General features: G+C 41.3%; 1 protein-coding gene across 1 annotated transcript; it reads left to right on the top strand.

Annotated features, from left to right (window-relative positions):
- Positions 1-33,770: 33,770 nt before the first annotated feature.
- gpr37b (G protein-coupled receptor 37b) lies at positions 33,771-46,506 on the top strand (the record flags this gene model as incomplete). Its single annotated transcript, XM_080051368.1, has 2 exons — positions 33,771-34,877; positions 45,688-46,506. The coding sequence occupies 2 exons, from the start codon at positions 33,771-33,773 to the stop codon at positions 46,504-46,506; spliced, it is 1,926 nt and encodes a 641-aa protein (XP_079907494.1).
- Positions 46,507-72,089: the final 25,583 nt, after the last annotated feature.

The raw sequence follows: 72,089 nt of genomic DNA, 5'->3' as shown, positions 1-72,089 counted from the left end.
TGGTGAATTAGGGTAAATAATACAGTAAGTTACCGTCAGATAAGGCTTTAATCGCGCAACCATCTTCAGCATCAGATCCATATCTGGAAAGTTTATTTTGCTGAGAGCGGTTGGTTTGGAATGGGAAAACATATTACATCACATCAGGCTGCAGGGAAATGTTGATGACTCGTGTGGTGAGGCCTTGACTTTTGAGTTTCAAATTAATTGGTTTAAATGTGTTTTGTGCACTCATGAAGGATAGGGAGACGAAGATAGAGTAAGATAACGTGCATGTATAAGTGCTTTTATGGTTTCACCAAATCACTAAACAAAACATTTCCAAACTGGCTTTCATAGTGTATGTTTAAAAAAAGATAATACAGGATTTTTGTCCAGGCCCATAGTAATACATTTTCCCCCACACTCATTGCTCATGGATTTTTTGTGTATTCTGACCTTTTCGAGTTGACCTTTAGCGATGCTCGGAACGTCCCGAGAGCATCGGAGTGCGTGCTCAAAATGATGCCATGCATCACAGTGGCCTCCCAAGCCATAGAAATTAGCCTCTTTTGTCATTGCTCATGCACAAGGGCAAAGCAGTGGTACGCACGGCCATTATGGGTCATAAGGAGCCTCAGTTGCACCCTGACAGACCGATTACCCCATGAGATGTGGGGGACTGTGTTTTCCCAGTGGCTCTTACTTCTTTAAAGACTATGCATGCCTCTTTTGTCTTTATCAGTTATGGGGTATTGAGTTTAAATATATAGGGGTCAGTGGAAGCAATATAGACTCTGTTAGTATACTATTGTGATATTTAGGTCCAAGATAAATCGTCTTTTGAAACTTTTCAAAACCAAAATACATAACATTTTCTTTTACCTACCTTCACCAGCTATCTGTCTATTCAACCATTTAAAAGAATGTTCCTGCAAGGTTATACAGCATTGTAACAGTATAACTCTTAGCAGTATCTGCCTTTGTCCAAGTGTTCAATACACAACTTATGTCTCCGCCTATATGAGATGTTGATCGATGTGGAATACGAAGGCCACCGACTGACCATGATACACCTTTATTCACTGGCCACAAAGTTAAGACTGACGACAGGAATGCAATATGTAACAGTGTAATGGAAGTAGCATAATTCAAAATTGAAACAGTAAGCCTATGGTAGCTAATTTTCCCTTCTCTCTATCTGACTCCATCTGTCTACATCTTATAGAGGTCTACCAAGGTGTTTTAGTGGTTAGTCAGTAGCCTGTTAATCATGACGAATAACTCTTTAGAGACCGATACACATTGGGTGACTCATAGAGGTAGTGATAGAGAGAGAGAGAGAGAGAGAGAGAGAGAGAGAGAAATGGATCACAAAAGAGGAAAAACTGCTGAAAGTAGCTATGAGTAACTTTGAGTTTATGTTATTCTAGCGACACCTATGGATAAAAAAGCGGTAGTGTTTTTACAAAGCGCGTGTCAGCGGTGTGTGCCTTTGCGTTTAGGATGCAAGGGAATACGTCATGACCGATGCATCACAATGACTTTATGTATTCATACTGTATGTTATTTAAGATTAATTGTGGTAAAATGACGATTGTGAAGCAGATACAACTTTGATTTACTACTTACCGCTCAGGAAACATTGGCTTTTCCCGGTTTGCCTGTCGTAAATCATTCCCAGGGAAAATAGGAGCCGTGCATATGCATTAATAATAACCATATTTGGTTTTGGCTGATGGTTTCGTTTGCTGTTACAGGTCATTAATGATCATCAGAGAAAAGAATTAGACTGTTTAATTAACATCTAAAAAAGTTCCTCGTAGAAGGTGAAATGTACTTTGAATGTTAAATTTCATCGCTGCATCTAGTTAAACACATATGTTTTCCCCTCCAGTGAGAAATGTCTCAATATTTTAATAAATAAAATAAATGTCACAGTTCTGAGTCCTTGGCAAAACTGAACTGCGTTAGCTACACAGATCACATATAGGTTTGTCCATGACGCACGTCTTTAATTTGCAAATGAATGTAACACTGACACTTCGGGAAAGCTAGTTGTTGCTCTCTGTGTTGCCGCGAAAGCAATTAGCGAGAGTTGCTCCTATTGCTCACTACGTTGCTCCTCTGTTAAGGATTGAAATGTTTGACGCTATGTCCCACAATGCCATGCCTGGACTACTATAGGGAGATTCAACAGTGTGCCCCTGCTGTTGAAAAAAATAAAGATGGATACTGTGCAGCGTTACAAGTACACCATCAATTATAGGGGTGGCCTCATTTGAATATGATATAATTACATTTGTATAGGACTCAACCAGGGCCTCTGTTTAATGAGCACTATAACTGGATGCAGGAGAACATGTTGCATGTAGATTAATAGGCAAGAAGTACAGGCAGCCTGAAGCCATGTTTTGATGTCAAAGAGCTCTCTTAGACAAAAATGTATTATACTCGGAACCTTATACTCTCTCTCTCTCTTTCTCTCTCCCCCAAATATATTTAACTTGTTCCCGTCGGCTTGATGATTTGGTGAGAGTTTACAGATTTACAGGAGGGTGGGGTGAGTTGAAGATAGTTGTATTTCATTTACAGTGTTTCTGCAAGGCTGCCACCTATTGTTTCTTATAGCCACAATCACCTACGGATGTAAAATCCCCACGCAGAGGTACAGATTGTCTACCCGGCTCAGGCCTAATGTGCGGTAGTTCATTGTTAACATTGGCTTATAGCTGCCACTGTTTAGTGTAAGCACCAACTAATATGACACTGATTATTTATCCTGATCCTTCACAGTCCCAAAAAATGGCCATTGTTTGGTGCCGTGCCCTGTACTAAACACAATTGTTATCCGTGTTGTGCCTACCTGAATTTCCACATTCACACCCTCTCCCTTATATAAGCGGCATGGATTTTCCTAGGCTCCTGAATGAATAGGCTGGGAAGATTAATGTAGACAGGCGTAGAATTTGAAAAAAATAAGATTTATTGTACTGTGATTTGACAAAGTGGGGTTATGTAAAATAGTGATTTTCCATTCCCTTTTATTGCGGAAATACACAAGTCAAAACCATGCCTGTGTGTGTGTGCGCTTCACAGATGCAAACTGCTCTGTCAGTCAAAAATATGGAAAAGCGCTCCGTGACTCTCCCAATCCCACCACATCATCGCTCAATGATAAACGCTGACATTTTGGCCCCTTTTATTCTGCTTTGCAGGAATTTAAAATGACTATAATCTACAAACCTTAATCATCTGTCTACTAAAACACATACAAGTCTGTTTTTTTGTATAGGTTAACATCACTGAACCCTAGTTGAATCTAGACCTTATGCCAACCAAACAGAATTCAGGGGGTTACTATCTATTATTAACAAGCGAGAAACAAGATTTGTGCATAATTTACATGCTGCCTCGGAGCAAGCATTTAGCTCTGTTGATTGCATTGCGGGTCGGGGCCAGACATGAGTTCATTTTCATTTGTTGCAATAATGTGAATTCTAAAGACTTCCACTGTGTCCCTATACTTTTCTTTCTGCTAATAGTTTGGAGAGTGGGAATGAGAAGTGCCATTATGGAAAACAAGTGTAGATTTGGGAGGACGCCGTTGTATCTTTAGCGGTAATAATTACTTTGCTAGAGGCTACTGTATATGCCAGACACAGGCTGGCCGCACTCATTCAACAAAGGATTGACCGAGCAAACAGGTTTTTCATTAGTTACTTTGTCTTCCGAGGTGAAAAAACAAAAAAATAGTGAGTTACGGATGCCCCGCTCATTCATCACTCTCATTTACTTTCCTATCACCTCCTCTCCTCTCTACAATCCAACATGTGCAATTACAAAGTACACATGCATCAATGCCAGCATGTCATGTACACACTCAACTGCACAAGCTGTAGTTTGTTGAAGTCTTTTTCTCTATGCAAGGACACACACATTTCCATCAGAAGAAACTCACACCTTAAATACCTGCCAACATATGCTCAAAGAAAAATACTGCAAGCACGCACTCATATACCCACGTTTCACCATCAAACACACGACACCCTTCTGTTCATCGGTGCCTTGCCTTCTGTGTATAGCGAAACGAAGGATACATGTATTCCCCGGAGGGTTTTGAGTGCGTATAAGTGTAAAAAGACTACAGTTTTGTTCCACATCACATGTCACAATTCATGTTCCAGTGCAATGTATACCTTCCCTTGTAATTACATACACTAAAGTTGTTTCCTTGTCCCTGTAGCCTAAGTTGTGTGACTTGGGACTCCTGTCTTAGTTATCTCCTTTGCACAATATTGTTTTTCCTATATTGTTTTATTGCTTTCCACTATGCATATTTTTATTTATTTGAATGTGTCATGACTGGCTGTTGTATCTGAATAGACTAGGTCAATTGTGTGTAAGTTTTGCTTTGTGTATGGTTGTGTAGTGTAACTGCCCCCCCCCCCCCCCCCCCCCCCCAACACTTTCCACAAGAAGTAAAAAGCAAATATTGGTGATGATCACGCATTCATTTGCGCATTTGTCATTTCCGTCATACCAATGAGCTGAGAAGTCGTAATTATTGTCTTGTTACATAAGGCATTTACTTCAAGAATTGGTTACATCATTAGGGCTGGATAAATGTGCTGATATTGAAAATTTTAGCTTAATTGTTTTTTTCTCTATTTTCTCTCCTACAGTGTGTTTTGTTTTGCTGACGGGAAAATGGGAGTGGCACACATAAAAGGAGAAGAGGAGAGAACATTCGGGAGTATAAGAAAAGGAGGAATAGATTAAGAGAAGGATAATTGAGAAAGACGGATGCAGCAACAGAATAAAGTCAAGGTAATGTCAGATAAACAGTGTGGTTGAATAATGAAGGCATTTTTAAAAAGAAGGAGCTAAAGTAAAGTATTGGGAGCATTGTGTGCCTTAGACTTCATTTATATGTGTGATTTAATAAGGCATGCAATGAGATGGTAGCAGAAAGAGCAACACAACAAAAGCAATGTTAGGAAACTTTTGATGAACGAAAAGAGTCGAGTGAAAAATACAGTGTAGCCCAAAGCTATGAGGTGCCGTTTAGGCCATATATAAAAAAAAAACAAGCACATACCTTTTTCCACTTTCACTTCGCGAAAACACATAAAAAGCATGCATACACTCACTATATTATCGCACACACACATAAAAAGCACACACATACACACTCAAACCTCACACACAAACATACTAAGCATGCACATATTCAATAAAAACCTCGCACACACACACACACACACACACACACACACACACACACACACACACATAAGCTCAGTGGGTAGAGCCAATGACTTTCACCTGGATCAAGGTTCAAATCCCGGTCCATGCGGGATGTGCAGCCTCAATACTATACTATACTATAATATGGTGAAAGGTGTTAAAAGCATATACTCAGTTATTGTAATCCAAAACACTTTTTAAGAAACAGCATTGATAGGTGATGTGATGTCAAAGAAGCAACATCACAGTGTAGCAGTAATCATACTAAAGGGTGGGGTTATTTGTTTACTTTTTACTAATGGGTAGCTTGTGAATTCCGCCTGTATGCTATAAAGTCATTTTTTTCCTTTAACCCATTGATGACGGCTGCTGCGCGATGCCACATTGGCTCTCCTGCCTGATGCTGCGTCGCGCAGCATTATTACTTTATCTAATTTTCATGGCATTCCCAGCATAGAATGCACTGTCATTGGTTCAAATACACATGAGGTGGGTTTTGTTGATTTTTTTAAGACCACGTGACCACCCAAAAGTTGTGTGGTTTGCCGAAAATCATGTCAATCAAAAAAATAAAAAATAAAACAAAATAATAAAAAAAATACGCCAGCTATGTCGGCGACAGAACAGTTAGTGGCGTTTGGTGCGCAGAATCAAGGTCTACTATAGACTACTGACGAAAATCACACAACACATTGCATGTATTTATTAACAATATTTAATAATTTTCTAATTCATCTAATTTTGACGATTTTTAGAAATATTTGTTGGTTTGTAAGCGCTAAGGGAGCATGTTTAAATAAAACCTGTGAACCTTAACTTTTAAATGTATTTTATTTCATGTTTCTATGTGCTACACAGGCTTAGATATTAAGGTTTTGGTAGACTTGACAATTCGTACTATTTTTTCAGAAAACCCTCAGGCATTAAGGACATGCATCCTAGATTGCCATAGTCATCAATGGGTTAATATTATCTAATATTGGCTTAATTTATCTGTAGCCTGAAGGAAAAAGCATTTCATTTGTCAATTTATTTTCTTCCCCTGTTTTTTACAGTTCTTGTTCAATGCCAGTATAGTGCCTGCTTTTTACTCTGCTATGACAGCAGATCATTCACAGAATGACAGAAAATCAGTTGTTACTGGTTACCTTACCTGACTTCCTATATTTTGATATTGTTTCCTGCCACACTCATAGCCCTATAATCCATATGACACTGTTCCTCCATTATCCCTGACCCTTTCCTCCAAGGTGGTGTGTGTGTGTGTGTGTGTGTGTGTGTGCATGTGCGTGCATATCAGCCCTCCAGCAGAGTGGCTTTTATCATAGAGCACCTGTGACACCTGCATAGTGGCAGAGTGAGATCCCTGTGAGCCTCTCCCTGTGCGCTGTCACAATAAATGATATGCATGGTATGTTGCTACAGTATGTGTGTAATATGCTGGCGTAATGTGTGCATGTGAGGTGAGGAGGGAAAGGGTCTCGTTTGCGGCAGTGTGACATTTACAATCAATTAGAATGGATGGACTCGGTGTGTGTGTGTGTGTGTGTGTGTGTGTGTGTGTGTGTGTGTGTGTGTGTGTGTGTGTGTGTGTGTGTGTGTGTGTGTGTGTGTGTGTGTGTGTGTGTGTGTGTGTGTGTGTGTGTGTGTGTGTGTGTGTGTGTGTGTGTGTGTGTGTGTGTGTGTGTGTGTGTGTGTGTGTGTGTGTGTGTGTGTCTGGGTGTCTCTCAACAACAAAATACAGCAACAAAGCCATTCAGTAAACATGCCAATTCATAATGTGAGTTGCTGTTGTCATATTTATATAGATGCTTTTCTATGCATTAACGGTGGATTCAGTGATTCTGGAGAATGGTCGTCGACAAATCACTTTGTCAGCCAAAAAAATCCAGTGTTACTACACAGCCTATGCTCTGTAAATGTGCATTCTACTAGCTGGGGGGGACCACCTTCATGTACGTACCCTAGAGCCTAGTCTCTGTACTGTATTAACACCAGACACTATTTTTCTTTGCGCACACATAGTACAGACAGGAAGCGGATCGTGTAGATATCCATGATTTTGGACAAAAAGGGAAGTTGTCAACAAGCATTCTCCAGAATTGCTGACTTCGCCTTTAATCATTTGTTTGCAACAGCATATTTCATTTGATATTGCTTGATTTTTATAACTATCCTCATTCTTTCTAGCAAGTGTATATATCTGGGTGTAAATTGCTATAGAGAAACCCATATGACCATGATTTTTTTCCCATTTGCATGGTTCACACATAGCGTGACACTTGGGAACATAGCGTGACACATCATGGGAACAGATCCCAACAATAGATGTTCCTGAGCAGAAGTGTTTCATTTTCCCAAAAGACGGCGCTAGGGAAATCAGAGGAGACGGGCTGAAAATGGATATGGTAGAAAGCTGGAAATATGGAGATATGTAGAGAGAGAGTGTTGAGGTGTTCAGCCAAACTATCAAACCTCCTACTCGCAAATACAGGGAGAGTCAAATGAGTAGAGACACAGCCAAAGACACCCTGACACAGGAAGTGAGATCGTGTAAAGGAGCAAAAAGTCCAAATTGCATTATTTAAAGCTTAGCCCATAACCTTTCCCATGTACCTTTTCTCACACACACACACACACACACACACACACACACACACACACACACACACACACACTCCTAGAAACAGTGCTACCCATCTTGATACGACAGCGAGAGTGCAGGCAGGAGATGTCTCCGTTATGTAATCCAATGTCTCAGCTGCATAAACACCCTTCTTTTAGATGCGAGCATGCTTTTGTCTGTAAATTTCGATCATCTGATGGTGCTCAGGCTCAACGTTCATGTCTGCTGATTTTAAAATGCCATGGCGAGGTGGCACTGGCAACCAAAGGACCACAGCGCCATCTGTTGACCGTGACAGGCATCGACGGCCGACTGCAGCAAGAGTAAGACATGTAAGAAAAAAAAAAGCCTTTCTATTGAGTGGCACTAAACTCGCTCGTATCTCGTCTCCTCCCACTCATTTGCATGAGCCCGTTAACATTGGCTAAATAAGTTTATGTACATTATGATTCTATGTTAAGTCCAAGCTATAAACTGGTTAGTATTCCACAGCCTGAAAAAAAGCATCACTGAAAAAAATAGAAAGGGAGCATTTCAGTCAGACTAAGATATGGATTAAGGTTGGACACTGTATAATCTTTGTGGGTTTAAAAGTCAATATTGTGAACAGAAACATTGCTTTTACCGATTATGTTGGCTGCCATGACGCTTTAGGCAATTGCTGGATATAGCTTTAGCACCTGCTACTATAATGTTGTTTCATGCATGTACTGCAGCCATTCCTTTGCATACAGTCTGGTCAGCTATTGTAGAATGAGCCAATTAAGATACTCAAGCGTCACGCAAGTTAAAGCCGAACAATGCCACTGACCTTATTCAATTGGAAATCCAAAAAGTGTTAACCAACAGAATGCAATGTCCACCTCAACCTTCTCTTCTATTCATAATTCTACAAGTTGAGTATTTTCAATCGGTTTTCAGTTCAACCTTGATTTATTTTCCTCCTTTCTTCATCTATTTCATTGCAAGATTTCTGTCATTCCGCTCTGTCTTGCCGAGTCTTTTATTCTACCTCTCCATCTCGCTGACTACTCACTCTCTTACAATACAATGTTGCCTCCATCCTCACCACCTCTTCCATCTCGGTCTCTCTCTCTCTCTCTCTCTCTCTCTCTCTCTCTATCTCTCTCTATCTCTATCTATATCTCTATCTCTCAGATCAATTCCTGTTGTCTCATTTCCCATGTGTTGCTCCCTTCTAATCTTCATCCTTACTTTTTTTCCAGACACGCTGACAGCTTGAGGGGTAGCTCAAGGGAAAAGGCAAGGACGTCTATCAACAAAAACTGTCACAGGTGAAGATGCATACATACCATTGCCATGCATCTTATGTGCACAGCTAATGACACCAAGATATCTTGCTGCATGCTAAGGTGCAAAGAAAGTATAGTAAGCAAAGAACTATACACAGACTGGGGCAATTTAACCGAGTTATCGTGGATGTTTCGATTTGTTAACCAGATGAAATACATGTCCGCTTAGTTGGGCTTTCTTTCTAACTTATGCTACAATGCCCTGTGATGATGTATTCCCAGCAAATGCTGTATGGATCTGACCAATTTGAGTGAATTAATGTACATTTACCAAAGGTACAGCTAAACAATGGCTCCATCTGCTCAACTGTTAATCCATTCATTTGTTATATGTTACTTTCTTATTGAAAGATCCCAGAAAATCTCCAACAAAACGGCATGATGTTGCCTAAAAGTTCCCATTTGGGCAAAGAAGACGAAACGATGAAGATGTGAAGCAAAAGATGCAAGGCAATAGGCACTTAGCCTCTATGAAAAGATAAGGACCCAACTCCAAAGGTGTCTTATTCACATTGTACGTGTTTTTAACTTGCTTCGTACCAACCATTGGATGGATACGAATCATGCATTGTGAAGTCTCCTAGTTGTTTTTGAGTGTGTGAGCGCACTGCTGAGGTTGGGACTCCTGGAGATCGGTGTGCAATCACTGAAGCTAAGCTATCTGCTGAAATTGTCACTAAATCCCTCTAAATCGTAAGGCTGTCTGCCACAATGTCTGGTTTTTACTCTTTCTACAAGTGTAGAGTGTTTTATAAAAGGCCCCGCTGAGACAAAAGTGAAGAAACACATTATTTTTGCTGCATAGTAATTAGTTGAGGAACATAATTACTCTGATTAATGTGATAAGATGGAACCGATTTAAAGTGGCCCAACCCCGCTGTGTACAATAACACATGAAGTTATGTAAGTGTATAAATGATGTACGTAATCAATGTAATGTTTTTATGTAATCGACTGTATCTCAGTACGTGATAGTTTGGTTAAAGGAATACTTCACCCATACCAGCGTTCTATCATTATAAAATAACTATTATAATATAATGAATGAGGTTTTTCTTCCCTCAGTCTTCCCTTGGCCCAGCTGTCCTGTTAATTCTAACCCTTACTGTGATGTCACAGTAAGGAAAAGGTAGGGTTAGACAGTGAGACCATAAAACACTCTTTCTGCCTTTTCTCAGGCTAAGATGATCCGATTTAAAAAAATGTTTGCACATTTATACTAAATAGGATCTCCGAGTTCAATACACCTTCATATTCCAACCGGTGAAGTAGGCCTTTAAGGTACTCGTTTTACATGTGTTGGGGGACAAAAAGAGCAAGACAAAACATAGCAGGGAAAAAGTCAAATGAATTCTGGTTTGTTCTCTGCCAAAGAACCAGCGAGTCATCTGCAAAGTCTCTAGCTATTTTTCTTTCCCTCTCCGCTGCAGTTTACAGCGAAATGTTCCAGAAATACACGGTCCTCGGCATATCAGCAGCACAGAGTCAGATCAAACACTCGTATTGAAGTCATTCAATGGGATGTCGCTGCTTTAACTCAAGAAAAGAATGTGAAAACTTTTTTTTTTCCTCCTTCGCTGCTCTCTTGCTCACAGTCGAATGCACAAATTCAATTTTCTGTTTACTCAACACCTTAAAGCTTGGTGAGACACACACACACACACCCCGAAACACGAATACTTGCATTCTTTCCTAACAGAATTGCAGTTTTGACGTTTTGATTAATGGCATTGATTTGATCAAAGTTTTGCGGAAAAGATTTTTTCTGCTGCAAACATAAAGGCAAGTTTATAGACGATTCTCCTGCGAGGTACACGCACGCACACACAGACACACACACTGTTTCTCTCTTTCTCTCTCTCTCTCTCTCTCTCTCTCTCTCTCTCTCTCTCTCACACACACACACACAGTCAGTAGGGTGCATAGCGATGGACACATACAAGAAAGAGTAAACTAAAGGGAACACATTCACACACATTTAGTCAGCCACACAGGCTCATTGCACTGAGAGAGACGTGTTCCCTCCCTGGCCCACTACTGTTTGAGCACGGTAATGTGCTGAAATTATTGATCCAACGACAGGACCTAACAACCCCAGCTGCTCTGAAACAAAAAAAGGAAATCAATGGTTATTTCACCCACTGGACCACACACAAAACATCCCTCATACAGATGTCCACATTTTTAAAATGTACAGAAGCTTTTTCCCAACCGCTGTGCTTCAAACACACACACGCGCACACACACACACTCGCACACACACGCACATATTCATGTGCATTTACCAGACTAAGACACTATTATATATTTTTAGATTAAGTCAGCTTTTGGGTCTCAAGATACACACAAAAGTCTTAGGAAAACCACTTTAGAGGATTTCGGAGATTATTCAATTAATCATTTAGCCTCTAAAAGCTTTTCAGGCTGCTCCACTCACTCATTCCACCCTCACATCCTTGTCCTCCTCTTCTGTTTCTGCAGTGACACTTTGAAGTTGTTTTTCTCCCTTTCACTTTAACTGAATGGCTTTTTTTTGTATGTTCTGAATTAAGAAAGCAAAACAAAAACAAATGTGTCGTCTTCATGTTTTTCGCCCTTGCAATTGGAGTAAACACAGATACGCGTGGAGTTAATCACTCCTTGAGATAAGCAAGTGTCTCAATTGAACGCCCCCGCCCCATCATGCGTTCTCCCGTTATTGCATTTTTGTTTTATGCCTTCTTGCAGCACGCCAGAGAATGAAGCGTGCTATCTGTTGAACAGCACATCGGCACAGTTAGTTTCTTTCCCATGGTCGTCTTTTTCTTCAAAAATATTCTTTCTCCGATTTTTCTTACTTCTTACCGATTTTTCTAAAGCTTTGTCTTCCACCATTAATGTTATACATGTGACAATACTTGGCAACAACAACAAAAAAACACGAGGAACAAATGATGTAAACGTGCAAACACAGTGTCCAAATGGTCTGCTCATACAGGCATTGCATACTGAAAATGTACTGATAGACAAGATGCAATCTGAGTGACGTGAAAATGCATATGAGAACACACACACACACCCACCACATTCACTTTTATAATGATTTTGTGCACTGTAACAACATGCACATATGCACATGACCCAAGGAATATCATATGAACATCTGCAAACACACCCATGAATGTCTCAATGTGTACACACACACACACACACACACACACACACACACACACGCTACAGAAACACTCAGGAGATGGATGCAGGCTGATAATTGGCAACAGGTTTCAATAGACTTATGTTGTATTGGATTTCTCTCCCTCCCTTATTAAGAGAGGGAATTGAAAGCAGCTCAGATATCAAGGCTGAGGCAGACCCTGATTGTCTCTGCATCTTATTACGAGCTTCACTCCTCCTTTCTCTTTGAATTATTTTATTCCCCTCCTGACAGTAGGGCGGTCTGGGGTCCAAGGCTGGGTTAGTGAACTTGGAGAAACAGGATTATTAAAAAAATACGCTGTGCACATTTCTATGTGTGTCCATGGCCAAATTATTTCAGTTTTTCTGGATGAAAAGATAATAATGTTTCTGCAGGCAGTAGAAGCACTTTACTCTACCCTCCACAACATTACTCAACTTTTTGCCATTTAAAGTAAATCTCTGAAGGTGTTTTATTCCCAGGCGGTTGAGATTGCGTTGCAGTTAAATTAAGAATCAAGGTTTTTTAAGTTGGGAGAATATTTCTAAAAGAAATGTATGCTGTACATATGTTGTGACCTGTATGTGTGCGTTCTTGTGTGTGTGTGTGTGTGTGTGTGTGTGTGTGTGTGTGTGTGTGTGTGCGCTTCTAGATGTGTTGCCTGTGGCCAGTAATGACCTTTCTTGTCCTAAATGGCACATGGGCACGAGATGCAGCAACGTGATAGGGCAACACACACACACACACACACACACACACACACACACACACACACACACACACACACACACACACACACACACACACACACAGATTGTACAAAAGAAACGTCCTGTAAGGCTCAACAGATTTCAACACATTCAATCTAAAATGCTATGTGATACTATCTGACAACTCTGGGCAAGAAGGTGAACACACTTAGTTCCCAAACTGTTGAATTATTCCTTTAACTATGTAGAACTTGACATTCAAACACAGCAGTTTCTGAACTCATCAATACACATAATGTACAGTATTTGTAATATTTAAACATAACTGGGACCCCTACCTGAACAGCAAAACATAAAATCCTGTGGGAAAGGTTTTATCCGTCTCTGTGTTTGCAGGAAAACACATTCAATCTCACCCACCTACAACAAACCAAGACTTTTGACACAAACAGACAGAGAGTTGCACAAGCGGTCTGATGTATCCAATAGTCTACAATTGACAGATACAAACACACAGGGAACTTTTATGTCTTCAGCATTCAGGAGGCATGCTGTGTGCATTTGTGCTGCGACTCCTGCCTCACCGTAGGGGAGAAAACTAACCATAATCAGTAATTACCAGCGAACCAAATGCGGCCAATCACCGCCCCATGTCTAATGTCTAAGTGGCCTCAATAGCCTTTAATGTGCACCAGCCCACAACCGACAGAGATAGAGAGAAACTGCTGCCTGTTGCAGCATGTCAAACTTTTGATTTTGATTGTTACGCTCAAGCTCCACTGTAATGGAAATACTGTGCTGCTGTGTGATACTCACTGTGATGTGTGGAAAATGGCACATCCGTTTACCACTGGCATAATTACCACTTAGAATTAAATGGCCTTTGGCAAGCACGGAACCACGCTGGGAGTGAGGTTCACACAGCCAATCGCATTGAACTCAACAGCATTTCTGCCATCTTAAGAAGCCGCTGACACAAACGGCATTGATTTTTAAAGTGGGTGACGCACTTCATAGCCTGCAATTGCAATAATTAAACCCCCTGTAGTTCTGTAAACCTTGTAAGCACAGTAAAATTCAAATCTTGTCATAAGCTCTGCTTTGTCGTACACTCTTATAGAAAAGAAAGGGAAAATCTGTCACAATTCACGTACCATATCGCCAATGGCAACTCCCGGGGACAGATGCACATTTGTAAAGTTTATGAGATGCCTCTCTAACAAGCCTGTAGGCAGAGTGATGGACAGGTAATACTGAATGAATGAGAGGCTGCGTTCATCGTGAGCTCTTGTACTTCATTATCATGCAGTTGCTGTACACGCACAGAATGCACAATGTGAATGTGTTTAACTCAGTCAATTATATCCCAATCAACACTTGCGATATCGCCTTGATGAGCCATTATCAGAAATGACGCACAGGCCATACACAAAGGGCCGCTGGGTGTGGACTCCTCCTCTTTCAGGTAAGAGGCCTATAGCTACAGGGAGATAGGGAAAGGATAGAGCGTTTAGCGTGATGAATACTTAAATCCAATTTGCATACGTTTTCATGTATAGCCTCACACTCTGGAGTGAGTCAGTCAAGCCGTCGGCAACATTCTCACCCCCTCACATCTATTGTGGAGCCTTAGTGGAGAATGACAAATGGTAATGTGCGGTAAAAGTCATATGCTGATTTTCAAGCGACATCGTTGGGCTGGGTTAAATGTTCAAGAGACGAATGCCTCTAAATGCGCCCAAAGGCAGCCGAGACCAGCGCAATTCCCCCCACTTTTCCCTAAATGCCCCACCACGAAATTTGACCTTTCGGATAACTATTTTTTACAACCAATAAGCTTACCAGATGTTACCAGTCTCGTCACATTTTCTCAATGTCTTGTCACTATCATCTTGTGTTTCACTTTAATTCCCTATCCAGACTCTTATTTTTTTAACCATTTTCTCTCTTTCATTCCAGTGCCTCGAGCACTCCTATTCGTTTAGCTGGCATTCGACTGCCAAAGGGGGACTTTGACCTTATTTTGGTGAGAAGAGAAAATTGCTTACTTTGTTCTCTTTCTGCCTACCGTGTTATTTTCACCAAAGTCTCCACCTCTTGTTTCTCTTAGCGTGTATGTGTGTGTGTGTGTGTGTGCCTGTGCGTGCCTGTGTGCGTGCGTCTTAAGAGCTGTAATTTTACCATGAAGAGGTACATGCATTGTTGCTCTCACTTTCCAGCTAAGGACCAAGTATCCAACTTTTTAAATTGTTAGATGTGGACTTTTTTAATCTCCAACTCTTTCTAAAGTAAAAAGATTTAACTGACAATGTTATCAGCATTCCTCCGTAGTAGACCATGGATTTGTGCACCAGTTGAGTATTGTTTTATTTTGATACTCTATTATTTTCTCTTTTAGAGATGCTTTTTTTATGTTTAGACCTGGCAACCTGACCTCTGCTCTATTTCTAACGTACTGTATATATACGTTCACGATCCCTCACAATGAAAGCACATTTCTGAACTTACCTCCCACTCTCCATTTTTCCCTGTCCTTCCCATCCTGCGCTTCTATGCGTATCCCTCTCCCCCTTCGTTTTTACTTCAATGTATTCTTTATTTTTCCCGGCCTCTGAATCTGACCCCGTTGTCTTCTATCTGTCAAGGCTCCCCACCTCTGCACCACTGTTTCTGTGCTATTTATTTTAACAGAATAACTTCTCTCTGTGCGCACACACACAAAATATATATTTTCTTTTAACTTGTGCCTTCCAACAGCCTCTGCAAAGCAGTGCAGTAGGTTGTCTTTAAAATAGTTTGAAACTATTTCAACCGACAGTCTCTACTGGAAAGCGTTTACAGTGTTGTTCACATTAAAATGCACATTCAAGGTGACAAAAATAGTAAGAGTGTTAAAGGTGCAGTTCACGGGGGCGCCCATAGCTCAGTTGATAGGGCGCCCCGGGCCAAGGCCCCGCAGCGGACTCGGGTTCGAATTTTGCCCGGGTCAGTTCTCTGCATGTCCTCTCCTCTTTGCCCCGTTTCAACACTGTCTCCCCAATCTGTCTAATACAGCAAAAATGCCCAAAACATTATCTTAAAAAAAAAAGGTGGAGTTCACAAATTGTCGTCATTTTCATCGTGAAATTGGTGTGTATGTCAGATTGCCAAAATCACGGAAATGCTCAGACACAGCCCCCACAGATGTCGGAGAGGTGTGGAGGTGAGGACAGTTGCGGAGCATGATACACATATGAAAACTACAAAACAAGATGGCAACCTCACCACCTTTGTTTGTAGCATTTGGCCGGAAAAAAAAATGAAAATGGTGAGAGAGAGAAAGACATAAGGCCAAACAAGACTGCAGCCAAAGCAAAGACACATAGACCATGAGAGATGTAGGGAGATAATGAGCGAAGTGTTGGAAAGCCCATAAAAACTGGGGGGGTGAAGAGAGAGAGAAGCATAGATAGCCATATAAGGGTAGAAGACTAAATTGGAGCAGAGAATGGAGGAGGGAGTCCGATTGGGCAAATGAAAGAAACAGACAAAAAATGTGTTGCTGTTCTAAATGTTCCGAGGCATTATCAGGCACATGGGTGTACTTTTAATCTTATCTGTTTATCAGAAACCGATTAGTGTCTACTTAAGAAGGCAGTAAACAGCCAAGTCCTGATACATATACATTGAAAGAAGGGCTTTGTTCAGTTTTACCAGGTTTTTTTTACCATCTTGTGACAATCCAGTTTGTTTTATTACATGGACGCTGTATTTCAAGTCATGTGAATTATATTCGCTCTCATTCTCCATGGTCATTTCCACTGTTCTGGATGCAAAATAAGCACTGTGCAAAACAATGCATGTAACACTAACGAGAGAAACACTAGACCACTCATCATCAAGACACAACTATTATCCACAAAGCGCTGTCAGGGGGTTAATTATTGAATAACTTCTTGATGTTGACATAATGTTTTGTGTGATTATATTTGTCTCCATTTCCATAGCCTTCCCCCTATAGGCTTTGCACTCATTCTGTTTCCTCCCTGTCCTGCCATTTTCTAATGCGGGTCATGTGCTATTCATTTTTTAATCTATTAAATATGAGATATTTTAAGTCAAATCTGTATAAAGAAGTATCATTTAAAGGTGCTAGGAGGAACTTTTAAATATTTCTTAAATAGTCTAATTGTTCCTCTGATGGTCATAAATGACATGTAACAGCAAACGAGACCATCAGTGCAAATAATGCTATTTTTGTATATTTTTCTTTGTCATGGGTGCACTCACCCTGGAACTATAGCTGGTGTAGTAAAAACACTACCGCTTTTGTCCAAAGGGGGTGCAAGAATGAACATAAACTGAAAGTTCCTCGGAACACCTTTAAAACCTGTATTGTAAATCTAGGTTATGGATGTAAGCAGGTTTATGTTGTATGGTGCTGTTTAAGGATTGTTTTAACATCTGTATATCTTAGTCAAGACACAAGGACAAAACATAAAGTTGTGTGGTGTGCAGATTTTAATAATTGTAGTGCAATGTGAGTGTAGGAATTTTTCTAAAAGAAATTCCTAAACAAGCATTTTGGTTTGAACAATCACCATGACTCTCTCTTCTCTTGTCCGCTGTTATCATACAGTGATCTGGTAGTTGTTCTTTTTGCCTTGGGATATTTCAACTTGTTTCAAATAAACTCCACCCGTTGGATTTTTTTTCAGGAAAGACAGGATTTTATGTCTGAATAGGAAACAGTAGAAAGACGTGAAAGCAGACATTTCTTGGCAGACGGCGTGTGAAATAGTAGAAGATAAAGTGAACCAATGCAGTGCGGGAATCGTTATCGGATATGCTTGGAAACATCAACACTGTTTTGGCTCACAAGGCAACATCTTCTCCCGTTTCCCCAACTTTGAAAAAAACTGCCAAAAGGAGCGTACAATTATCTGGAGAGAGGGCTGACAGGTTGGAGCTGTGTTTGTGAGAGTAAACAGCCTGGCATTGAGCATTTTGTAGTAGATAATTGGGCTCCCGCTGTGGGAATTTGGATGTTATTACATCTTTTGGATTCCTTTCACAGCCCAGTTAGCTTGTTTTTTTGTTATGTGTGTTTTTAATTCCATGCCTTTGCCAGCGTTTGCAAATACTGGTAGCCTGTGTGTGTATGTCATCTGCAAATACAAGTAACATTTGCAGGAAGAATATAATTTGTCTTTCTGTTGCATGTATAATGGTGCATTTGCCCCTTTACAAGAAAGAATATGTTCAATACTCTTGTGTGTGTGTGTGCGTGCGTGTGTGTGTGCGCGTGTGTGTGTGTATAGCCTACTATTAGCATTACGTGCTTGTTTTTGTGCCATTGTTGTGTCAGAGTGCATTCTTGTTGAAAGGACTTTTCCCTTGCATTGGTTTTACTGTACGTTTCTGTTCATTTGTGCATATACACTTTCCATTACTGGCTTTTCCCGGTTCTGAAGTGCTAATGTGGCGTCTTGACTGACTCCAACATTTATGCCCCCCCTTCCTCTTCTTGTCTGTCTCATGTCTAAAGGAGATGGTGATTTGCGTCTTTCACGCGGTAGTTTTTCTTTTCCTTCCTCCCTCGTTCCATTCAAACACTTTGACAAATTCAATCCATTCCTCAGAGAGCCCTGCTGCTTTTGACATGCTCGGCACCGTCAAAGATTGCCTTCTAGCTGCGTTGGCTCGGAAAAGGGTTTCTGTTGTGACAAATCTGACACTCTGACTGAACAGCGGAGTGCTTTGCTGACTATTTGTCTTTCATTTGACTAGGTGAAGGACTGATTTTCGGGGCGGCTGAATGACTGGCTATAGTTTTCCGGCCGGGTGACAGACATGAGTGACTGTCTGCTTTGTTGGACATGTTGGTCGACAAATTGTACCGTTAATCTATCCGTCTGTCCTGAGTCGCTAACTGGCTGTCCGGCAGGCCGAGTGAGTGGTTACGTGGTTGTTTATCTATGGGGTGGCCTTCTTGTTGATTGGAGATAACACAGTTGCATCTGGAAAAAAAATTGATATCAATGAAAAGTTCCTTTTATCAGTAATTTAATTCAAAAATGTAAACTTTCGTATGGTCCAGATTCATTACACATCGAAAGTGAAATGCGTCTAGAATAAACATACTTTCAGACGGTCAACATTTCTGTCTTATAATATTAATCAAATATCAAAACAATGGGATTGCTGATGCTAAATATAGAGATAGCAGAGGAGAACTGCAGGCATGGACGACTGCTCTTTGTATGTTAGTCACTACGAGAGACACCTTTAATACACAGGTAATCATCTGATTAGTTCTTCATAAAGACTTAATGATTACATTTTCTCACTTGAAATAACCCAAGCTTTCTCTATCTTTGGCAGAAAAATATGTAGCACTTAAAGGAATACTTCACTTATATGGAACCGGCGTTTTATCATTATAAAATCGCTATTATAATATAATGAATGAGGTTTTTCTTCCCTCAGTCTTCCCTTGGCCCAGCTGTCCTGTTAATCCTAACCCTTCATTTTACCATGAGTGATGTCACACATGGGAAAATGTATGGTGAGACAGTGAGACCAAAAAACAGTCTTTCTGCCTTTTCTCTAAAATGGTTGCACATTTATACTACATAGGATCTCAGAGTTCAATACACCTTCATATTTCCAACGGTGAAGGAGGTCTTTCAAGAAAGAAGCTTCTAGTGCCTTTCAATTTCAGGGATACTTTCAGGGATACTTTCACTTAAGCCAAAGAAAGATAGCAATCATCTTCATCATTTGCTCTCACCTCTGCAGTCAAAGTCAAGGTGCTCCACCCCATGCTGCATCCTATCTATCTATCTCTTTATCCCTCCCTCTCTCCCCTCGTCTGCTCCCATTCTCCTCATTCTGCCTCTATCCTTAAAAAGCCCATCTGCCTAGCTCTCCTTACAGTATTCCCTGTGTTCCTATGCCTTATTTATGATTTGTCTACACTCTACCTTCTTTTCAGCTTTTACTGTATCTTTTATTCACACATCAATCCCTGGTCCCTCCCTTTTTTTAATCTTTTCATTTCTTTACTCACTCTCTTCCACATAAAAAAAGCAACCTTGTCTTTCACTTTCTTTCTTACTATCTCCCTCAGTCCGACTGTTTGAGCAGAGGAGTGGGAGAGGTGGAGAATTTTACAGGAGAGATAAATGTAGTTTGTATCAGTCTGGCATCTCCGCCCTTCCAGATCGGTTTCCTCCTGCCCTCCGGTCCCACCGATGCATAATTCATCCCTCCCTCTCACCGTTGTCTTTAATTGTCCATTCTTGTAGCCCTCTTTTATCTCTTTCTCCATCCTTTTTCCCATCCCTCTCTTTTTTGGCTATCACTGCCTCTTTATCTTCTCACTATTTGCTTGTCGTCTCTCTCCATCACAGTGTTTTGCTCTTTTGTCTCCCTGTCTTCATTTGAACGTTCTGCCCTGCCTGCCATCGACCAGCCTTTCCTTCCAATTTTCATGTTCAGTTTCTTTCCCTATATCAGCGTGTCAAGTTGTTGCTGTTGCAGATAACAAGTGAGGCTGAGAAGTGAGTGCTGCATCTTGTCAAATCTATTGTAAAGAGATAGATTGCATAAAAGTTCAAGTGCGTGTGTGCATGTGTGTGCGTACGTACGTGCGTGCGTATGTGTATTTCCACTGCAATATCTCCCTTAATGTCATCGACTGCCTAGTACGGTGCATTTGCATACCTTTCTGTGTCTGCACCAAGTCTTTGTGAATGTGTGTTTGCATGAGGATGTGTGCAGTCAGTCACTTCAAACTGAAGTTATTCAGCAACTATTGCCATGGTGTGCTGCAATGCAATTTTATACAGATCTTCCAGTTGCCCCGAGGATAAGTCGTAATGACCTTGGGGGTCCTTTGACTTGTACTCCAGTGAATATCTAAACATCTTCAGGATGGATTGGGAAAAAGAAATTCAGTGATTACAGTTCCCAAAATAAAATAAAAAAAGTTACTTTATTTTAGTTTATTAAGATCCCCATTAGCTTCTGTCCTTCTTAGACAGTAGTTATTCTTCCCGGGGTCCCCTGACTTGTCCTCTATTGCAAGAACACTGGGTTCACGTTTGTGGTTTTAAGTACAACTATCTGATGGATTGCCAAGACATTCGGTACAGACATGAATACCCATCCAAAGGACTATTAACTTGATCATGTTACTAACCTTTTCCAGTATTCGGTTTAAGACCTAATATATGAAAAAATAAATAATGATATTCACATTGCCCTATACGCTGGGCTTTACTTTATGTTCGGTGATAATTATCAAATATTAGAATGCAAGTCAATTGTATTTCAATAGCCCAATATCACAAATCACCTTTAAAGTTTTCCAACCTGTAGATCCTACAACACCCTCTGTCCTTAGAGCATGAATAGTAAACAATACACCTGCTCATGCTAATAATTGTTAACATTAGGACTACTGCGCTACTGTACTTAAGTTAAGCCAATGGATGTATTACTGTAGAAGATTGCCAGCCTTGGAACAGGTTCACTGAGACACTAGTGAGGCTGCAGATTCTTATAGTCTTGTTTACCAATGTGTATGTACTGTATGTGTGTGGCCCACCCCTAGATTTATTACCAGTTGCAACATCATCATTACTCTCATCCACTGTTAGCGCGCTCATTTTGAGCCAGACTTTATTGCAACCCAATATTTGATTTGTAAAAAAAAAAAATGTAAATGGCACTAGCCCGCTTTACCATCTGCAGAGGAAGCTGTCTCTATAGCCGAAAAAACGACACACACACGTACACACACACACACACACACACACACACACACACACACACACACACACACACACACACACACACACACACACATACATACATACACACACACAATTAGAGACTACCTCCCGAATAGCTCGTAACAAACGAGTGCAAACACAGCCGTTTAGGTGTAAGTGTGGCACTTAATCATTTTTTCCTCCGCAATAATTATTGGACTCTTGTTTTTTTTTTAGCTCATTTCCACTCAATGCAGCACCGGCTGGCTGGTTGAATTATGCATATGTGTTTGTTTGGTTGGTTGTTGGTTTCATTACAGAAGCGGATGTCTGAGCAGGAATAATGGAGGATTTTAGAGTGTTATTAGTACGTTGTTATTTTTCTTCTCCCCTCTCCTCCTCTTGTTGGAAAAAGGGTGAGTACATTTGGGGTTTTCTTGACTCAACACGAATTACATCTCCAGACACCGCAGCATATATATTTGATTACAGAACTCTGATCTACTAAGCAGTGGTAGTGAAGGGTTCAGGGAAGGGTTGCCAATATGACTCCAGACCCTATTTCTGTGTCAATTGCTGAACTTTCAGCCCTAAAGTTGTCTCATCCATGATTTGATTTCATCATTGCAGTCCTGATTATCCCTGTTCACCAAGGCCTGGTTTGAAAATGGGAGGAAGGCTGAATCACAGATGGAACACTGAACACAATCCGTCTCCAAAGAGCACACGTTTCCAGTCTCCCACAGTCATTACAAAAACAAACTTACTTCGCAAAGTACTTGTATACACTGCAGCGGAAATGAACACCAGTACAGGCTATATCATTTTTTGTGAGCAGTTTTGGAAGCTACAAACTACTACTTTGGAATAATGTATTTTTTTTTTACCTGTGGGTTATATCTCTTCCACTTCCACCACACTGATTTCGAATGGGGCGCAGTTACTTTGGAAGTCATGCTCTCAATACAAATGAATGCACCTTGAAGCTGGACTATTCGATTGACTTTTGCGTTCTGCTTGATAATGTTACAAAGGCACCTACAACAGATGCTTAGAGTGTTACAATTCCGAGAGCTGAAAAATATTTGTTTTCATTATTATTATTATTTTTTTTTTGGCATTTTTATGCTTTATTGATAGTGTAAAGACAGAGTTGAAATGGGGCAGAGAGGGGAGTGACATGCAGAGAACGACCGCGGGCTGGAATCGAACCCGGGTCCGCTGCTGGCCGAGGCCCATGGGGGGGACGCCCTACCAACTGAGCTAAGGGCGCCCCCTTTTTGTTTTCATTTCTGACTGACGTCTCAGTTTAACAAAAAAAAAATCACTTAAAAAAAAAAGCACAATGTCCCACCTATGGTCCCATTCTACTCTTCTCACAGTTGGTGGAGTTCCCGTGCCAACGCTTTGTCAAGTCTCATTTGGATATTTGTCTGCGTTGAAATGACATCTATAGCCTGAGGGCAGAGTCATCCTCGCAGGCATCCCAGATGTTAAAGAGACAGAGAATAAACACGGCTCACAAAAAACAAAAAGCAAAAGCCTTCACCATGATTTGACACACGTTTGCCTGATGTATTATTTTGTTTAATGCTTATGTCACAGTCGTAGCACATGTTGCTTATACCAGAAAAGTGCATTAAAGATCATTGAAACAAAATATCAGGGAAAGGGGGGCCCGTAACAGCTATACATTTTGAGAGAACCATAAGTAAATCTATGTACATTTTGTTTGATAATACTTGACTTTCACCTGAATGTTTTATCTTCATTTTGAATAAAGAACTTTTAAAATAGTATTCTTATGAGTCGTGATAACCAACACTCTTTATTAAAGGAAGTGGGATAACGCATGACAAGCTCTATGACTGAATTTTGCCTTTGGCCCACAGATCACTGCATCTGCCTCTGGTCTAAGGATTATAGTATTGTAGTATACTCTATCCTTTTTAGTATTTGTATGTTACCTGCAGCGTACTGGAATGTAGGGTGAGGAATTGAGTAGGAGAGCAGAGCAATATTCAAAATGTATGTTACTCCCACCTGAAGCCATTCCTGCTGGAGCACAAAGGATGGTAGATGGCGGATGGTGCAGGGTTAGCTGTTGGAAGCTGTCAGGCAGTTAGACAGTGTACCCTGTGGGAGCCCAGCGGAGTTAAGTTCTCCATCCCAGTGTCTGCCTTCATGCCTAGGTCATGTACCTGTTCTCCTCCTCCTCGCTAGTTGGAGACCACAGTAACTCCCATGGTGGTCTGTAATGAGCTGGGGAGTCCACACCTACAACACACACAGACACACACACACACATACACAGAAATGTTGACATGCGCCCCTGTCTGCAGAAGCAACAGTGCAAACAAAAGCACAGAATTCAACGTAAACGCCTAACAAACCGACACACATACAGTAGGTGCCCTTGCCTATATGAAACAGCATGCAACAGCGATGTATATGCACGTGCACTGTATCTGTGCACACCCGTGAAGGCAGTGCAGCTCTTTGGAGGCATGGACTAATGAAGCAGCAAACAAGGCCACTTGTCCTTTCTTTACCTCCTCATTTGCTATTTGAATCCACAAATCTAACTTCTGTGCCTCCGGCTCTCTGTTTCGCTGCTTCGGTGTTAAATGGATTGATGCATGATTTACAACAACCTTGCCCGGGATTTGTACCTCTTCATGCTTGAAACAATTGTACTTTTTAAAGGAGTGTTTCAACTGAAGAATATTTTCATTGGTCTGATAGATAGATAGATAGATAGATAGATAGATAGATAGATAGATAGATAGATAGATAGATAGATAGATAGATAGATAGATAGATAGATAGATAGATAGATAGATAGATAGATAGATAGATAGATAGATAGATAGATAGATAGATAGTGGTCTTTCTGTCTAGAAATAAGTGTGCTAGTATTCAGTGTTGGTGGCTATTAGCAGATCCCCTATGGCAGAGATGACCATGGATTTTAGGTTACCTTTTACTGACCCCAATTTGGACCATGAGGAAACTATGGGAACACAAACACCCACATCCACACCCACACACAGCCATACACACACACACACACACAGTCATATAACGATGAACACATACAAGAATCAAATATGCACAGCATGAACAGAGACTCACATAGAGCACACACTTGGGAATGTTCAACAGCCCCTTAATAGCAGAGCCATATGTCCAGAGAAGTTATATCACTTGATCCATAACACCTAACTGATTTCCTGTGTTTCTCTGTCTCCATCCAGGGTAGGCATTTAATGGAGCCATCACCGACAACATTGAAAAAAAAATAACAGTGTGCGCATCCCGATCTGCAATATTTAGCAATGATTAGGTAGAAAACAGATGACCAAGCTCTGTGCTGAATGTTTTAATCTAGAAATGACTCCATCCTCTGCTCTCTTTCTTTCTTGTTATCCTTTTGTTACATAGTGACACCTGCTGACCAACCGAGGAACTGCACACAGGTAGTTTAAAGACACCATAATCATGCAATAGGCAATATGACACAGCACAAACTTAATGCAAAAGTGTATTCTCTCTCTCTCTCTCCCTCTCTCTCTCTCATGCTACCTTAGGACCGGAATAAATTGAACTTTTGTGAAACTGCCTAGAAAAATAAATACGCCCGAGATAAAGAATTGGGTTGCATTTGGCGCTTCTGTTTACTTTCTCCGCATGAGCAAGATGAAATGGTATTCCCACTGTGTTTTTAAATAGGCAGTGTGTATGAAGTCTCCACCATCTGTGCTTTGTTGAATTTGAACGAAAAAACTGTCCTTTTATCATGCACTGTCAGGCGGAACTGTGACTGAGGCAGCAGGGAGGGTGAAAAGACAAAAGCAAGAGCATCAGGTGGTTGGAATGAGGCACATAGTGACCTCAGGTGCGAGAAATATCACCTCTGAAACATTTCAATATCTGGAAAAATATTGGACTTCATAGAGGCATGGCATCATATATTAATAAACTCTTGGCCTACTGTATTTTTCCCCCCATACATTTATAGTGCATTTAAGTGCCATAATGAAACACAAGCCAAAAAAGTAGTCGATTTATTACAGCAATGAATATTTTGTTCAAGCAAGATTAATCTTCATAAAAACTTGTTCAATATTCGCGACATTTAAATACTATAGAAAAATGGTTGGTGTCAAAAAATAAATGAAAATGTCTGGATATTTTTGTTTATGTCCTCTTTATGAAAACTAAAAAAAATATTTTATTTACAGTATATTTATTTATATTTGCTTATAACATTGCACCTTATGTATCAGTCATTTTGGAGAGAAAAAATATATGCATTTGTTCAAAAAAATCTCTCAATGTAGTGTTTCCTATATGTGACGGTTACATTTTTATGTTTCAAACTGTGAACCTCGAGACACGATTCTGGAAAAACAATTATTAATTCAAAAAGGGTCTGATTAAAAGAATCGTTATAAAGGTCATAGATATAAATCAAGAAGTAAAAGGAATACTAAAGAGAACATCTTAGCAAAATAAAAATAAACTTATCATCCAAATGAAAGTTGCTTTGGTCAGAATTTCACTAGCTGTCACCAAACTCCTAGAAGCACTACAGTGTACTCCCAAGAGAAGAAAAGAAGCCCAGATGAAGCAGTGGCCTGTCGCCTGCAATCACAACACTTAGACACTCTCTATAGCAGACCACCTCTCATTGATTTCTGCTCTGTTTTCAGTGCCATCCTGTGGCATCGGATGATTAAGAAGCTCCTTAAAGCACTTTGGAGTTCTCATCAGTTTCCTTCAGCCCACCTCGAGAAGTAAAAGGTTGATAACACACTGTCAACCACCAAAGCCAATGACATTACCCAGGTCTGTGTGTTCAGCCAATGTATTATCAATCTCTATACAAAAGACTGTCACAACCCCATCACCTCTAACACCTAACCACTCCGCCAGTTACGCTCATCCACACTCAATACCTCACTTTGCAGAACTTTTTTTAGTTTAAATTAGTGTTTCCAAAGTGCTTCCTCTGTCTGTTTGGTATAGATCTTCTGCTTAACTGCACAATGCTCCAAATAAGTTCAGTCACATACTTTATTGCTTCTTCTCAGTATTGCACACTGAGCTTAAAGCTATAGTGTGTAACTAATTTGTATAAATTAATGTTGGCTACATTCAAGCCATTGCCAGATGAGTTGACACAAAGTTGATGAAGTCTATCAGCTCACCAAAATTCTCTGTGTGTTTTTCAGTATGGCGCAGCGTTCACAAACTTGTGTCGCACCCGACACTGGCGCAGGAGCTCAGATAAATCCCGAACACTGCCCAAAGAATTTTTTCAGTTGTTGACTGTCTACTGCCAAGAAAAAACCTGGATGTACAGTAGAAGGTATCAAATCCATGTGCGATCACCAAAGGCTAACCTCTTGTAGATGCACCGACAGTGTTGTTGTAAGTACTCAGAATTCCTCATGGGAGTGTCAGAAGTCACGCAATATAGCTTTAAAATTTTAGGAGTAACTGCATCCGGATTCACAATCACCCAATTATGCCAAACTTCACTTTTATCCAGATGGCATGCATCTTTGTTAACCCGATCAGATACAGCTTTCTGCTCAATATGCTGATGCCAGCACTCAACCTCCACCCTCCCGCTGGCACCAACATCCCCAATCCACCAAGTGGTGCCAAGAGTGATTTATGTTGTGAAACTTGTTTAGGGAAAAATCTCCCTTGGTTTTGCATAAAGGAAATGTTAGGTGGAATAGAGACTAACTTGAAGATATGGATGTCAAATTATTGCTCCTAGATCAGTGACTGGTGGTAGGGAGAAACTGAGAACTAATCGCTGTCAAAAGTGAGACAAAAATTCTCCATTCTACCATCAACTTCAACTTTAATGTTTTGTCCCCAAGGTTCAATGTGTCTTGCACTTAATCGAAAACACAATGAACGCAGGTTTGATCGTGAAATTCATCAAACACCCTGCAAATTGTATTAAAAAGTCTAATCGAGAACATAGAAAATAACAGCATACTCCTAACAAGGTGAATTAGGTCTGATATAGTTTGACCCCATAGAGTTATTAATTTGCTGGACACCGCACATAGATTAAATTGAAATTGGTCTTCTTGTCCCTTACACTTCTAATTTGAAAGCATGAAAAGCACTTACAATTGCATTTGACCAAAACAATGTATCTACAATACCTACCTAGCTAACTTTCTAGCCTTTACCCTTTATCATTTGTTTCCCTCCTTTAGGATGCTGCTGCGAATGTGATGTTGGAAAATTAAATGGCGCGTTCAAGAGGTCAAGTGCTTCTTTGTCTCCACTCAACTCCCCCATGAATTCTTAATAAGAATTGCTCTCAATCACAGCTGGGATAAGATGGAGTAAAAAAAAGGGGGGGGGAGGGGAGGATGTTATGACAGCCAATAACAGCAAGTTAAGAAATGAATACAGATTTTGGGGAAAGATATTTTGCCCAAAAAATATATCCATGAAAAAGAGAGAGTTAGAAGAGAAGAGAAGACAATATAACTAGCCAGCTAGCATACAGTATTGGGAGAAATATCACGTGATGATGCTCGAATAGAACTGTTCAGATGTTGCCTTCACCTACCACCAGATGGCAGCATTGGGCTATGTGTGTTGGCATGTGCTGAGCCAGTCTTGAGTCATGTGTTTTTATATCATGCCTGCAGCCTGGCAGACAGCATCCATCACTGAGAGCCTCCTGTAGATGTGCTGACACTATGGGGAGATAATGGCATGCATCATAAAGGGACAGAGCGGGAAGGGTTGTGCGCTGGACACCACAGCAGATTAAATGAATATGTAATCAGATCGGAGTGGAACGCAAGCATAAATCTACAAGTCTTGTTGACGTGGCCTTCAATGTCAAATGCTGGGAAATGAAAACAGCTCAGGAATTCAAAACAGATTGTATTGCAGTTTTGGTAAAATACTCTCTGTTTAGTCCATGAAGACAACAGCTACACACTAGTTGATTAATACAAATGCATGTCCTTGTTTTGAGGAATTTACAAATTAACTTTCACAAGACCAGACAACAGGGAGGCGGAGGTGCAAATAAGGAACACGAGTGAAAGTGTATGGAAACAATTCCCCCACCTGCGCTGTGATCAGATTGAATCAAACTGACTGCCTCATATGCACCATAGGCTCGTGGGTTTGTTTGCGTGGGTCTGTAGTCGGTTTTGTTTAGCGTGTGGGAATGGGGAGCTTCTGTGTGTGTGTGTGTGTGTGTGTGTGTGTGTGTGTGTGTGTGTGTGTGTGTGTGTGTGTGTGTGTGTGTGTGTGTCTCTCTGAATCTCACTCAATTCATATTGCATCAGTGTTTTTTGTATTTGTGTGTGCATAATTTAGTGTGTACAGTTAAATCCATGAAATGTTCATTATTCTTGCATGTTCTTCTTGCTGCCTGCATGCCCTACTAACCTAAAGACTCTTCACTTTTCTGTGTGTGTGTGTGTGTGTGTGTGTGTGTGTGTGTGTGTGTGTGTGTGTGTGTGTGTGTATGTGTGTGTGTGTGTGTGTGTGTGTGTGTGTGTGTGTGTGTGTGTGTGTGTGTGTGTGTGTGTGTGTGTGTGTGTGTGTGTGTGTGTGCCTGTGCCCTGCTGTTTAGTGTGCACTCACTCGCATGGTGTGTGCCCTTGATGTCCTCCTGTGTCTGAGACGTTGAGTGTTTTCATGCACGAGTAGGTCCACGGGAGAACCTCTCTTCTTTATCTCCACCCACACACGCCAACTCACCCGAGTCTCAATGGACCACACACACAATAGACATGATAATTACATATGAAGTGTTGCCCCGTGCCTTCCATCTGATTCATAATGTTTGCTCTGGCTGTATTTTCAATGTCAGATACTCATTGTAATTTTGAGAGACTTAACCTGTGAGGCCCCAATGGGTGTTGATTATTTACTGAGAGATTAGCCTTGCCGGGATTGGCTCACAATTAAATAACTTGTTTTTAAATCAAGAGAAGGAAAAAAGAATCAAACGTTTTAATTCAAATGTGACCATGCGTGAGAGTCATTGGACACAGTCACTTTGCAAAGAAAAGTAAAGAGGCAGAAGTGCATGAAGTCCCCACCCCCCAATTCAAATGCTGTCTCCAAACAACCAACATGAGTCCCAGTTGCCCCCAGACAGTAATTTTACCACAGGGATCATTACACTTTTGCAGTTGTTTTCAATTGCTACCGTTCAGTCTGCATAACAAACATGCATCTAGGCCAAACACTTCATCTCACCTCCAAAGCTCACTTAAACTATTGAAACACTTCAACACTTCAAACGTGTCCTTCAAATAAGCTTGTTTGACCATAACACAGGCAACAATCCTCACTCTGAAAGCATTACTAGTCACTCATATCACACATACTTTGAAAATACTAGCAACAAGGACCACAGCAGAAACTATGATAACCTGTCTTTGAGATTTGAATGAATTTGTTCAGTGTTTTATAATGGAATTGCAGAAAGCAATTTGCTAAAATATGCCTTATTATTTATATTTATATTTTTCAAAACCAAGGAACAAAATACATAGATTGCATTGCTTCCATCTCCATTACTCTCTACAATACAGTAAATCCAAAGTGTTTTAATAAGGTACTTGTAACATTATGCATAAAGCTGTCTATAGACCCTCTATGTATATTGACCAAATCTACACTTTATCCCGATTGTATGTTTCTCTAGGACTTTGGCAAACACAAAACAATATATCAATATATTTCAAAATGTCAGAATGTGCACACATTTAAATATATTTTATTGTACTGCAATAGTTCTAATACCTCACCTGTTGTTTTGCTTGAAAATTCATATTATTGATGCAAATGCAGATTACCCTTACTAGATTACCATTACACCATGGTTTACAACATGGTCAATAACTGTGGCCCTTATCTCATCAGAGACCACCTATCTTGGTCTTTTTTTCCTCCAGGCATCTCTGTCCAACCTGTCTGCATGATTTGATCCATGTTTCAAACAAAATCAATTCCAATAGTATTTAATTGTAAATATTCTGCCAAGGTTTTCATTATATTCAATATGGGCACTGCAGAGATGCACACAAATTGGTCATCATTCTGTTTTGAATTTGTTTTCAACCGTAGGCATTTCAATTGTTAGCATTTGAAAAATGTGCTGTGAATGCTTGCAGATGGTGGAGTATGAATGAGAAATGTGGTCATTGAATGCATTTTGTGCAAATGTGATGAAAAACAATTCACAGTTTGGTCCACACAGACTTCTGTTTTGCTCAGTGTGTGAGTTTTGACAATGAGACATTTCGGTTTTGACCCTTACATTATAGCAATTGAAAAACAAATCAGTAAATGCAATATACTCAAGGCATCCTGGGAATGTTGTGCTACTTTAAATTTAGAACTTCTTACTGTCATAGATGACGATGTTGGCAGGAGCAACTCGAGCCATCTATCTTCAGTGTTCTCCCCCCTACTGAAATTTGGCTGTCAGAAACGTGTGTGTGTGTGTGTGTGTGTGTGTGTGTGTATGTGTGTGTGCTTGCATGTGTGTGTGTTTGCGTGTGTGTGTGTGTGCGTGCGTGCGTGCGTGCGTGCGTGCGTGCGTGCGTGCGTGCGTGCGTGTGGATCCCTGGTTGGAAGTTGGAATTGGCTCCAATCACCTATTTGATGTAGAAGGTCACCAGCTAGATGTCCGCTGTGTCCGCCAATTCACTCTCCCCTCCCGCTGTCTCTCTCAGTACCTGAATACCCCTTTGGAAAAGATACAGGAGTAGGTATTTCTGCGATTATGTTAGTATTTCTATGTGTTCATGACCACATGCTTGAACTTTCCTTTCCTTCTCCCCACATGGGTAATACTGCAGTATATGTTGTCTGAGACTACAGCACAGTGAAAGATCCGCTTACGGTACTTAGAGCACTTGTGATATAATGTGCTCAATTAATTTGGTCCTGAGAGTCCCTTGAAGTATTGACTGAACTACTGGACATACAGTAGAGGCTTTCATCTCAGCCTGTGTGTGTGTGTGTGTGTGTGTGTGTGTGTGTGTGTGTGTGTGTGTGTGTGTGTGTGTGTGTGTGTGTGTGTGTGTGTCAAGTATTTAATCACGCCACAGCAGTGGTTGCTGATCTTTTCAGTCAGACATACACCCACAGACCTGTCTGATGAACTCATCGACACTGCCATTATTTATCTATCTAAACTTTAAGCCAACTATTTGAACTTTTGACCCATTATTATCACTATAAGCAAACAGTTTCAACTGGTTACCCATTACTTTCAGCTTTCTATTTTAACCATTTTACTATTCATGTTTAACTTTCTTTATGAACCATTTTTCACCATTTAAATATAGTGTGAATATCATTAAGGATTAGGTTAAATGTCTGCTTGATCGTTCTTTCACGTGACTTTATGTGCCCTTTTAAAATGGAAGAGCGGATTTTATGGAGATATGGTACAATTATTAATGCATGCATCTGTAGAACACGTCAAAATCAATGTCCATATCCCCTACAGCTATAGGGGAAACCAGATGAAGATCCCTTTCAGAAGTGAGAATGCATGGGGTTGGTCATGAATGATTCAGTGTGGGCCTGTATGGCTGGACAAGGACACTGGGACGGGATAAAGGTTAAGATCTGTCAGAGCAAATAGGAATTTATTTTTTATATTAATTGTATTTATTTATTTGGGGGGAGGGGAGGGGGTATTTCTAGTTGTAACATTGCAGCAGGTGTAAGGCTTAGTCTGAAATTATTAGTTTTCTCAACACAAATAAAAATATGCATTTTGAACACATTAAACTACGTCTGCTTAAATGTGTGCCCAATATAAGTGCGAGTATAGAAATCACAGTGCCAGCCTGTGCGTAAAAATTAAACGCTGCATGGGTGATGTATGTGTTAGCACGTCCGTCGGGCGTGGCTGGCAGTGACTGTGGCTTGCTCGTCTGCCGGGAGGGTTTGGGGGGCTATAGCAGCCGTATAGTCTGGATGCTCCATTGGTGATGGATGTGGAGTGACAGATCGGGGTTAGCCGCCGGGGGAGTCAATTTTCTTCCAGCGCGCGGAGAAAAAAGCAGAGGAGTTGAGACGCTGGACGTGAAGAGAGGAGGAGGAGGAAGAGACAGACCGATCTCCTCCACCCCTCCTTTTTCTCTTTTTCTGTCACTTTCTCTCCTCTCTCTCTCTCTACTCCCGTGCATCACAACGTAGTGGGCTTTACCCGGACTGCACCGCATTGACGTTGCTGCTGCTGCTGCTGCCAGCCGACCCAACCCACTAAAACTAACGCACTGGCATAGAGAGAGAGAGAGAGAGCGAGAGAGAGAGAGAGAGAGAGAAAGAGAGAGAGAGAGAGAGAGAGAGAGAGAGAGAGAGAGAGAGAGAGAGAGAGAGAGAGAGAGAGAGAGAGAGAGAGAGAGAGAGAGAGAGAGAGAGAGAGAGAGAGAGAGAGAGTCTTATTTGGATGCGATTGCCCCATGCACACAGATGAAAACTGAAATGCTGTGCGGATTGCGTGCGTGGATATGCAGTATTCCCCTCTCTTCCACAATTTCCTTGCTGCTCTCGGGACCTGATCCGCTGTCCTGCTCTCGTTAAAGCTGATGCCAAGACTTTGGAAACGGGAGTGACTCGGAACGAGGAGGGAGGGAGGGAGGAGGCGAGGCAGCAAATTGGAGACTACTGCATAGTGAGTGCACTGCGAGAAGAGACACATTGGGATATAACTTTAAAGTTTGCAGAGCTCGCATCATGCATGCGTATGTTCACTTGAAGCCCTGAGCTCCCATCCCCTCTCTTGCATCGGCCACTGTTTGCAACATGGGTGTTGACTGAATGGGAGAGTGAGTGACCCGGTGCTGCCACTATACAGCGGTAAGCTATGAGGATGCACTTGTGAGGATTTAAAAAAAAACTGCGCTCAATCATTCCTGGACCATGCAGATTCTGCCGCCTAGGACGCTATTCCTGTTACTAGCCCACACGCATGTGTTGTTGTCTCTGAGAAACAGCAATGGAGAAGTACGAAGTAGAGAGGACGGCGACGCAGTTGGCGCGCACTCTGACAGGACTTTCCACGGGTCGCTCCGGGAGAGTCACCAAAACAAAGCCCGGGACCGTGCGCTCTCGCCGGGCTACGCCACAGGTGCGTCCTCAGCTATCACCCGAGGAGGGACCCTTAACTCCACTCATCCCTCCTGGAAGAGGCTAATTGCGGACGAAACGTTGCGAATGGGACACAACAATAACAAGCGCGACTTCAGCAGGACAGTGGTAGTGACACCCGTGGAGAATCCCAACAACGGCGCTAGTGTCTCGCATTGGGGGGCCCCGACGCGCCATCACAATAAGAGGATAAAGTTGAATGGCGCTGTCAGTAGTAGTACGGGGACGCCGGCAGGTGGACACTACAATGCGGCTAAGCCTTCGTCAATGGGCCGGGGAGACGGAGTTGGAGGAGGAGGGGGTCCCGAGGAGAGCGACGCTGACAGGCACAAGAGAGGCACAAAAGACGAGCAGAAGAAAGCCTCGAGGAGGGGGAGAAACCGGCTCAACAAAGGCTCCTCAGTTGTCTTGGGCCAGACTCACGCGTCGTCTCCATGGGAACCCCTGCCCAAGCCGGCGGCCCTCACCTCCACCGACCTGCCCTTTGACCTCTTCACCACCAGGAGGACGTCAGAGTTCATCACGTTCAGGGAGGACAACCCCTGGGACGCGACCCCCATCACGCCCCCGAGCTCGCAGGACTTCGGGGACGAGATCAAGAACCCGTTTTATCCGGTGACGAGCGAGACCTACGGAGCCTACGCCATCACCTGCGTCTCCGGGGTGATTTTCCTGGTGGGCATAGCGGGCAACGTGGCCATCCTGTGCATCGTGTGCCAGAACTACTACATGAAGAGCATCTCCAACTCGCTTCTCGCCAACTTGGCCGTATGGGATTTCGTGCTCATCTTCTTCTGCCTGCCCATGGTGGTGTTCCACGAGCTGACCAAGTCGTGGCTGCTGGGCGAGTTCACCTGCAAAGTGGTGCCCTACGTGGAGGTACATAGCCTATATGTGTTCTATTTTTATTTGTATCCCCCTGTGTTCTTACCTTGCCCTGAATGTGTAAAAAAAAAAAGAACTGTTATTTCATATAGTGGCGGCAGTTTTGATTTTGAAGCAATATGCCCATAGGCAGGTTAAGGGATGACAGATTCAACCAGTGTCATTTACATATCATGCAGTGCGCCATCTGAATGCGCTCACACCCTTCTGAAGTGACAATAGACGTAATCTGTTTGACTGTAGGGCATGAACATGAAGTGTCACACACACTGTCATCGCCTGGCCTAGGAGTAGATGGACTTAAAGAGTTGAGTTTCACTTTAAGCCGGGCCCTGCCTGCAGATTGTTTACAGGCATCATGGCTATAGGATGTCACCTTATAGCCAATGACAAGGAGGCTCTGTTTGTCAACTGAACACCTGCTGCTACCATTGCAGATAGAGGGAGCCTCACCTAGCCCTCAAGGCAGGCAGACGCACCACCATGTAAGATGATAGCTCACTATCTCCCATACAATCTGACTTCTAACACTTTTTCTTGTGCCCCCTGTCACAATATAGTCGATTAAAAAAAACTTAACTTACAGGTATTGGTAACCTGTTTTATGTCCATGATAAGCTGTAGATGGATGATGGTTAAAGGTTGTTTACACCATGTTGTGTGATGCCCTTCCTTTGTGCGCTCTCTCGGCAATTGGTGTCAGATTCACCCTTTTTTGTATATAACAGGGGTTTCCAGCTCCGGGGACTTAAGCTTGTTTTTGAATGGCCATTGGTCAACAACAGGGCTTAAAGGTTAAGCTGCTCCTTAATACTTCATACATTATACATCGAATCAAGTTGAAAGGGATGAACTTATGGGTGGCGCCCAAGGAGCATGAGTAAAATGTGATGTGTGGTGCAGCAAAGAGTGGAAAGAGAATGTCATTAACAACTTGATTTAAGAAAAGAGAGAGAGAGAGAAATGGAGAGAGTTTCTTCAGCGTGCACAGTCAGGCAGTAAGTCAGAACAAGTGAAACTGAATTCAACTCGGCCCTACAGGGTGACAGGCTGTCACATAATCAAGTGATAATATGACCAGGTGGACAGTCTGTTATTATCCTCCCCTTTGACTACATGATAGAGCATTAACTTTGATGCAACGATTCCCATACTGGAAAAGACATTATTTAGCCATGTTCTTATTACAGACAGATGTAAACAGCTGTTTCTGAAGCTTCATGTAAGTCCATGTTAGCAGAGTGCGTAAAAGGACTCGCAGTTGTGCAGCCTTTCAGTATATTGAGAAATGCAAGGAATATATCTCCAGAGAGAATAATAGCAGTGTGCGCAACCCGCAAGCCTGCTCATTTTCACCCCGAAATTGGGGTACAGCTTGTGTGGGTGACCTTTGGTTTGCTGGAAAAGGGGGCTACTGACAGTTTCACATGCAGCCTTTATATTTGCAGCAGCCTCCACGGCTCTAAGTAGAGATTGCTTGCGTTTGCACCATCTTCTCCTCCTTTCTGCAGTCTTGCTTGCCAGCTTTTTTCCCCTCGCTGACCGCATACTGTAATACAGTATCCAGTTTGCCATTTCATCCGCAACAGCTTGTGAGTGCATGGCGCATGTTTTAATTATTAGGGGATCAGAGGGAGACAGAGCGCCACCCTGCCACCCTGTGTTATTGCATTATGAGCCTCCAAAAAACCCACAGGATATTATTTAATAACTTTTATACTTGAAGTGTTTCCACCAAATGGCTGTTCTAAATGAAGAGGATGTGTGTGGAAGAGCGTGGCACTCACTTATTAATTCCTGTGAATTTGCATTTTGTAGTTTATATCTCTTAAGACATGTGCACTGGAGCCCAGTCAGTGTGTGTGTGTGTGTGTGTGTGTGTGTGTGTGTGTGTGTGTGTGTGTGTGTGTGTGTGTGTGTGTGTGTGTGTGTGTGTGTGTGTGTGTGTGTGTGTGTGTGTGTGTGTGTGTGTGTGTGTGTGTGTGTGTGTGTGTGTTGCGTGTGTGCATGTGCGCGTTCATGTGTCAAAAACAGGCCTTGAGTAATACAGCCTGGAGCTCACTCTCCCTGTGGAACATTCAGTGAAACATACAGACAGATGCCCCTGTCACACACACTCACACACACACACACACACACACACACACACACACACTCATACACGCTCTCTCTCTCACCCACCCTATGGAGTTACTTCATTCTTCACTTAACCCAAATTCAGTCACTGAAGATATCAAAATTTGGCCTGAAATGAAGACATGCATACTCAGTCACTCATGCTATAATCTACATACAACACACAAGCACACACACATACACGCGCACACACATGCATTATAAAAGCAAACATGAAACCCAACTTTGCGTGTGCATGCATGCATAATCAGAAGGTTTGTATATGGAGAATGTATCACAGTCCCCAGCACGGGGAGCCTCCCATGCTGATGCCTTCAGTAAACCTGGTTTTATTCAGTGCTTAGTAGAGCGTGTAATTTCCCGAAACCCTGAAAGAGAATGCTGTGTTAGGTGCAAGATGAAAGAAAACATGACAGGGAAATTGTCAGAATGCGAGGCTGCACAAAATAAAGACATTTGGTGGGCTACAGCCAGTACACGTTATTTTAGACACGCTGTTTCAAGGTGCTGTCACTTCAGACCACCCCTCTAGGTAGTGACTCATAGAGCTACAAATTCAGCCAAAACTAATGGGGCGAATTTTTTTTTATTTTTTTTTTGCACCTGGCGTTTGATGAGGATAAGACTTGAAAGTGGACTAAAATACAGAATAACCGGTGCATAAATCATTTTTTTTATCAGCCAGAGGGGGAAAGTGAGTCATTTGTCAAGGTTGATTCAGCCCTTTTGCCAGGGTGATATTTAAAAACGTCTCTCCTCATCACCCCAAAATGAAGAGAGGCGTATGAATCACCATTGTACAAGCGAAGGCACGAAATGGTGCCCTCCACAATACAAGAACTGTGTATCTTTGTCATGCAAGCTAAGTTTCATTGTTAAACAGCATGAAGAATTGACATAGTTTCTTCACACGGTTATAATGATAAGGCTAGTAACTGGGCCAGACACTGCACATCTTGAATAATGTGCTTTACCTGCAGAAAATAAGTACAGTACACACGGATGCAAGTCTAAAAAAATATCATATAATGAAATAAAAGATTCAAATTGAGATGTATTCGTCATGTGTACAACCCTGTTAGTATGGTCATCATGCATGTCAATCAATTATTACTGAGCTCCGATCCACATGTCCAACAGGCCTAATGACCACTCCCATTAGCAGGAGACTGAAACGAATGGGTTCACACATTCTCTTTTAAACCATGATTTACAACTAATTGTCATCATGGGACATCAATCTAGGCACTCTCTAAAGACTCTCTCTCTCTCTCTCCTTTGTGGTATATTGCCAATCCACCGACATATCACTGTCACCGTATGCCATATATAGTATGCCAGCTATAATGGCCTGTATTGATTGATAGCACATATGCATTTTATTCTGCGTACATGCTCCAAGGGTGTACTGAAAGGACTGAAGCTCTATATGTAACATTCCGCGTCCTTTGCACTGCCTGCTCTCATGCAATACTTGACCATGTTACACTGAATCCTTGAGCTTGTGGGCCTCATTTATTCATCTGGCCTGTTATCTACTGTGCGGCTGTACAATACCCTTGTAGTCACACACTGTAGGCTGTCATTGCTATGGCACACAGTGGGATTCAGCAGGCAGAGAAAGAGAGAGAGAGAGAGAGACTATTGAGGCACAGGAAAAAAGCAAATAATATGGTTGAGAAAAAGTGAGGGAGCAATAGATTGGGAGGAAAAGAGGGATAGAGATGGCTGTATGGAGCCACGGAGGGCTAGATGGTAGACTCATGTATTGCGCTGAAATTGGTGGTAATGGCAGGACATACATCAGCTTGACACATTCGCGTTCGCCATTCCAACCCCACACATGCGCACACACACACACTTGCAAGTATCCGAATCAGAAATACAAAGTCAGTTTCTCTGCATGCATTGTTCACAGGGATATGTGGCTATTTGCCACCCCCCCCCCCTTTCTGGTGTCTGCCTTTCTGCAAAAAATATACTAATAATATATCATACCAATCAATGGAAAAATCTATTTTTTCTTACTCTAAACAGTTTTATCTAGATCTGACATGTCTGTCTAATGTCTTATTGTCTAACTATCTATCCCGTGGACACACACACACACACACACACACACACAAAGTCAGTAGGGTGTGCTGATCCTCCAGATGGGCTGGATGGCCTTCTCTCCACTGATCACTGCCCACGGCTGTTCTGCCTCTCTCTCTATCTCTCTCTTTCTCTCTCTCTTTCTCTCTCTCTCTGCATCAGCTATCTGTGATTAGAAGCAAGCCTCAGGGGGAAGACACACTCACACTCACTCTCACACACACACACACACACACACACACACACACACACACACACTTACATACAGTACGAAAGCATTTGGGAACACAGACACATTTGTGCTTCATACCCTGATGCGCACACACTGTTGTGACACGTAAACACCAATTAGGCACACCAACATGCGCTGGAGCTCGTGACCTTTCTCCGTAGCCCTCTATTAGGCACGTGAAAGATAGCTAATTTGAAGATATGTAAATTATTCTGTGTATATAATTAGCGGCTCTACACAATGCATGATGGTGAGTCCATTCAGTGGGCTCTTTGTCCGTGGATGAGTAACTGTTGTGATTTATATGACGAGACAAGACCGCACATGAGCATGAAGCAAAGATTAGGCTCGCTGTTGGATGCAATTCACCAAATTGATAATTATCCATGTAAATAAATACGCATACATATTCATTGGATGATAATGAGTTAGGGCTGGCGATGGAATGAATGAAGAAACATTGTATCAGTTTCAATTCAGCGTGGAACAGGCAGGCCTGTAGCCATGCCTTCTGTAAGAGGAGAATAGAGGAGAATATCAGAAATGTTGAATTTGATGGTGCCTTCGACATAACACTCTTAGACAGGCATCAATGGTCTGGAGCTGGAGATTTCCAGCAGCTACAGTGTACACTGAAGAGAGCTCAGGGCAGAATAAATGTTTCAGTGTCCGGGGGGGATTTGCCACAGGGTCGGGGGATATAATGTAATGAAAGAGAAATTTATTGTGCATAAGAAACAGCCTCGGACGCACTCTCTGTAAAAGACTGTGTAGGGAAGAAATGCAGCAAAACACAGTGCGGCAATACTCTAATGGCTGGCTGCTACTAATGTAATTCATGCCAAGAAAAGAAGCAAGAAAGATGAAACTTTGTGAGGGCTTGTCCTACTTAATCATGAATTCTGTGGATATCTGTTCTAAGCAAGGAGGGACCGTTAGTTATTATTTTTTTTTTTTTTACTTTTTAACCGTGGAAACAGTAGACAATCTGATCTGAGCTTATGATCACAGCACAATCTTTTATTTTTTTAACGTTTTGGTTCTTTTATGGATTTATGGCTTTTCCGTGTTAATTAGGGATCTTTGGAGGTGCTGCTAAGTGGATTTTGTTACCTTTGGAGAGAACCAGGCTAGCTGTTCCCCTCTCTTTCCACTCTTTGTGCTAAGCTAAGCTAATCGATTGCTGGCTCCAGCTTCCAATGAACCGTATACAGACACAAGAGTGCTGTCAATTCAATCTTCTCGTCAAACTCGGTAAGTGTATTTTCCACAAAATGTCGAATTCATTTCATCTGCGATGCCATGACAACTGAGCAGCTCCATCCTTTGAAAAGAGTTGGCAATGTTCTACCCAAATAGAATAGAATAGAATAGAATAGAATAGAATAGAATAGAATACAGTATAATACTATAAATCGCATTATACAAAGAGATAGGAACCTATGGCTTTTTAAAGTTTAATGCTTTAAGATGATCAAAGAGAAATCTTTATCAGCCCACATGGATGGATCTTGCCACATATCTGCCATTGATCATCCCCACCCACATACACACACACACACACACACACACACACACACTAACACACTCATCACATCATACAGTATATGCACCATTCACACGTGTGCTCATATACACACCCACAATGAGATAGAGATTTGAATAATCCTGTTTTAAAGTGAACATGCACAGACACACACACACACACACACACACACACACACACACACACACACGCTCACACACATGCTCACACACATCAGTTTTCTGTCTCAGCACAGCTGTGAGACGGATGGTGGCTGTCAGTGGCAGGGTCGCTCTGGTCAGAGTTATGGTCTGCTGGAGCCTGCACTGGGTCACACACTCAATCTAGAGAACAGGACTACAGCTGGAATAACCCTTTGTCTCCCTGGCGCCTTAAAATAAGACTGTATTTCTATGTGTGTGTGTGTGTGTGTGTGTGTGTGTGTGTGTGTGTGTGTGTGTGTGTGTGTGTGTGTGTGTGTGTGTGTGTGTGTGTGTGTGTGTGTGTGTGTTGTGTCTCCACATTAGCCCCATTCATCACCTGATAACAGCCATTATCTCTGACAGTGGCTGTAGTCACCGTGTGGTCGCACAGGCTCCACCAGTCCTTGTTAAGATCCAATTAATAACAGGAGGCCTTTGTGCCATCAGCTCACAAGACCTTTAATCAGGAGTTTAATGGGCCGTTATTAAAAAACAGCACTGGGGGAAAAATCTATTTTTCACCTGCCGCGAAACGTGTGCTAGATGAAAGGCCTTTTTATTCTCTCTTTTCTTTCTTTCTCTTTTTTTAGCCCTTTGAAGTCCAAGTTAAGAAGAACCAGATAATATGAATTGTTGAAATGGTTCTGAGCTACTCACTCTGATTTAAAATTGTTCTATGCAAATGATACTGTAGTTGTAATTATAACACTGTTTTAGGGGTAATTCACAAAACTGGCAAATGCCACCCACAAAACCACAACTTGATTGTGACGAGATTCAACGTGTTAACAAGTTACCTACTACTGCTAAGCCAAGCTAACTTGCTGCTGCGCTGTAGCCTTTTATTTAGCATATAGGTACAAGAGTGGTATCAAGCTTCACATCTAACACCATGGAATATAGACCTAAATATTTAACTGTTATTTTAAAATAAAGGAAAATATGTCTTCTTCGTCTATCCCGCTCACTATATATCTGTAGCAACAGACTGTTACCCATAGCAACTGTTAAGTATCCTTAAAAGTGTTCATTATCGAAAACGCTTGTATCAGTGCCATGTAATGTAAGTTCTAAATAGTATGATTTAAATGATAATTATTAAACGACACCACTTCCACCCCTGAGGCGAGCAGGTCAGTCATCTTGCTATCAGGTACAATGAACATGACAGGCTCAACGCTCCTGTTTGGAGGAAATGCCACATTAACATTGTTGATCGTACGGAAGATGTCATGCCTTATATCTCATACCTCATGTCACTTGAGAGTCACTTTGTCTCCTACTGACTGACGTGTCCCCCCACCCCCCACACTCTCCCATTGTCTTCCACTCACTCACTCTCCCTCTTTCATTTATTTCTCTCTAGTTTCTCCCACTCTCTTTTTCCCTTTCCCATTCTTCTGTCCCTGTTCCACAGCCCCTCGTTTGCATAACCCCCTTCCACGAACACACACACACACAGCTTCATCACCCCACCAGGCTTGATTCTGGGACTCTCTCTCTCTGTCTGTATCTCTCTCTGTCTATATCTCTCTCTCTCTCTCTCTTTCTCTCTCTCTCTCATCTCCCCTCTAGTACAAAGCTATACTTGTTCGCCCTGCCCTTGCTCTCCGCCCTGACACATCTGATCAAAGCTGGGTTGCCAGGTTCTCCATGACCGCCTTTAAAGCTGTTCCAGCCCTGTTGTTCAAGTCATGAAATATTCACAGTGCTCTGCAAGTACCTGTCCATTTGTGCTGGATTGTGTACGTTTCTGTGTGTGTGTGTGTGTGTGTGTGTGTGTGTGTGTGTGTGTGTGTGTGTGTGTGTGTGTGTGTGTGTGTGTGTGTGTGTGTGTGTGTGTGTGTGTGTGTGTGTGTGTGTGTGTGTGTGTGTGTGTGTGTGTGTGTGTGTGTGTGTGTGTGTGTGTGTGTGTGTGTGTGTGCGTGCGTGCGTAATACAGGTAGTCTTGGCATGGATGTTTATGTAGAGAGAAGTAGGTCACAATTAGAAGAGTTTGGTATGTTGCCTCTTTAATATTAGAACAAAGAAGTATAACTTTTATTTTCTAGAGATGTAGGGTCAGTCTACAGGGGCCAATGAAGACGTTTTTGAACTGTTATAGGTCTATGTCTGAAACCAGCATCTGTCAAAAACACATCCATATTCTCCAACTGAAAAAAAGAAGAGAAATCTATTCTTAACAGGCAACGTTATGGTTGTGTAAACTGCTGAGTGCAATAGGGAAATAAATGGCATGGAGCAATTATGGTGAATGGTATCCATACCGAGGGATGAGTCAGTGAGTGAAGAGAGCAGAATTGCAGTGTGTTTGTATCAACAAAACATTTGTACTTTGTTCATAGTACAGATGAGGACATTCTGTTGGAAATCCTGCTAACCTTTACTGCCATAACAGCTCAATGATCCCCTGGTGGAATTTGCAAAAAATTAAAAATTAGAGCGTGTATTTCTAAATATTATGAATTGGATTAGTTTGGATTGGATTATGACATTTTTGCCATTTCACTTTTCACTCTCATACATTTCACTTGGTTCACAATGTGTCGGATGGTGGTAAAATCAGCATGTTCGCTGTCATGCATTAACACCTGCCGTAGCATATGATTTGTTTCCCAATTACATAACAAATGTTGTTTCTTTTCGTCGTTAGTGCCATCAAAACAAATGCAAATCCTGTTTCATGCACTTTCACATAATTGACATTTCTAAACCTCATTATAATTTGCCTTTGCTGTTGTTTAGAAGCTTAAGATCCAAATGGCTGCACATTTTCCTTGGTGCCTATGCTCTCCTAAGCACAGATAACTAACTGTAAGAGTCAAGACGACAACATATGCCAAGTGCACTCAAATGTTGACACCTGTCCTAAATCACCCAAAGTATTCATCCGTCCAGAGTGTGTATAAACCACTTACATAAATGTTCTTCTTGGCTAACTCTTGGCTTACTCTGCTCCAGGTTGCAAAGGGAAAATATGCATCACTTAAATACCTAATGAATAATTATAGTCCTGCTTTGGCTAATATTTCAAAGCAATTCGCTACAATTACATTAACAAGATTGTGGTGTGACGGTATGGTTATAAAGCATTGTGGTCCAAAACGCAGTCACATTGATCACAGTTACAGTTCCAGACTGCCTGTTGGTGTTCTGTCTTCCCCACTTACCCCTCTGTTTTGTGTGGTCAGCCATAATTAGTCTGTTTTGCCCCTGTGTGTGTGTGTGTGTGTGTGTGTGTGTGTGTGTGTGTGTGTTTTAAACCCAGACACGCAGAACATCTTGTGTACATCTATATCTGTCCAGGAAGTATGCGTGTAGAGCACTAAAGCCGTGGCTCACTGGGGCCATCTGGGGAGCTGGCTGTTGTAATTAAATTTGGTATGAAGGATGGAAGGAAAGGAAGGGGAACTGAGGGTAAGGAAATTAAGGAGAGTAAAAGAAAACAAGACAAGATAAGGGAAAGTCTGGCAGAGGAAAGGTGAGGTTAGGTGAGACTGGATTGGAGGGAATATGTGACAGATTAAGTGCTGGAGACGAAAAAAATGTAAAGGACTGGTTCATGCGAGGACATAATTTCTCTCGCTCCTTCTCTCCTTGTCTCTCTCTGACACACACACACACACACACACACACACACACACACACACACACACACACACACACACACACACACACACACACACACACACACACACACACTCACACAAACATGCATACACACAAGCTCCAGCTGCAGAAGGATGTTTTGCACTGTGCCCACTCTGCCAAAATGGCTGTTAATCCAACAGATGCTTTCACATGCGGAGGAAATTTGGGAGCTCTCTGACAATTTCAACATGGAAAGGCTATGTCAGGGGTAATATGCTTGTCCATTAGGGTATTGAGTGCAACATTTACAGGAAAATATTGGACATCATTTGGAAGTGTGTTAATTAGTAAGACTGTCACTCAACGGGTGGTTGTGAAGATAGATGAATGAATGCAGTGACGACAGCTTTCAATCTCCCTGTATCACTTGCTAGCTGTGTGTGTGTGTGTGTGTGTGTGTACTTTTTTTTCACACACGTACAAATACACACATTCAGTGGATGCTACACAGTGTTAATAGCAGCTCACAGGCTTCCATTGTGCCTCTGTTGCTCCACTGCTTGTAATTACACCAGTGTCAGGAGGACCTAAAGGCCAACACCATTACTGTGTTGCTTGCTGCATATTTATGTTGTGGCGGCTGACTTGTCAACTGCCAGAAAGGGCCTGGCTTGTGCGGGCGAGTCTAGTGCATAGACTTGTTTACTCTACCGGCTGCCTTGTTACTCTTTTATTCATTGAAAGTCTGAGGACCTGAGAAGCTTGACTATAACTTTGGAAAATGTTACGATAAATTGATCCCTAGTACGAGGCTACTGTTAGGATAAACTCGGAGGTTCACTTTTTTCTCTATTATTCTTTTCATTTAAGGATATAAACAGCGTCCTAGGGGCACCATGATTCAATCCAGTGAGGCCTCTGCAAACCACCTAGGAGGATTACTGTAAATTCAATCTATACCATGACTTTAAAAAAAAAAGAATACAAATTTAAATAACTCTCCCTTTTGTATCTTTGCATCAGGTGGCCTCCCTCGGCGTGACCACCTTCACCCTGTGCGCGCTGTGCATCGACCGCTTCCGCGCCGCCACCAACGTGCAGATGTACTACGAGATGATCGAGAACTGCACCTCCACCACCGCCAAGCTGGCCGTCATCTGGATCGGAGCTCTCCTATTGGCCCTACCGGAGCTCCTCATCCGACAGCTGGTGACCGAGGACACGGGGATCCCGGACGAGCCCCCGGTGGAACGCTGCATCATCAGGATCTCCACGTCCCTGCCCGACATGCTCTACGTGCTGGGCCTGACCTACGAGGGCGCCAGGCTGTGGTGGTGCTTCGGCTGCTACTTCTGCCTGCCTACCCTCTTCACTATCGGCTGCTCTCTGGTGACGGCGCGCAAGATCCGGCATGCGGAGCAGGCCAGCGTGCGCAGCAACAAGAAGCAGATCCGCTTGGAGAGTCAAATGAACTGCACCGTTGTGGCGTTGGCGATCGTGTACGGCGCGTGTGTGGTGCCCGAGAACATCTGCAACATTGTCTCGGCGTACATGGCGGCGGGCGTTCCGGAGCACACCATGTCCGTCCTCCATCTTCTCTCTCAGTTGTTGCTGTTCTGTCGGGCTGCGGTCACGCCGGCGCTGCTGCTTCTTCTGTGTCGACCGCTGGGCAGGGCTTTCCTGGACTGCTGCTGCTGCTGCTGTTGCTGTAGCGACGCGCCCTCCTCGGCGACGGCCAGCGACGACAACGAACACGAGTGCACCACCGAGCTGGAGCTGTCCCCATTCAGCACCATCCGCAGGGAGCTGAGTAACTACACGCCCGCCGGATCCAACTGCTAAACAAAACTGACATTCCTTAAATCAGGGATGGAGATTCCCACTAGCCAGCCAGCGTGCAATGCTATTGGCCCTTTGGCTAGTCATTTTTAGACCAGTGCCAGGAAAAGAGTTTTGCCTTACCTAGTCTAGTCACCTTGTTCAATGTGTGCATGGATACCGTTGGACACTGAATAATCATATTCAGCCAGTGTCCTACAACCTCAACTTTCATTCCTTACAATGAAACTGTACATTTACAGTAACTGTATAACCTTTTTGTTTTGTTTTGTTACATGGTAAGCTAACAAAAAACATAATCCTCTTCACTTCACTCATCCCCTGGGGTGCTCTTAAAACAGGGTCGGTACATCTTTTTCCGCAATCCAGCCTGAAACATTTAAAACTTACAAACCTCCCTGGTATCGAACTTGTATGCCTGAATCTCTTCTCGGGGAGGCTTCTTTACACGTCTGATGTCTGGTTCCCTCACAAGAGGCTTGAATCTGTTTAATTTCCTTAAATGACCTTATTCTGAAAATAGCAGCTGTTGCGTTTCCCACAGGCCTCCTGCTACAGATGACTGGTAAAGGTAACAATATGTGAACTGTACAATGTACATAGGAAATGAATTGTAAAAAATGTGTCACGTTATTTTCTGTTTCAAATTAAGGCAGTTTGTAATGATACATGTATTTGGCCACCATAAATAATATTTATGTATGGGAAACTCTGTACTGTATGTCTTAAGGGAGAATTAATCGATCACTTTTGAAATTATGGGAACTTATCAATCATGTGTGCTACCCGTATATCAACTCAAATCAGTATCCAGCAAAACACGTGGGCTGACACTGCCTATAGAAAATACAGGACTCCGTTTACAGATTAGTTCAGCTCATAAATGTACAGTTCAGGTAATGCTGCGCACACGGAAACAAGGCTTAGGATAAGTAATGTAGCGCAGCGCATCAATGCAGCAAGAAGAAAACATGGAGATGAGAGTGGTTTGGAGAATCCCTATGTACACAACAACACTTGACACTGTATATTGGAAAAATATCCAGTGGACTCACACACAACTGGGCTGGTCTCAGAGATACACAAACACGGACGTGAGTGGAATGAAAAGGTTTGGAATGGATTCATTGAAATCAAATTAGAGGCGAATGGAGTGGAATGGAATGGAATTAAACACCACAGATCCAATTGAACGGAGTGAATATGAATAGCATGGAAAGTAATGGAACATGACACCGTGGAGTATGACTGAAAGCGCTGGACTCGAGCGTGGACTCGGACTGAAAATAAATATCTGCACTACACTGTTGTATCATGTTACGCATTACACGTTGGGCTGTATATACATATACTGTACACACTTTATTCGGTGCTCTTATGATGAATGCGCTGTAAACGACAAGTCTATTGGTTCGACTTGGAAACACAAGTAATTGAGCTGTTTTTTTTTGGGGGGGGGGGGGTCAAGAAGACAGATTGCAGGTGTCTGTGACTCTGGGACACACAAACAATAGTGAGGTAAAAAGAAGAGAAAAATCAATGTGGAGTTTCACAGAAGTGCCATACAGTTTGAGAAAGATCGACTGAGTATAACACTGCCTTTGTAAAATTGGTAGCCGGTGGTAGCACTTTATTTTACAGTACAGTTATCACTCAGTGTTAACTTGGTCACGGGGACATACTGATGCATGAAAAGCTCAGTAACTGGTATCTACATAGTTTTTTTATCATTACATTGGTACAGAAATATGACTACTGGTTGTTTGTTACATATTTATTCAATCATTGAGTGGGTAATTCCGGCATATTATTAAATTATTATTATAGAAAAAAGTGCCAATACTGCATATTTACATTGTAAATACTGCTGGACTGTAAATAGAAGTGGGTATTATATATTTGTACCAATAATCACCACCAAGTTTAGAGTTGATGCAAAGTAGCGGTTTCATTTTGTTCCAAGTTATTAATTTACAACCATAGAACAAATTGCTACCACAAGTGCTTAAATTACCCCAGAGGCAACAAACAACTCATGCTGCTAATGTTAGCTTAAGCAGCTAGATAGCTTATCAGATCTATTTATTTCCAAAATGAAGGACCCACTGTGACAATAATTACTGAGAATTTTAAGTGATAAATTATACAGTATATGCCAGTGTTGTTTCTTGACCTTTTGCAGTTGCAATACTTGAGTTTTGAAGCGGAACCAGTGGAGTGTATTTCACAGTGTATACATTTCCAAGTGTGTTGTACTGTAAATCTGTTTTCTTAATCGTACCAATCAGACCTGGGTCAAAACAAGGTTTAAACCACCATTACAACTTACAAAAAAGCAGGTAACTGAAGTCATACCTGAAAACTGACCAGTCTAATCATTTGGGCGGAGGTGTGTTCTGGAGATGACCAAAATCATTCTCAAAAAGCCTTTACTTTGTTTGATACACTAAAAATAATCAATTTCTATTCATATCTATCACATAATATGAACAGTGGTGGTGAGCTCTGCGGTGACCCAGGTGTGATTCTCATTGGTATATACTGTATATTGGGGATGAATCTTTTTGCATACGATTCTGCACTGCCAAACACCTTCTCTCTCTCTCTCTCTGTCTGTCTCTCGTGCTCTTGTGGTAGTAGCACACTATCTCTGGGTGTCTCTCTTATAGCACGGAGGTCAGTTTTACCCTTAGCTCCATCAATACCGGAAGAATATCACTGCTAAACACAATTTAAAAATAGGTTTTACAAGGCAAGCAAGGGTCAGTCGAAACAAAAAAAATACACACACAGTTTACCGTAGTGAGAAATAGTGGATAAAGTGTGTTGTTGTCTTTTGTTGTTTTTGTTTTCCTTGCAACGGCTTGAGGCAGAAACCCCTTTGGCTGTAATGAATTTCAGTTTGTTACGAGCTCAAAGAGATCTAGATGGGCTGCCTGCTGTTTTTCAAGTGAATAGAGGAAATGGGTATAGGAGCTTAACAGCACTGCAATACAATGCCCTGCAGGCTGTTTGACAACTGTTTTTTTTATCACCACCACTATCAGTGTATTGTGGGCCAATGTATAAATCTGTCCTTGGAGTTCATATGCCCTTGCACCGGCCTGGTTTCTATCACTGCAATATATTTATTTATTTAGCTCAGTAAGTTAAGAAAGATTTCTCACCTTTTCTTTTTTTTTTGATGTGACCTAAGTGTAAACTGACCTCCTGAATCTGGTTCTCTTTTTTCTGCATATTTCTGGGAGTATAGCTCATTTTACTAAATGGCTCCGTGTGTAGTAACGTGGTTCAAACTATTGATGAAGTGATTGGTGTAAATCAAGTCAAGTGAGTCAAGTTTCTTCTTCTGAATTATGTGAGTATCACTCTGAGCAAATTGTGTCTTGTATTTGATACCTTAAGATGTAAGCACACCACCACTATTGTCTCTTTAAGTCTAGTCACTGGTTTCTAAATAGCTTTTTATATAGCCAAAAACAACTGTCCCTTTGTTTATCAAAAAAAAAACTTTATCTTGAAAACTGTATATTAAAAACCTCAATGTACTGTTGATGGTGTTGATTTATTGTGCGCATTAAGGTCATTGGCTATCACTGTGAGATGTCTGCTAAACTATTCCTGTGATAAGAGTATACCAAAGGAAAGTTGGGTGTTAAGAGTGTTATCATCCTTAATCTTTTATCGTTTTTCCTCCAGCATATTCAAAGCAATGAGATAATGGATAATATTGGATGTTTAAGGGGTACCACAGCAGTTCAATATTGCTCTAACATAATATTGGGAGACTTGGAAAAAGACACATTCAATCAATATCTTAAGTGTGTGTATATGCGGAGTGTAAAGCATCACCTTAGAGTTTAATACAAGCATGAATAAGTATTATAATTTTGACATGAAAACTAGTTTGGAAGGCGATTGTAGTTTCACTATCAGGAGGGGATTGTTACATAAAAACTTAGCATTTTATATGTATAGAGTAACTGATGAACTGATAGGTGATACACAATCATTAGACAATCTAAGTGACCTATTGACCTCTCTCATGTCATAACCACTTCAGAGTCTCTGAAAGAAATCTCAATTATAAAAACTGAATTTGATGTATGAAAAAGCTATGCAGTTGCACAGTGCAATAAGTGCAAAAGCTTGACTACGGAAAGATAGAAAGTGACATTTTTCATAAAAAATTTAGAAAAAAACACTTTAACTCTCCCTGGGAATAAGTCCCAGTGTGTGTCCTGGTGTCCTGATTTCCGTTCAGATCCCCCATGTGTCTTGATTTTTCTTCTTTTCCTCATAAAACAGAGGACCCTTTTGAAATATTCATCAGCAATGTTTCACTGTGCTCTGTTCTCCCAACACGTCCTACACACACCCTCTCTCTCTCTCTCTCTCTCTCTCTCTCTCTCTCTCTCTCTCTCTCTCTCTCTCTCTCTCTGTCTGTCTTTCTTTCTCTCTCTCTCTCTCTTCTGTCGCCTCTTCTTTTTCTGTTTCATCCAAAGTGTTATACAACGATGACGATATAGAGGCCGGCATCCAGGCTCTGTGTTTGAGATAAGGGAGAAGCAGAACAGAACCGTTTTCTACCTCCAGAATTAGTGATTCAGGAACATTGTATGAGCAGATGCCAGAAAAAGCTTCTGCAAATGGCCAACAATGTCCACTATAACTCCCACTGTTGTGAGGAGGTGGCCTCTTTCATTTTCCTTTCCATTTCATGTCTCAAGACAGAAAGAGAGGGGTTTGAAAGGAAAGGTAGACAGACACACACCAGAAAACAAAAATTGATTTCTCCAAATGTTTCTTTTAAGGGAGAGAGTCAGGGATTCTCGAGAATGTTTTTTGTCAAAATCAGTGAATATCTCCTCACGAACCTGTCCGTACTGTGTGTGTCCTGAGAAAAAGTCTATTGTTAATACACAGCCATAGGCTCTGTAAATGGGCATGTTGCCAGCTATGGCGGGCCCCCTTTGTCTACATAATTATAGAATCATACCAGTTTACCAAGCCTAGGCTGTGTATAAACACTAGATTTTTTTTACAGTGCACATGTATAGACTTGAGCGGATCGTGAAGAGATATTCACTGATTTTGACAACAAGCATTATCCAAATTCCCTAATTCCACCTTTAAATCAGCAATAGACAGCAGACAGCATCGTCCCCATTACAGATCTAAGTACAATATTTCCAAACACAGGTTCCAATAAGTCTCTACTTGAGGTGAACCTGTTACATCTCGTTTAACTCCTTGACAGGTGCAATTGAACATCACGGATTACTTAATTTGACGCATTAAGCACATGTGTGGCATTATTTCAAGAGTGTGAAATGCATTATGGAAGTGTTATTTGTAGCCCATTATTTTTAAATCAATTGCCCAAGATAGCTCTTTTCAGGAACATCCACCAGCAGCTATCATGTCATTTATCTCTCAGACAGAAAGTGAGAAAGTCCAATTATAAAACGTCTGATGGAAAACGAGAAATTGTTCACTTTTGAAACGCATCACAATTCCTTCAGGATTTTATCAGTTCTCGCTGCCGACTACTCACTCCTGTCACAGTAGAAGAGCTGTGTGTGTGTGTGTGTGTGTGTGCGTGTGCGTTGCCCCCAAAAAAGCTGACAGGCGCTGTGTCACATTTTGTAAAACAGTTGACCCCCCCTGCCAGCGCACTCACTCACTCTGAATAAACTTCAATCAAGGACACACTTGTCTTCAGATCTGACTGTGTGTGTGTCACTGTGTGTGTGTGGTTTGTGTGTGTCTGTGTGCAGGCTTTTTATCTGCCTTTTTTTTGTTTTTTTTGTTCATTTGATTTGCTTAAAAAAAACTTTTTTCCCCACTTTTCAGCTTCCCATTGTAGCAGAGTATCTTCATGATCAAACACTGAGCAGTTCTCACTGTCACTTTTTAATCTCTTTATTTGTGCTACTATTTTTGAGCTGTGAAAGACTACACACTAAAAAATGCTGGGTTAATTTTGTAAACACATTGCTGGGTTATTTATGTTGGGTCAAAATGCTGTTGTTTGGAGCCCTTTAAACACACTGCTGGGTTATTCTGCTGGCTAAATGGGGCCGTGACGGGTGAATTCGCAGGTGAACATCTGGTTGGGTTATTTTGACCCAGCGTTTGGTTCATTCATTTTCCCACTCCTCCATCTCATCGGACCGGACATGACAGGATTTTCTGGTAGGTTACTGTGAATATAAACACCTATATTTGTGTTATTTACCTTTAGCAATAAATATATATTTGTAACGTTGTGTTAACAGCATTATCTTGAGACCAGTTTATTGTAAGTAATAAAAACAAGCAAAGATACAAACTGAAATCAGTGGTTTAGCCTGTGAGAATGTAACTGCAAATTTAACTTTAGCTCATTAGCTAGGCTACTACTAGAGCTCCTTCAAGGGCCCTGCCTAGTACCTCAATAACTATTTCAAATTTTACAATTTAATGTGTGGCGACCTCTTGTCCTTCTGCACATTTTCTTAAATGAGGATAGCTGTAGTTATCTATCTTGCCGGACCTACATTAACCGTTAGCTCGCGAGCTAACGGGCTAACCGCTACTTGGTTGGTACCGCTAACCGCAAACGCCAGCTTTACTTTGACGTTCAGCACACTAGCAAACCATTAGCGTCAGTAAACCATGGACCTATTATAGAGGGAGCAGTAAACGTGTGGTTTGAAAAATGGTGGTGCTGTAATAGGTTCATGAGCTCCCGTGAGCATCGCAGGTTTGTTTTGAAAGCAGCGCGGGGGTTCACTTTTGACTTAGGGGAAGATGCTGCTCTGTCAAAGAGTGAGTGTGACAATTGATCCTGACTGCTAAACGGAGAGCTACTAAACAAACAAACTAAAGGGATGTATTGAGCTGAATCAAGCATTGTTCATGTATGAATGATTTTCTATCTAAATCCAAGGAGAGGTATTCAGGTAGGAATTAAGTGAAAAATAGTTTAGTGAAGCTAAAAACAGCAGCAGGTGAACCTAGGTTAGAACAGGTAAATAACATGTGAATGTGAAAAGTGGAAAACATCAATGTTGCAGAATTAAGATAAATGCAAATTCTTTGTGAATTTCTAATTTACTTAATGTGAAATTTCATTCTAGGTTTTTGACTGAGTTTGGGACTGATGGAGAGTTCTGTGTCATATTAACGTAAGTGGGTTAAGTCAGTATAATGATTATCTTTGTTGGTATTAGCCTACTCAATACAGTTAAATAAGGCAAAGGTAACCGCGTTATGTTGAATTTACTTAACCTAGTTTAGTTGGTTGCACACAAGTGAGTTATTTCCATTTTAATGATAATTTTTAAGTATGTCTAGTCTAACACAACTCAGTTTGATGGAAATCGTTGAAATAAATTCAACAAATTATTTTTTGAATGCAGAAAAGAGAATATGTATGTATTAGATAACCAATGCCCTTGTAGATTGATTATAAAGCAGACAATATGAGGTCTAAAATATTAAGTTATTTCTCTTTTTGTTTGTTTGTGTCTGTCTTTTTTGGCCTGTAGATATACATAAAGCTCTTGGGGAAGAAAAATAATTAAGAGACCACTCAGAATGATCAATGTCTCTTTTACTTTTTATAAGTAGGGGAGAACGGGGTAATCTGAGCCACTTTTTACATTTGCTCCCCTCTAAGCGAGCTAAAATGATTTATCACTCAAATTTACACATTTCCCATTGATTCAGGATGTTTCCCAGAAATGGGCATTGGCAGAATTCTTTCAAGACAAAGGGCAGTGAAAATATGATTGTTTTAAAAAAAGTTGTCATGTGGCTCACTTTACCCCAGCTGTGGGGTAAACTGATCCACTTACTTTTTCCACTCTGAAACTACCACAACAACACATATTGTAACAGTAAGAATCCTGAAAGCTAGCCACACATTCCAGAACTAATGTCGGACTAGTAAAATAATGATGGGGTTTGGTCAATTAAGCAAAGCAAATTTTCTAAACACTTGAAAGTAACTCTGAACAAAATCAAATACAGCATATCATAATTCAAAAGGTTTTAATAAGATTGAAATGAAAGGTAGAACCAGTTAGATTAGAACACAGTCTGGGGGTCAGAACACAGGACCCTTAGAGCCAGCTAGTGTCTGGGGGTCAAAGCATAGGAAAATCAGAACCAGCGAGAACAGACTGGGACTCAGAACATAGGAGAAGACCCAACTGGATTATAACATCAGCCTGTCATACTCTACAACTAGGCCTACTCTACATTCCAGCCCTGAAGGTTACAGGGAAAGATGAGAAGGTGCTCTTTCCGTGTGGTTGCCCCAGGTCGGCTTCCTGGTGTATTTCCTTGGCATGATGGCTTTTCTACAATGTGTATGACATTAAAATCAAACATATGTCATGTAATATTACATTAAAATATGTTTAAGACTAAACTTAACTTGTGCCTCATGGTGGGGGAAAGTGAGACAGTGGCTCACTTTCCCCCACAGCATTTGGCTCACTTTCCCCCACCACCACAATTTGAGAAAAAACTACCTCTCTTAGCATTTCAGGCTAATCTTCAGCTATCAGCATCACATGGTTTCATATGTTGGTAGTTCATCAACACGTATGATAAAAGTTTTTCTACTTGAATACATTTGCTTTGGCACAATAGTTGATTAAGTTGACAGCAAGAACATTTACTTTTACATGCAAAATACCTATTTTGGTGAAAATAACATGCTTACCACAGCACCATGAGGTCCTCTCTTTCAGGGCCATGGGGAAATGAGAGGGGCTTGAAAACATGTATCTCACATTACCACAAATGTTTTCCGTTGCCTAGATACAGGGGGTGGCTCACATTACCCGATGCCTCATTCCCCCATTCTCCCCTATGTGTTTGAGCTAAATCAACATATATGTTTTACTGTATAATGAAATTACTGACAATATATCACCCACATTTTGCCCAAGAATGTTATAATTTAGAGCATTTGCATTAGTAAATTAGAGAAGCCGATTTACGAAAAATTTGGAGTGGTCTCTTAATATTGCTGCATATATTAATTATCGTTTGTTTGTTTTTTTCATATCAAAATTAGGAAATAAATGAGTCAGTAGATACATTTGGTCATCTTACTGTCAGCACAAACCAAAATGAGAATGAGGCGTGGATAGGGTTACATCAATGATGTGGCAAGTGACTACATTTAAATAACCACTTTTCGTCCAGTAAGAAAAACATGTGTTTGAGCGTCACCAATAAGCTGATCCATGTATTCAATCCATCAAGCTGTAGGCCTACTGTTTGTTGAAATGATTGCAGATGTCAGACAAGTTGTCTTGTTCTTTTTAGTTTTTTTTTAACTAAACAACTAGAGCGGAGGAGCTAAGAGCAGTTACTTTTAAGAAATTTACATTTTTATTAGGGTAAAATAAGCAGTGTGATCTTTGCGTCAAAGCGCTTTCAGCTTTTCATTGTATCAAAAGATTTGGAATGTGGCTTGTGCTGTGTTCAATCATCCACCCAGGGTTCCTATAGTATGTTTGGTTTGTACAAAACATCAGAACACTTGTGAGCCTCTGAGTTTGTATTTTCTCCCACAGTCCCATTGAACATCTCAGTATAGCTTGTTGTAGTCTGCTTTATATTTGATGTTTGAATTTCCATAGAGGGAAAAGCACAAGACTATTTCTAGTGAAGTTTCTGTTCAGGTTTTCCTCTTTTTCACTGCATGTTTTAGTGTTTGTACAGACACGCTCCCACCTTTCTGTTTTTCAAAGCGTAACTAGGCATTCATTTAAGGAAAAAAAAACATGAAGTTCCAGCCAAGCAATCTGGCTGTGCTAAGGTTTTTTTCAATCTGGCTGTGCTCTGTGAATGGTTGCTAAGTAACCAGGGAGTTAAATTACCATCTTTCTAACTTTCTTCCTATTTACCTTTTCCTGTTGTATAGTTTGGTATTGAAAAGGGCCAACCATTCAGGAACCATTAGTAAACCATGGAATCATCAGTGCTGGGTCTGCATGGGTCTGCTGGATGGAGCTGTTAGCTTAAATGTACATCAGGACAACTTTTTAATGTGATAATGTATCAATATATATTTCTGTTTTCTCCGCGACCCCCCAATTGGCCATACAATTAAATTAAAACGGATTTACACGAAATAACCAAGTAATAAACTGTCAGAGAATCTTTTCAATAGCTACTTTTTTTGACAAACATTAATAACGAAACAAGAAAGGCACTACGTGTCTTGCACATAAAGACATTTTTTTTTTAACATGATACTCATTACAGAAATAAAGACACTTTGTATTTTGCCTTACTGGTCATTCTACCGATCTGCTTGTAGAAGTGCTAATTGGCAAGGCAACCTCTTCCTTTCATGTCAAACATACACACACACACACACACACACACACACACACACACACACACACACACACACACACACACACACACACACACTCAACAAGTATACTTGCAGGCATTCATGCATTTGAAGGCAAGGAGATAAAATATCACACATACTCTTAGCATGCCAACTTTTTCTAATTACTCATTCAATACAAGTATTACAAATACAAATAATTGACCTGATGATAGCTTTAAGGAACAGTTAACAACTTATGAAGGGGGGTCTCTGTAACAAATGGCTCATGGTATTACTTTCAGTAGTTGTGGAGACATTTCAGTCCTGGCCAAAGTAGAAGGTTGAACAACAGAGTGACGGATTGAGAGAGGGATAGAACGACTGGGCTACCATCCCTTTAGCCACAGCACAAGCTTAGCTAAAACTGACATTATGAAAACAGCTGAAATTTGCTTCCCTCTCAGGTGTCTTCTGATAATAGTGAGGGGCTAGGGTATCTCGAAGAAACTCTGGGTAGAGGAACTTCTTATTTGAGAAAAGCCTAGATGCGGTGTGATTATCAGATCATGATACCTTGTGGAGGTATTCCATGCATATTCAACCCAGAGGAGACCTCGGGGAAGACTATAAAGATGCTCCAGGAATTATATATAGCCCATCTGCCTTGGGAAACACTGACTGGGGACATCTGGGCTGCCCTGCCTGTCGATGGGAAAATGGATGGATGGGTGAGCAGCAGAACTCGGAATGCACAAGATGTATCTGTCAATGTGTATGTGTTGTTTGTTTTGAACATTATTTACATGAATTGCTGTTCTCCATCTTGATTTGTTCATTTTCAAACATCTTGGTGCTGCAGCTGCTCACTAAAATAGCTTAATTTCCCTCCACCGTATGCTTGGTCTTTCTCTCACTTTTTCAGAACACTTTTCTTGCGCCTGCCTTTTCAAATTGAGATGCATGAGATACGTGATGAACAGTCATCCAGCAGTGGTGCTCTGTTAGTTGTACATCTAAAAAAAAGCCAAGAACCTATAAAGATTCAAATATAACCACTTGGATGCCACACACAACTCAGCATCTCATCTCTTAACTTCATCCCATTCCACCACGCTCTTCAGAAAGTGAAATATTTATCTTGTCTTTTCCACAACGCTGAACAGTACTTGACTAGTGTTGCTAAATTATGTATTTATTCAACACCACAAGAGGCATTTGAATGTTCTTTTATTTATTTTTTGTCGGATCAAACTGCTGCCATTAAAATGTATGAGAGAGCAGGATACAGCTCGAGAGAAGATGAGAAATGGATGGATGGATGGATGGAGAGGCAAGAGACCAAGAGGTATAGAGAGAGCGAGATGGAGAGAGGGAGGATGAGAGAAAAATTGAGAGCGAGGGATATTATTGAGCAGTTCCTAAGAGACTATCTAGAAATAACCATGCAACATAACACAATCTTCAAAATGAAAAGTCTCACTTAGTAAATACTGACATGTTATATTAGTTTGTGTGTGTGTGTGTGTGTGTGTGTGTGTCTGTTACTGCTAGAATGTCTATGTTTGCGCATTTGTGTTTTTCTCCATGCTTCTTAGATCTATTCAACAGTGCATTTTCCATATGTATACTGCATAACAAATTTCACATTGCAACACACATTCAAAAGACACCCTGCAAAGGTTCATTCTACAGTGCGCAGTGCAGCAGCATTCTCACACAGACGAGCACATGCACAAAGAAGGATTAGGCCCGCACACGCCTGCTGATCATGTTTATGTATAAGACAGAGTCAGTGGTCGAAAACCTCATCCCCTGCTCATTTCCAGTCCCTGTGTGAAGCGACATGTCAGTTGGATTGTAAGTTAACACGGGTCACGGCGAGGGCACACTGCATGACTCTGCACACTGGTTGATGGTCGCCATTGTTCATCTCAAGACAGTCATCCTGTCACTTTAATCCGGCCCTGAAATGAAAAATTCAAAATTAGACTCCCTCCTACACTTTTGCATTATTAAGTATTCCAACATTTGAGTCCAGAGATATATCTATGCAAAATCTGCTACCACAGAAGAATGTGCTGCAGTCATTAATATAGAATGGTATAGATGGGTCATAATCACCATACTTTTGTGTGCACAGCCACCTACTTTCCCAGGGCAACTGATTACTCTTGTTGCTATGGATACCATTCTCATGACAATTAGGGATATATTCAAGTTACCTTGACTCAAAGCAGACGGCATCTCAATTAAGTGTCTACTCTGTCTGCGGTTCTCATGAATAAAATCAAATTAAGTAGGTAGGCTATGTTAGGTTTGAAGTCTTACAGGTGTTTCTCAATACCTGATATAGCCTAGCCTATATGCACATAATGAAAAGTTTTGCTTTTAATGAGTGTGCATTCAATCAATATTCTTACTTGAGCTACATGACATTTGCCGAGGATGCAAAGGTTTATTTGTTACAGACACCAATATGTGTGTAGTATAATGCCACATAGGCAAAAGTAAGACACAAGTATCAAAATGTGATAGGTAACGGCTCAGGTGACCAAAACCAACATTGTGATGGCCTCAGGAAAGAGGCTGTATCTAAGTCTCTCTGTTGGAGCCGGATAGTCTATTGCTGGGGTGGTAATGATGCTTCACAATCCTACTAGCTCTGCCTCTGCACCTTCTGGAGTACAAGTCCATCCAACTTTAGAAGTGCAGATCCAGCCCAAAGTCAGAGTTTCTGAAGCTGTCGACGGTGGTGAAGGCATTCCTGCTCTTGTTTTGTCAAAATGTGTGTGTGTGTGTGTGTGTGTGTGTGTGTGTGTGTGTGTGTGTGTGTGTGTGTGTGTGTGTGTGTGTGTGTGTGTGTGTGGACTGTTTTAGATTCTTGGTGATATCTGCTGCTATCTCCCCAAATCCCCAACCAGTTCCTTGGTCTTTTTGACATTCAGTGAGAGACTGTCGGGTTTTTCCACAATGAAGTGGCAGGTCCCCAATGTACTATCTTGGTCACTGCTTGATTATTTCACATTTATTCCAGGTATATACTGAATGACCTTCCTCAGTGTATTCTACAAATGAAGGCTGTTTAGACCAAAACACTAAACAAAATACATATGAAATAACCCAGTAAACAGCAAGGCAATTTGCAGGGTTGGAAAGAGGTTAAAAGCATTGTTTGTTTGCTGGAGCGCAATAGGCTAAAATATTTCTTATATATTTTGACAGCGGCTCTCTTCAGGGAGAACAAAGCCTTAAACTATTCAATGCGAAAAGGGACCAGATGAATTTAAATTGAATGGACTGACTGAGAAGACAGGTCAATGGGCGCTGCTACCAGCTCTCGGAGCCTTTTAACATGCTCCAAAAGTGTCAGCGTGAATTGGTCAATATTTTTTTTTTTGTGATGACACAAAGACCTGTTTCTCAGATACACGCTCTCAACCTCAGTGAAAGTTGTGGGCTTTTGTTTGCCTTGCCATTCATTTCTAGGTCACTGGCGGAAAAACGGAATGCTTGGCTGAGCTTGAGACATGCTCAATGAAGGATCTCCACATCACCATTCCCTCGTGTGTGTGTGTGTGTGTGTGTGTGTGTGTGTGTGTGTGTGTGTGTGTGTGTGTGTGTGTGTGTGTGTGTGTGTGTGTGTGTGTGTGTGTGTGTGCGTGTGTGTGTGTGTGTTCGTGTGTCTGTTTGTCTGTGTGTGTGCAGTGAAGCAAAGGACCTTCACCCCAAAACGGTGAAGGGGACGCACGCATTCACACATAAATCTCTCCCGACACACTTTTGACTCTTCCGTTTTCATGTCTCAAACTGAACACACACACACACACACACACACCACCTATCATCCTTTTAGTACAATGGAACGTGATCTTTCTTTACCTGCTGTCTCCTTCTATGTCAGAGTCTCTCAGATGGTATGTTGTTAAAAGCACTGAGGTTGACATGGATCGGTTTCACTTCAAAAGTCTTTTCTCTTCTCTTTCTCCTCCAGGGCTAGAAGCTGAACTACAGCACTTCAGGGATGGCCTGTTAGAGAAATGGCTCAGTGGACGGTGACTGAAAGAGTCACGGTCCGATGAAAGTAAGAATCGACCTGGAATTGCATTATATAGCTTATGCACTACAAACATACAATGTTCATGTTGACTGGTAATATACACTCTTTTGATTCATTGTTATGCAGATGATACAATGTTAAAAACTTCAGAGCAAGTGAAAAGAGGTACAAACGGCAAGCAAAAGTAAGAGCTCTCACTCCTTAATTGACTGGGTGACTACAGATGTTACTCTGCATACTGACAACATACTGTATGTAGTGCTGAGGTTACATGAACAGCCTACTTGTTGTGAGTTTATACATTCTGGTAAATTGCTGCTATACAGAATTTCAGAATTTGACTGCAAGTTTGACTGTAAAAATGCATTTTTTATTTAACAACCAGGAAATCTGGGATAAACCCATACTTTTATGCAAGAAGCGGGGAGTTTTGAATTTACATATTCATTTTGCATTTCTTCATCCCAGGACACAATGTTTCCAGCAGTTTTATAATAAACAAGGTATACTCTCGTGACAAGCACAACACAGAAAATGCTTACAATTCTAAAAAAATGCAAATGAGCTGCTGGTTAGGCACAACAGTTACTCAAATAAAAAGTGGTTGAACTAAAGACTGTGCTGCCAAAATGTATTTTTTAACAAGAGTTTCACCTGGATTTTTGGCTTTTTTTTGGTCCTGTATGAACACTTAATTGTTTATTATTCATACATTCTAATAAAATAACGAGCTTGACTTTTTTTTTTAACTCTTTCGGACCAGGCCCTTTTCATTTTAATGATGACATGAATTTGACCCCAATTACATTTGGGAAAGTAAGGACCTTTTTGTAGAAGCAAACCTAAGATAAACTACCTTGAAATCCTCATTCCTTCTGCAGCTTATCCTTGTTTGGGCTGAGAAGGTCAGCACTATGAGAGCTTTGTCTGGTTTAGCTCCAATTAGGATGTCCTATTTGAGATTAACAGATCAGAGGAGAAACCCCCCCCCCCCTTCCAATATCCCCAGGTTTTATGAAAAAGGCTCACTGGGTTGTGCACGAAGCCGCTCAAGACAAGAAGGGGGGAAAAAAAGTCTGGAAAGCCTCTCAGAAGCGAGTGACATTTACGTTTTTGTTGTGACTGTAGAAACACTGAATAGACGCATGTTGGTCTCAATACACCTGCAGAGGGAACGCTGAAATGAAATTGTGACTAATAATGTTCGTAACTGTTGCATTTGATTTAGGTTGGGGCCCCCATGCATGTTATCCCAATGGCTGCTTTATGCTCTACCTAAGTGAGAATGAGTTACAACTGTGCCTTTGTTTTTGGCTCCACCTGATGAGTGGACAGCCCAGTACACCACCTGCTACAGTTTGCTAATCTAATTACTCACGAGCCAGTAACCACTTCATCTTGAACCTTAAACTGATTACTCGGATAGAATCTTTCGGCTACAAGCAACATCAGAAGAAGAGTTGCACTGTCTATGTGATGTGCTAGTCGGAATAATGTGTCGGCACACAGCTGCAGGGAGCTGCAGTTACCTGTAAGCGAAGATGCTAAAAGAGAACGCAAATGACTTTAAAACAGCTCGTATAGAAAAATGTGTCTTAGATTTTAAATGATTCCAGTGTGGTTCCAAAGGTTCAGCGTTTACCTCATTACTTCCGCATTTAACTACTGCACAGCAACAGGCACATTAGCAGCAGCTAGCAGGTGCTGCCTCCCGAGGCTGTCAAAAAACTTTTTTGATTCACCATTAAGGGGAAATTCTCTGGGGGAATCAATGAATGCATTAACCAAGCTTAATGATAAATAGAATGCAGTTGTGTGGAAGAGGATATAGCAGAGAGAGGGTGGGTGTGAGTGGGAGGAATGCTGCAGTGAAATGGCAAGTGTTATCCACCTTAACATCTAGTTAAGATCAGCATATCTGATATTATCCATACCACAGCATCACTTGCTTTCATAAAATATAAGGAATCAGCGCTTGGAGATAACACATTTTAATACATAAAAAGATGTATAGTATATACTCACAGCTTTGTCATTGCTGACTCTTAGTTTTTTTGTCTTTAAATCAAAAAGCAGCTGTATTATGACACAGTGTTGTTTGCTTACTTTTTTGCAGCATGCATCCACTGAGTATGTTGAAGGAATTGCATGCAAGGAGGGAAACTCACAGGCATGAGCAATAAAGCAGACATGCATGGAAGCACACTGACAAAGCACAATGCATTCACACACAAACACACACACACACACACACACACAAGCTCCAAGAGTCCACAGAGTCACAATTGCACCATCAGACAACACATACTCATCCCTGAAAGGTAATTGCTTTACTCGCCACACTCATCTTACCCTTTGAGCCTTAATATAACACTTCACACTGTGACAAACTACTGTAGTTATTATTTAAGGCATCGCGGCTTAGTCACACAAAGAGCTATTTGTGGGAGTCCTGCAAATATGCTCAGTTTTTGCAATCATACGCTGTTGCAAACTGATAAGTCGAGCCTTATGTTCTCAAATGAAGAGGCTTTGTAATCCCTGAAGGCATGCATGCATAGCCTTCTGCTATTTCATCACTATTAAAAATACAGTGTTATTTAGTCATTTCGGAGCAAGCATCATTTCTACTTGTTTTGACGACAGCTGCATCCTTTAGCTCTGTCCTTCAAGTTATTAACACCACAACAATGTGCTCAGAAAGTATCTTCAGTGTTGTATTATCATTATTTCATAAGGGCAAAATGACAAAGACACACATGTACATAACGGAGAAGAATAACAAACGTCTAATAAGTCCCTCACAAGGTTATTTTCTCTGTTTCTTCTTACTTGAACATTGTAGTTAATATGTGGGTGTGATGAATCTACTGGGAGGCTCTGAAAAGAATACAATTTTAAAAGTGCATGTATTGCTCCAGCTAAATGTCATCAAATTGTTTTTTCAATCTTTTTGTTGTTACCCACTATGAGTTTGACACACTGTATTATACAGTGTTTGAACGCTGCAAATTACATTTTTGAAGCCCACACAGAATAGCTATTGCTGTTTACTGGAGCAGATGTACTGTTAAAAAAAATTGTTTGCTGTGGTGTATATGCTGCAGAGTTCTCGGGTGTTTTTTTTGTTCTCCTCATAATGGGTTGATTACATCTTTGGTGCATTGTGCCCTTAAATTAATTAAACATTCTGCACCAGAGGAATAAAAGGGACTGCTGTGAAAGCAATGTGTCACACTGTATGTGGTCTATAAGGGCTTGTAAGATTTGTAGCCTTTGTTTGTTCTGGGAATTATCTCAGAATGTGGTTCCAAAAACACTAAAACGGATTAAAGAAAAGATTACTTTCGATGGTTAAGTGTTACAGAAAATAAAAATCTCTAGCCTTCCCAATACTTGAATTTCAAATTAACTTTTGTGTTTGTAAGCATTGTTAGTTTTACATAATTTTACTGTTCTAAAGCTTTAAAAACAAAAAGAAACAACAACATTAATACAGGAAAACGTGACATTACATTACATTACATACTGAAGACTTATGTTACTCTATTTCGTCGGAGCTCAGATCCCACTATTTCGAACAATATAGGTTTTTCTGGAGCATCATGTTTTCAGTGTTTGTACTACAAGTGTAGTATCAATCTACAGGTTTCAACAAAAGCACTTTTTAAAGACCGTCTGTCTACTTTTATTGATTCCACTTGTTCAATTTGATTGGCTGGCTATAGACACACAAACACACACATTGATTTCTTCCCCTCTTTTCCGGCTCAGTCGTCCCATGGCAGTAGGGATTTGGGAGTGTGCAATGTCTTTCATGAATTCACACACGCACGCACACACACACACACACACACACAGGTACGCACGCACACACACACACACACACACAAAATGGTGGATTCTCACTGTGAGCTCTCTGCCCTTTTATTGATGGTTGAGAAGGAGTGCGTGTTTACCAATTATTTTATTTTATTCTAGCTACTGATGTACCTTTACTGATTTGTGAGTAAAAGACCGGCACAGGTCACTTCTTATGTGACTTCCTGAGTGATAGATATTTTCTGCGAGTGGGACGCTCACACAGACGGACACCTGCTGCTGACTGCTACTTGATGGACCCTAGCTAACGAGCTCCACTTATCGCCATGGCAACTCCCCCTACACACACACACACACACACACACAGTGTAGCCCGCAGACTGATCATTAGAGACTAGTGATCTTTCTCCTCTCTCTGTGTCCTTTCCTGCTCCCCATCACCCTTTTCCTTTTGAGCTCCAAGCAAATTGCACCCCTCCCTCTGTCCCGCCCTTCCTCTCTACCTCCACCTCCATCCTTCCATCCCTCCATCCCTTCATGTTCCCTTCAGTTTTGTCCATAACCGTTCCACACCTTCCATTCTATCCATTTTCTTATCTTTCACAACTCCATTTCTCATATCTTTCCCCTTCATCTGTCCGTCTCTTCCCTTATTTTTTCTGCCACCACATCAATCCATCTATGCAGTCCATCCATCCATCCCTTTATGTCCCTTCTTTCTGCCCTTCCTCCCCTCCATCCATCCATCCATCTATCTCTACCAATAATTACCCGGTTGGAGGTTTTAATTAGAAAGAGGGGACGAGCCGCCTGGTGCAGACGAGCCCTGATTGAAACCCCAATTAGTCTCCACTGGTTTCTCAGTATGCAGAGGGAGCCACCACTTCGCCGAAAAAATCAGATTTTTTCATCACGGTCGATGGTGATTTTTTTCTGAAGTGATTACTTCAATTATTTTAATGAAAATGTATCTGGATGGTAAATCAGACATACGGGCTAAAAAAAACACACTCTCTACCTCATTTGCTAACGTTTATAATTGCCTCAAGCAATCTGCCTCAATCTGCTTTGGAAATGAACAGCAGGAGGTGGTGGAAAGTGTGTGTGTGGGGGGGAACAAACAACAGCAACAACAAAAAAGTAACAGAGGTAAACTTGTTGCCTTGGTGATTACCATTTTGATGGAAAAGTCACAGGAGAAGCAGCCGGGGAGGAGGGAAAGTGCAGGGATCTATAATGTGTGCATGTGTTTGTGCTTGAATGTGTGTGTGTGTGTGTGTGTGTGTGTGTGTGTGTGTGTGTGTGTGTGTGTGTGTGTGTGTGTGTGTGTGTGTGTGTGTGTGTGTGTGTGTGTGTGTGTGTGTGTGTGTGTGTGTGTGTGTGTGTGTGTGTGTGTGTGTGTGTGTGTTTGTGTGGTTGTGTATTTGTGTGTAGTTTGGTGTGTTTGTGTGTGTGAAAGGACCCTGACCTAATGCAGTCATTACGGTTTGAATTTACAATTGGCTCAAAGCCATGTTGAACAATTACTCACAAACTCATTAATTTATTCTCTCTTCGGAACACACAATGTAGGCTATGTGAAGATTTTGGAGGGTAGAGGATAAAATAATGACAGCGTTTTAAACCAACTAATGCAGCTAAGATTAGCTTGATTAGATAGCTAGCAATAGGTGACAAAAAACAGCTTGCAATAAAAAGGTTTTTTGTCTATTGCTGTCTGAAATCATGAATCCATTGTTTCAACAATGCGTATATTGAATGGTAAATCTGCCACAGGTATAATTGTACGCATATGTTCCATGCAAGAAAGAAAGGTTGACAGGCATAGCAACAGTGAATTATTCAATAAATCCATATTTTGATGAGTGACATATGGTTTAAGTGGGTCTTTTTTTGCACTGATGGTTGGACAAAAAAAGCAACATAATTGCCTCACCTTAGGCTCTATAGAAAAATGTTTTATGAAGCAAACAATTAGCTGATTATGTGGGTGGGGGGAATAATTAGTGTAAGGTATAAGCAGACTAATCAATTATGACAATAAAATATCGTTGCAGCCCTATGTAAAACACACACACTTTTCATTTTATTTCAAATATCTTTATTGGCGTGAACAAAAACGTGTTGCCAAAGCAGGTTACAAAGATGCATATAATAACATATTCATATTAAATACAAGACCATTTGACAGCTATCTCAGTCTATCTTGAATTGCATGAACTGTACTGTACGTCAACAAATTTTCCACACACACTTTCGGCCCGATTGACACAAAGACAAACACACGCCCTTCCCTCTTTCCTTCTCTGTGGGATCCATGAATGCTCCCATCTATAAACACACACACATACACATACACACACACACACACACACACACACACACACACACACACTTGTTAAGCCTTCCCTCCTCCACCCCCTGTTGAGCCTAGCCCAGACAGACCAGGCTCAGTCCTCTATCTGCCTCAGGATTCAGGCTGCAGACAGCCGCAGAGCACAGCGCAGCACATCCTGATAAGCTCCCATTGATTTGTTTCAGACTGGCTGAAAGGCTGAACACATTGTCACTCTCTTTCTATCACACACACACATTCACTAACATAACACACACACACACACACACACACACACACACACACACACACACACACACACACACACACACACACACACACAACATACAAACATACTAGCTAGGGGTAAGAGAAGCAAGACAGGGATGAAGGGAGAAGGGAGAAGGGTGATGGGTGATGGAAGAGAAACAAAATTCACAATGACAGAAGCGCGACAAATCAAGAAACACATGGAGGCTGACTTGTTTGGGCAGATACCGCTCCGAGAGAGATGGAGAGAAAAAAAAACCCGAATGCAAATCTGCAGGTAGAGGTAGAGGATGAAACAACAAATATTTTAGAACAACAAAGACAGACAAAAAGGGAAGAAACGGGTTGACGGACAGCTAATCAGGCAGGCACACAGACAAAGAATAGGAATCGGGAAAAAATTGAACAGAGGCAGAATCCAAAGAAACTAACATGTCAAGACTCACTCATGATCCCAAACTAATGATGTATCATTCATCTAAAGTCTGTCAAGTCGCTGTGGGATTTAAAAATAGCAGTTCTGACCAGAAATGATAGCCCCACTTTCAGACAAATATTGTTACCAAAACATTTGTCCCCATTGCCCAGAAATCATGTTGAAAATAAAGGTTAACATTCCCTTAAAGTCAGTCTTCTTTTTTTGTTTACACATGAAACCAAACCGAACCATCTCTCTGGATGTAGCAGACATGGTCTTTCAGTATGAGATGGGAAAGAAAACGGTGTGAGATGAGAGGCCTGATTGGAATCCCCAACCTTGTGAAAATGCATTCTGTGTGCAGTAACCCGCTGTGTCACAAGGACGACTCGGAATAGTAAAAAGATGGGGGGGGGGTTTGCAACAGAGGGAGCAGTGGGCCCCCTCTGCTCCTGAGGTGTGACTGTGTGATTGTTCCACTCGGCTGCAAGCTGTGGCAGACAGTCTCCTCCTGGGGAGAAGGCAGCTGATAGGAGGAACTAACTGCATTGTTGCGCCAGGCGGGAGAGAGAGAGAGAGGAGAGGACACGGGAATGGTCATGGAAAAGCAGGGTAGAATTCACTATATTTGTAGATTTCTGAATTCAAAATTGTATAGATCTGATGGACGTTTTTCATTGATTTTTGAGCAAGTAGTTTTTGTAGTTCAAATCAAACCAAATCTTTTGTATATGACTTTCAAATTGCTATGATCGATGTTTCTGCAAACTCAATGAATTAAAAGACTGTGTAAACTGGTAAAGGATGCAGGATGCTTTTCAACAAAGCTGTATAAAAAAATATGACTTTACAGTGAAACAGTCTGAGCAAAAAGGAGAGTAAATATTGGACTTGGTCACATGGGCGCACAAACATTTGCAAATGTTGCACCGTGTCTGCCCGTTGTGCACATAAGCCACAGTATTCTAACACATGGAATCTTTATAAGGAGGTCATTTGTCAGTGTTGTGTTTACAGCGTGATGCACGGTGCAAGGTGCCAAAAAAAATCTCTTGATGCAGGGATGTCTCTCTAGTCTCCATATGCTGTCGACCTCTGTCACTTCCCTACTGACTGAGTTATTCACTCAGCAGTCGGGGATGAACCTACTTTTGGTTGCTGGCTTCCCGGGATGGTTTCATTTTTCCACTCTGCTGGTGTGGCCTCTACATCTGATCCCCAGTATAGAAAGGACGGAAGTGGCAATACGTTACATCTACCACATTTGCTCTACATCTATTTTATTTCAACATTGTACAACATCTAGATATCATATTTTGACTTTACCTACTTCAAACTGGAGACACAGAGTACACAGTATCCCTCAGACCAGCTGTCTTATTAGGGTTTCTTGAAACTGGGAAAAGGGCTGTTTAGAAACCTGGATATGATGTTTACCTGCTAAAAACATCCAACAGCCATTCTCCAAAAACTCAATCACTCACTCATATCTATCCTGAATGTAATATTCGGTTGAAGTGTGAAAACTCAGTCCTATTTTTGCAATGAGTACACTTAGAGTCTATAATCCAGGTTACCGTAGTTACCAGGGAACCAGTGTTCAAAGGTGTGTGTGTGTGTGTGTGTGTGTGTGTGTGTGTGTGCGTGCGTGCGTGCGTGTGTGAGTATGATAGGAATAATCCTACAGAGAGGAAATGTAGCGGTGCCCTCCAGTCAGAGAAACCAGCAGGGAACCTTGGCATCACCTCTCTACTATGCTTCTGTTTTCCTCTCCCTAAGACTTCCTCTTCCACATCTTCATATCCTTTTTTTCACATACACACACACACACACAGTTGTTTTCTGGCACACAGTACATCTTAATAATTGATTGGATTTATATAGCGCTTTATTTCGCTGTTGTTGACTCAAAGCGCTTTACAGGGTTCCGGGTTCAATTCGTTCACACACAGTCATACCGGTGGCGGTAAATTACAATAGTAGCCACAGTTGCCCTGGGGCAGACTGACAGAAGCGAGGCTGCCATTCCGCGCTATCAGCCCCTCCGACCACCACCTCAAACATACAGCAGTCATACAAGGCAAGGTGGGTGAAGTGTCTTGCACAGGGACACAACGACCATGACACAAGTGGCCGGGCGGGGATTGAACTGCCAACCCTAGGATCGTTGGCCAACCAGTTTAACCACCTGAGCCACAGTCGCCAACATGGACAATCCAGTGGATTAAAGGAAAAGGCTAACCTGCCAAACAGCTGACATACTAACAGTGTTTCACCACAACGCATTGTTACTCTGTGTGGCAGTCATGGTTGGAGGGTTACACTGGATTGTCCTTGACTGTCCTCCTCAACTGTCCCTGTTTTGGTTCCAGCACAGCCTACAGGGTTTTAACACTTTTTCTATTGTCTATCCATCTAGGCTTTAAAGCCTTTTTCCCTTTATTTTCCATTTGAACAAAATTATTATTATTATACACTGTATATATAGGTGTTGTCAATTCAATGGTCAATCAATAATCAAGTATTTTTTTTATATATATATAATAATACATTATGTCAGGTTATAACAGAACATCACCTAGAGGCTTTTTCAGATTGCAGGTGTTGGAGGAGAAATTGTTTGCCGACACCTCCCAGAATGCCTTGCGGTGCCCCCTGGAGCACTATACTGTATTGTAATGTGCTACATGCACTGTCGTGCATCATAGGACACCAAGTGATGCTCAACCTCAATTTTGATAAGTGCTTTTTAATCCACTTAAATGTATGAATGCATCATAAAAACAAGATATTTTGGTGCCGTTCCTTTGACCGGGCTACGTTTTTGAATCATTTGCCCGACTGTCAATTTCAATAAGAAGGTTGTTGTAACGTTGTATTCCCTTCGTTGAGGTGACCCTCTCCTCTCTTGTCCGGGCATTTTCTTACATTTGGCACTGGCTTATTCAAGACCACATCGATGTCATCTGTCTTGCATTGTTCCAATTTCCGTGCATGATAATAATCTTTATGGACATCTGCTGCTATGACTGTGGTTTTGCATTGGTCAGGCTGAATGTCTGTCAATATTGCAAGTGCTGTAATGACCAGAGACTTGATATTAGGGTACACTAGTTAAAGTCAAATGGTGTAATCAGTGTAATGATACATATTTTATCCCAAACTTTTTTGATTGACTTTAGTTTATAAGATGTATTCCTTGTCAGAGAAATAAATAAATCAGAGAAAATGTACTTGCCTTTTCAAGATTTAAAGTGTTATAGTTAAATTGAGTCTGTTGAAAAGAATGGTTATACACAGTATGTAATTCATTTGACTGGAATTCTTTTTTTAAAAAACAGTTTTTTGCTGGTGGCAAATGTGTACTTGTATAGTGTACTTGAAGTCAAAAGTAGAGTGAAAATGTAATGTGTTTCATATGCATAAATTCATGGATATTTTCATGAAACAATAGATTAAACAAAAATAATGTTCTCACTTAGTATATATAGGGTAACAAGCCCATACTTTATTTGAAAGGGGATAGAATGTGCTGATATATCCTGTGGAAATGCACTGGAAGTCCCACTAATATTGCCCCTGTTCTTCAAACAGTCAGTCACCATGAAGATGCTCTTAAATTGTCCAGTGCAACTATGTAAAGTGGGACTCGATAGCTACATATTTTAGACAGCAGTGTGTTTCTGCCTCAAAGTTAGTCTGCTGTATCTTCTCCCTTCTCGCTTTTTGCTCTCAGGGTTGACACACACACACACACACACACACACACACATACACACACAAGGACACGCACACTTAGCACAAATGTCAGCCAATATTTCACATTTCTCTTCCCGAAAATGTCAGTGCCTTGGACAAAGCCTGTCTGCCTTGCTGGCTGGCTGGCTGGCTGTCTGCCTGCGTCCCACCTAAATCTGTTGTCAGTGCCTGACATTTCACATGCTTGAGTTTGCAAGACCAGCTTACGGAGTGACTATTCCTCAAAAGTTTCACGAAAGGTTAAGTTGGGTGGACAAGGCTATGAATATGCACCAAATCCATAAAATGCACGGGCTGATATTGATTTCATGATGTGTTCACTTATATATGGTGAATGCTTGATCCTTGAACTTATATCTGCTTACTAAATACTAAAGTGTGGAAATACAGGTATTGCTAAGCAGAAGATTCTATAACTGAGAACTTCTCCGTGAGAAGTGGATTGTGTAACGTGGCTGCATTTTATTTCATTATGTTTTAATACTTTTCCCAAAACTGAGATGAAAACATGCTGACCACACACATTGGTCTGGGGCCAGAATCTATACCTGAGAGGAGAGGAAATTACTCTTGA

The sequence above is a fragment of the Ammodytes marinus genome (genome assembly GCF_949987685.1).
Source record: "Ammodytes marinus genome assembly, chromosome: 22".
NCBI classification, from domain to species: Eukaryota; Metazoa; Chordata; class Actinopteri; order Uranoscopiformes; family Ammodytidae; genus Ammodytes; species Ammodytes marinus.
This window is presented reverse-complemented; position numbering and strand designations above follow the sequence as displayed.